The following is a 72,089-nucleotide window of genomic DNA, read 5'->3' as shown; positions in this document are numbered from 1 at the left end:
TTTCTTTCAGCCACGCCATTTTGGGATGGGGTATCCACACAGGAAGACTGATGAAGAATGCCATTTTGTGTCATATAAGACTAAAATTGTGCTGAAAAGTATTCTTTGGCATTGTCACTTCTTAATATGCGCACATAAATATTAAATTGAGTTTTGATTTCATTACAAAGGGCACAAAAGATAGAAAACAACTTAGAATGATTCTTCATTAAATATAACCAGGTAACATGAGAGCAATCATCAACAAAAGTAACAAAATAATGAAATCCAATTTTAGAAGTAACAAAACAAGGACCCCAAACATCAGAATGAACTAACTCAAAAGGGGATGAAACCCGTTTATTAACTCTAGACACAAAAGGCAAACGATGATATTTTGCAAATTGACACGACTCACATTATAGTACTGATAAAGACTGAAACTAAGGGCACAACTTCTTTATGGTAGACAAAGAAAGATGGCCTAATCTACAATGAGCTTCAAGAGGTGTTAAAGTATTGAAGCAAACAAGCAACCGCAGTACATGGTTTTCTAGAATGTAGAGACCACCCGACTCACATTCTCTACCAATAATCTGCTTCGTCGTAAGATCTTAAAACAAACACTGGTCAGGAAAAAGGAAACAGAACAATTTAAGGTATGAGTAAGTTTACTAACAGAAAGTAGATTAAAAGAGAATTTTGGTAGATACAAAATAGATGACAAAGAAATTGATGAAGTCGGGTTCGCAGTTCCAGAACCCATAACACAAGAAGTAGAACTATCAACTAAAGTAACAGTAGAGAAAGTGAGATTAGACTAAAAAGCAGATAGAAGACTAGAATTACCTATAATGTGATTTGTCACACTAGAATCAATAACCCATTTGGATAAGGAAGACATAAGGCATATAGTGGATTTACCTGACTCAGCGATCGCAGTGACAGGGGAACTGGTAGGCTTTAGAGATGCCTGATACTGGGAAAACTGTGCAAAATCCTCTGCAGATACTAAAATAGTTTTCTCAGAGGAAGATACTGTAGAATTCTCTACTGCCATATTTGCCATCTGTGATCACTGATTTTTCCTCTGAAGTTACAGATAATTATATTTTGTATGGCCAGGCTCATAGCAATAATAACAAATGACTCATCTTGAGTCCTAATTTGAACTAACCTCTCCATTACGCTGATTACTTCTATTGCCTGTAATTCCTCCTTTACTTCCTCTTCTATTACCCTATTGTCCATTTGGATTACGACTAATAAGAGTACTACTGGCAGGCTGTGAAGATTGGGTACTCTCTGTGTGAAGGACCCATGTGAACGTTTCATGCAAAGAGGAAATCTCAGAACTGGAGAGAATATGAGATTTAGCAGTCTCATACTCTGAAGGAAGGCTTGCAAGAAAACTCATAGCAGCTAGTTGCTCCCGTTGGGCCTGCTGAACTTTCACATCAGAACTAAAAGGCAACAATACATTAAGTTCCTCATATACCCATTTAAAATCCATAAAATAAGCTGTGAGAGACTTATCCTCTTTCTCAGCAAGGTAGAATGCCTTACAAATATCATAAATATGGAAGATATTCCCTTTACCAGAATACAGAAAATCTAAGTAATCCATCAATTCCTTAACAAATTCACAGTGATTAATTAAACTAATTATCTCACTGTGAATCGAGTTCCGAAGTTGCAAAAATAACTGAGCATCCTCCCTTAGCCAAGTTTGTCGTGTATCATCCGTAGGTGAATCTTTAATAAGGTGATCATCCTTATCAATGCTACGCAAATAGACCCTAACAGTTTTACTCCACTCCAGGTAATTTGAACCATTAAGTTTGTGTTTCGTGACCTTAGTCATCACCGGAATCACATCAGAAATAACATTCTTATTCTCTGCCATTTGTTGAGACAAAGAAAACTAATTGAAACGCTCATCCAAAGTGCTTACAGCAGTAAAATAACCCAAAATCACAAATCAAGCAAATATCGAAATAGGATCTGATAGCCAAACCTCAGAAGTCCTTTAATGGTGTACTGATCAGGCAACAACACACAGTGGTAGAATGAGGGAGTTGAGGCAATGCCGACGATGTTGATGGGAGTCAAAACGGCCGGTCGGCGGCCAAGGTCTCTCTTCAACTGGGTGGTGAGAATAAATAGTCACCCTAGATAGATGACCTACTCTAATACCATGTCGAAAAAGATGATTCTCCTTAATTTCAATTAATCTATACATAGGTGTATATATACAATTGATTCCTATAATTGTGTTCTACTAATTAGAAAGAAATCCTAAATAAGAAATCCTAAATAGGAATACAGAATACAGAATATACAGAGAAAAAATATAGTGATTGACTTTCCATAATAGATTTTAAATTAATTAAAAATTTGATTACGACTTAACTTCAATTAAAGGTTTTTAATACCCATTCGAAATTACCCACCAGTTTAAAAAGAAATGGAAATTGGTTTAAAATTCCTTGTAGTTTATTTAATGGGTTATCGATAGGTGAAGTTCGGTAATTCATTAGGTATACTATGGGATCATGTTATGCCTTACAGAGGGGTAAGGTGTGACACGTAGAATGGGATATGACTAATTTACCAAGTACTATTCATTTGGTCATTCTGCCTAGGTCCAGAATTGTCATTCTGGATTCAAGGCTTAATTAGGATAACTTATGGTCATTTTCTGGGCAGGCTCTCTCCATGAAAATTATAGCATTATGTCTTAGGTTTCATCTTTAATTGGTTCCACACCAATTCGAGCTATGTAACTCAACTTATAGGCATTCAAGTACATTGGACACAAGCTGTGCAGATTCCAGCACATTAACCACAACTTAAATTGTAACACCCTCATTTTCGTAGTCTGTACGTCCTACTATTCTGACGGCTAATTTTTTCCCCGGAAAGTCGAAATGTCTGGAACTACACTCCAATGATAGTAAACAAGCATAAAATAATGAGATATATGATGAGAAAAAATTAAGAAAAAATAAAAGAGATAAAATATGACTAAGTTAAACAAGTCAAACCCGTAGCGATGGGTAACTGTACCGGGAAGTTACGACGAGGAACGTTGACTAGCCTTGGACCTCGGAGAACTCAGGAAAATATTTTCGGGACCTAATTAAAGGTATACTGAGATGTAATTGACATTGGAAATGTCAAAGAAAAATTAATAAGTTAGTATAACAAAAAAAAAATGAAAATTAAAGAAATCGGTGGTACAAGGAGTAAATCGGTGGTACTAAAAAAGTTTGGATTTGACCCGAAGAGGGGTATTTTGGTCATTTGACACCTAGAGTTGACTTTTGACCTAAATTTCCATAAAAAATATGCGGTATTATATTTTGAAAATTTAATAAAAAATGAAATTCAAGATAACATGTAATTAAAAGAATTATGAGGGCATTATGGTAATTATGATAACTTTGAATTATTATAATGTTAATCATAATTAGTGGGACTTAGTGGAGGATTAGTGGACCATATAAATACCCATAAGTGGACAGTAATGACTACTTCAACATTCATTTCTTTATTTTGCACAACCATGGCAGAAACATATTCTCTCAAAATCTCCATGGAAGGTTTCAATCAAAGCTCTCAATCCTCACCATTTTTCCACATAAAACCATAAGGTGCCTTCACAAGAACTTGTCCTTACCTCATGGGCAGCATGTAGGAAGCAAAAAGAAGAAGTTTTGGTGAGGTTTAGCAAGCACCAAATAAAGGTTAGTGCTTAATCTTTCCATTTTCCTTCACTAATCCTTGTATTGAGCTTTGGGTAAGTTGAATTGCTAAGAAAAATTGAGAAAATGATTGAGTATTGGTGAGCCTTAGTTTTGGCAGCCATGGAACTTCATATTGTATAGCTTGCTTGTGCATGTAGATGATAGTTTGAGATGTTGAATTAAATGTTTAATTATATTGAAGTTGAATTCCATGTGTGAAGTTGAATGGTAAGCTTGAAAAGTGAAAGTGGAAGTTGATGTGTATGTATAATTTTTGGGCAGTCTCAAAATGGAAATTTGTAATGTTCAAATTCATGAAATGTTGTTGAAATATTGTACAAAAATTTGGCAGCATATATGTGTATGGAATAGTAGTGATAGGTATGTAATTTGATGATGGAAGTTTGAGTGATGATTAGAAGTATTTATGTGTATACATTATTGGGATTGAACTTTGTGAATGGTGACTGCATTTGGTGTATTTGAAGTGGTTATATTCTATCCAAGTTGACCTATAATGTAGAGAATGGAATGGTTTTGATTAGTGCCAAATGCAGAATATGGTGAGGAAATGAAGATGTAATTAGTTAAACTTATGTTTGGTTTGATGTTTAAAAAGGGTGTAGCAGGGCAGTGTATGTTTTAGCTTAGAACCTTAAGTGTGTAACTTCAATTGGTATGAGACCAATTGAAGGTAAAACTAGGCACAAAATGTGCCAACTTTCATGAAGGAAGCTTACCTAAATTCTGCCTAGAAGGTGACTTGAAAAATGACCAAATCTGGATTAGTTACTTGAAAGCCTGAAAATTGATCATTTGGACAACAGTCGGTATTTTGACCATAACTCACTCAAAACTGGTCCAATTGACCTGAAATTTTTATCATAAATAGTTTAGACATAGATCTACAACTCTTATGAAGACACCAGAAATGGCCAGAACTAAGCCAAATAGCTTGCACAATTTCAGGTATAAAAATTGGCCGAAGTGAAAATGACCTAAAAATGACCTAAGCCTATCATTTTAGTGTATTATGTCCAGCATTGGTAAATTGACCATATATTGGTCTACACAACTCAGAATAACCTGAAATTTTGCCCCGCGTGCAATAAGACATAGTTCTACAAGTTTGTAGTTTGGACCGAAACCCAAAAACTGAGGGAACTAGGTCGTCTGGCTAGGTCAAAATAGTACACCGAAATCCGATAAATTGCAATAAAATGCAATACACTTGAAAATAAATTTGGTAACATATACCAACACTAAAGGGCTATAAAATGTGACATATTGGTAACATTGGAATTGACTCACTTAGAGTGCATCAAGGGTCAACATTATAAGTTGACTAATGAAATGAATTGAAGGGAATGGTACCAAGAAAATTTAGATATTGGATTTTATGGTTGGAAACAAATTCATTGAGTACTGAAACACTTTAAATTGTGTGTTTCATTTGATAAGGATATTGAGAAGCATAAAGAACATTGAGTCTAGGCCTAGGAGCGACTCAAATCAGGTTTGTGTACAACTAGTTTTTAATTGATTTTGTTCTAAATATTTTATATGATTAAATGAAGTTATTTTCCTTATGTATTATATTTATCAAGTATTGGATTTAATTCAATGATTATTGAAATGATTATAATATGTATGAATTTAGCCTTGTGATATGGTATTTCAACAAGTATTAAGCACTGTTGTGGATTGAATAAATTATGTTTTGAAAAATTGTGATAGAATATGTTTTGAATTATGATGGGCAATTTGCATAGAAAAATACAAACTTATGTTTTGAATTGTGATGAGCATAAAAATTGTTGGATATTGGAATTGACTTTGAATCGAATTGTATTGTGATTTATGCTCATTAAAAGGATTTTGATATTGTTTTATATCTCACTATAGATGCTTGACTAGGTTATTACCCGTCTCTCTCATTTGTTGGGAAGACAATGGAGTTAGTTATGCTTTGATTACCATGGTATGTGCATAGGCTTAGATTCTCCTCTTATTAGAGGTTAGATCTAAGTTTTTTATGTTATGGCCCTTTCGAAAGATTCATTATTATGATGTGTACTGTGCACGATGATTCGACCTCCCCGACCATAGGGAGTTAGAATCCGATTCGACCTTCCCGACTATAGGGAGTTAGAATCACCTCGAAGATGGCCCTTGCGGATTAGTCTTGCATAGTTAGTGAGATAAATAATGACTTTTGAGATAAAGAATGGCTTTTGAGATAAAGAATGGTTTTTGAGATAAAGAATGATTTTGAATAGTAAAGAATTATGATTTCAATTATGAGTTATGTATAATTGATTTTGTTGGAATTACCTTAAATGATTAGTTATGATTTGATAAATTGAATTTCGTGATCAAAGTCATTTTATACAAATGATTTATATTATTGGCAATGAATATTTTGAGTTTTGAAATTTGATGAGTATCCAGATTTCTAAATTATTTGCTGTAATTTTTGTTAAGGTATATTGTACTATGTTTTAAATTATAGTTGTGCACCACTGAGTTCACCACTCAGCGATAGCTTTGTATGCTGTCACAGGTGAAAAGAGTATAGAGCTATTGAGTAAGCTTCTTTGAAGAGACATTCAGATAAGCTCCAGGTATATCATAGGTATACCCATGTACATAAGTTTGATGTATGCATGTAATAATATGTATGTAAATTATTTGAGCAGTTATATAAAAACTCTTGTAAAATAATTTTGTATGTAATTAAATGTAAATTATTGAGATATAAATGTTGAGTCTTGTAATCAATGAAATGTTCTTTATGATGAGATTGGTTTAAAAATGAATTGATTTGATTATTGAGATTTGAATTGTGAGTTGACATGAAGTTATTGGAGTTGTATTTGAGAAACATATTGAGAGTGTTTTCCTTTTCAGGTTTGAAAAACTGTTTTCTTAAAACACAGTTGGCACTTTGCCGAAATTTTGAAAAAAATTTTATAACACCAGATTTTAATCGATGATTTAAATTTCACGAAAATTATTTTAAAATCCCTTGTAGTATATCTAATGGGTTATCGATAGGTGAAGTACGATAATTCATTAGGTGTACTACGGGATCATGTTACATCTTACGGGAGAGTAGGGTGTGACATAAATTCATTAATTCTTCTCACCAACCAACTTCTTTTCTCATTAATATACACATCAATTGGTCATTATACCACCTCAAGACATCAATTGCACTTCGTGGCATAAAAACCCTAACTTCACAATTTATAATCTCATGCAAGTACCAACATTCCAAATCATGTACACACATCAAACAACATTAGTAAGCATGTTCAATTGAATCAAACCACTCAAATTCTCCCTACCCTAAACGTGGCCGAATTTATGCCCTTCCATTCATGCATCATTCTCAACATTTCTCATGCAATTCCCTTACCATTCAACTTAATTTCATTAGTAGAAGAAGGAAGAAGGCTAGAAGTAGCACTAACCATACTTGACCACTTTTTAAGCTTGCCAAAACTTCAAGATTCTTCACTTCTTTTGCTCCCAATCACTCTACCAAGGTCTAATAGCAAGTTTTTATATTGGTGGCTATGGAAAATATGGTAAAAATGCGAGGAAAATGGAGCTTGAAAAATCAAAAATAGAGGAAGAACATGGGGGAGCTTGGTTCGGCCTAATGGAAGAAAGAAGAAGATGTTTTATCTTTTAATTAATGCATTTTGTCTCATTTATTTATAATCATCCAACTTTATTGAATTTTTAATTTAATTATAATTATAATTATTATAATTTTAACAATTCCATAAATTCCCTTCATGTCCTTATAAATTTTCTATACACACTTTATATTTTTAATTCATTTTCAATATTTTAAGCTCATACATTTTAATTGATATTTTAGTCAAAAGTCAACTCTTGGAGCGAATTGGCCAAAATGCCCCTCATCGGGTTATAGTTAATCTTTTTCGGTAATACCGATTAAGTCCATAATCAGATGGTCACTTCGATTTTTATTCTACTTATTTCAATTTATTTCCAACTTATTTTTAGTCCTTAAACTGACTTTGAATAGTACTATTCATTGACTAAAAATGGTACTATTCAGAGCTCTAAACTTCGGGATGTTATAACTCTTTCTCTCTAAATAGAAATTTCGTCCTTGAAATTTACCTAATGTAAATAGCTGAGAAAACTGCTACCTCCTCGTTTCTTCACTTTCCTATGTTGCCTCTTTAGTGTCTGGATCCAGCTCCTCCCAAGCCTTCATGGCATATACACATGGTGCTACAGTGGCTTTGGGTCTCTCAACTGTCTCAGAAGTAACTTTCTGTGAAGTACCAGCCACTTCTGTCCTAGTAAGCCTTCTACCCCTCTGGGCTACTGGGGCAGACCTCTCTGTCTGTGGTGGAGCAGTGGGAACACTCCTCTATGGACAATCCTACAAATAATGATCTATAGCTCCACAACAGAAACATCCCTCGGTCAACAGTCGACATTCCCCTCTGTGTTTCCTACCACAGTGTGTACATTCTGGCACTAGGACTAATCCCCTTGCTACTGTGCTAGGAGAACTAGACACAGATACCCCAAAATGGCCTCTTTGGCCTTGTGTTTGGCCCTGTGAATCCTTAGGCCGCTCACTAGTAGAAGTCGGCATGCTAGACTGTCCCGGTCCAGATCCTCTCTTATGCTACCTATCTCTTCGAGTCTGCTCATTATCCCTGACTCTCTCTATGTTTAGAGCTACTGCCACTAGCTGGGAGAAATCAGTAATATGATATGTCGTGACCAGAAGTTTGATATTATCATTCAGTCCATCCTCAAACCGTCAGCACCTATCTGCCTCTGTAGGCATCATCTCCCAAGCATACCTACTCAGCCGTACAAACTCTCTCATACTCAGATACAGTCAGCTGCCTCTGCCTCAGGTCTAGAAACTCTCTCCGTTTGGCCTCTAAATAGACATGGCTGATATACTTCTTCTTGAATTCAGCTAAGAAGAAGTCCCATGTAATCACTGTAGGCTGCTCAACTCTGGACATCGTAACCCACCACTGGTAGGCTTCCTCCTATAGTAATGAAAGAGCACACTCCAACGGCTGCTCAGGTGTACAGTGCAACTATTGTAGTACTCTCTCAGTCCTCTCTAACCAATGCTCTACAGCTACTAGATCGTCCACTTTTGTACCCTTAAAATCCACGGCCCCATACTTCCTCAATTTCTCTAATAGGGACCTCTGAACTGGCTGGGCCTATGGCTGAGGTGGTGGCTGTGGCTATGGTATAGCTCCGGTAACCTGACGAAGCATCTGAGCCATCTGCTCTAAAAATGTCTGCTGTGCCATACCAATAGCACCCTGCGATGACTCCTCTCTCTTGTCCCGATCTTGAGTATAGGTAGGTTCATAACTCTCAACCTCTTCCTCCACATGTCTAGGAGACCCATGCTTCGAAGGATCAGACTCTATCTATCCTATAAAATAGACAGAATAATAGATCTCCATCAGTATCACCTTGACTCCTAATTGAATGCTCATGCATGTTATGCACACTATCTCTTTCTAACTATTTAAGCCTAGGAACACCTAAACCTATGGGATACATGGGAGTATACTAGTTAGACACCCCATGTGCTTATTAGGTATACATCTATCAAGCATAAAGCCAGTGGGCAGGCATAAAAGCCAGTAAAACATATCAGGCATAAAGCTAGCAGGCAGGCATAAAGCCAGAAGAATAACCATATTAGACTCACATTGTCTATCAATGATCATCCATAAAGTAGGCTCGAAAGCCATGGGCAGTACTGCATCTATGGTCCCTAATTGGCATGCCAATCGATCCAACCCATACACTAATATCTAGGCATACATGGGCAATTTAGTATCATTATGTATTAATAAGTCTCATTATTTCATTTCACGTGTCATTCATGTTCATAGCATTTTCATTCCATTCATGATGGGAACATAAGTCCCAATTACATATTCATATAATATATGTGTTCATCAAACCATTTATGTTAAGTATCTATCACATTTCAAGTCATTTTGTGAAAGTTTAATAAATTTCAGAATTGATGCTTTGATTTTCCCTAGTAATTTGGCCAAGATGTAGAATCAGTTTGGCCTCACTTTTCTCTATGAAAGTTGTTCCCTTATGTTTTAACTTTAATTCCCTTTTTGAATAATTCAATTTGAAGTTTTGTAGTTCTAGTTATAGTCAAATTACTAAGTGTTGTTCCAGGGTACTAAACCCTGCTCTTTCCAGGTTTTCCAGAATTTCACCAAATTTTACGACTAATCTGAGCACTTTAGGTTCATAATTAGCTTTAAGTCCCTGAAACAAAGTTTTAGGCCTTTGGCTTAGGTTTCCAAATCTTTTTGAATCACTTCAATTGGAGTTTTTTAGAGAAAGTTATAGCCTAACAACCATTCAAAGGTCATAAGACAAATCTACTGGATTGTAGGAATTCTAGCATTTCCATTTCTAAATTGTTCTGACAATTTCCTTAAATTGCTATAAGATCTGGGTTTTGGTCAAAACACAAAAGTTTTAGTTCTATGTCTTATGAGAATTTTTGCTTTAGAATCACTATATTTGCAATTTTGTAGCTTGAGTTATAATATTTTTACCAAAACTAGTCAGTTGACCAATTCCTTATATTTTTCATGTTTAGTCCAGAATTCAGGGCAGGTTTCTGGACCAAATTTGTCTAGTAACTTAATTAAGTTAGCCTCATAATTTGGAGTTAAGTTCTTCATATGAAATGTTCTCCTATGTCTCAAAATTTCATAGGTTCAAGAATCAGGTCAATTGGAGTTTCCTAGAATGAGGTATGACTAATTTACTAAGTACTATTCATTTGATCATTCTACCCAGGTCCAGAATTGCCATTCCGAATTCAATACTTAATTAGGATAACTTATGGTTATTTTCTGGGCAGGCTCTCTCCATGTAAATTGTAGCATTATGTCTTAGGTTTCATCTTTAATTAGTTTCATACCAATTGGAGCTATGTAACTCAACTTATAGGCATTCAAGTACACTGGATACAAGCTGTCCAGATTCCAGCACACCACAACTTAAATTCATTAATTCTTCTTACCAACCAACTTCTTTTCTCATTAATATACACATCAATTGGTCATTATACCACCTCAAGACATCAATTGCACTTCATGGCATAGAAACCCTAACTTCACGATTTATATTCTCATGCAAGCGCCAACATTGCAAATCATGTATACACATCAAACAACATTAGTAGGCATGTTCAATTGAATCAAACCACTCAAATTCTCCCTACCCTAAACCTGGCCAAATTTATGCCCTTCCATTCATGCATCATTCTCAATATTTCTCATGCAATTCCCACACTATTCAACTTAATTTCATTAGTAGAAGAAGGAAGAAGGCTAGAAGTAGCACTAACCTCACTTGACCACTTTTCAATCTTGCCAAAACTTCAAGATTCCTCACTTTTTTTGCTCCCAATCACTCTACCAAGGTCTAATAGCAAGTTTTTATGTTGGTGGCTATAGGAAATATGGTAGAAATGCAAGGAAAATTGAGCTTAAAAAATCAAAAATGGAGGAAGAACATGGGGGAGCTTGGTTCGGCCTAATGGAAGAAGGAAGAAGATGTTTATCCTTTAATTAATGCATTTTGTCTCATCTATTTATAATTATCTAACTTTATTGAATTTTTAATTTAATTATAATTATAATTATTATAATTTTAACAATTCCATAAATTCTCTTCATGTCTTTATAAATTTTCCATACACACTTCATATTTTTAATTCATTTTCCATATTTTAATCTCACACATTTTAATTGACATTTTGGTTAAAATTCAACTCTTAGAGCGAATTGGCCAAAATACCCCTCATCGGGTTATAGTCAATCTCTTTCAATAATACCGATTAAGTCCATAACCCGATGGTCACTTCGATTTTTATTCTGCTTATTTCAATTTATTTCCATCTTATTTTTAGTCCTCAAACCGGCTTTGAATAATATTATTCACTGATTGAAAATGGTACTATTAAGAGCTCCGAAGTTCGAGATGTTATACGTGGCACATTTTTAGTGCTATGCACATGGCATTAACTCTCTTATTTCCTTTGCAAGTCCCTGTGATACATTAACATTGAATTAGTTTTAATACATAAAAAAAATTGGAACTTTATGTAAATAAATGAATATATATATATATATATATATATATATATATATATATATATTATTTACCTTTTGTTGGTCACTAACCATAGTTAAACCAAGTACAGATACAACATTCAATTCTTTAAATAACCTTTCTAGAAACCATCTCCAACTATGCTCATTCTCACCTCCCACAACACACCAAGAGATTGGAAACATTTGGTTGTTTCCATCTCTACCTACTGCACTCAAAAGTGTATTACCAATCTTCATCTTCAAAAGACACCCATCCAAACATATACAAGTTCTACAACCCTCTAAGTAACCCTTCCTTAAAGAACTAAACCCAACATAAAACCTTTTGAATGTTGGCTACCCTTTAGGTCCAGTAGCATCGATTAGCAACTCAAACCTTCCTTCCCTATCAACAGATTTTAATTCAAGTATGTATGATCCCAACTTAGCATAATGAGCCTTTATAGTCTCCCTTATTAGCTTTAAGGCTATAGTTTTTGCCCTATAACAAACCCACTTTAATATATCTAGCCCATACTTTCCTCATATCATCAATTCCATAATCTAGATTTCTCCTGAATCTCTCCATAAACTCCTTTGCAACCCATTTTGCATTAGCCTGTTTGTTACATAAGCTCTTAAAACAACTGTGGTCCCCATTGTATCTCTTCACATAGAATGTCCTCTCATGTTGCAACTTAACTGCATAAATAGTTCATTGGCAGTTACCATCACATATTGCTTTTATCCTTGTTTAACAACTCCTTTTCCATAAGATATTATAACCATTGCTAATCCCATATAGTTTGACACATTCCTAAAATTGTTTGGCATTCTCAAATATCATTCCAATATCAAATTCAAACTTGGTAAGATTACAATTAGGATTGTACACATCAAATTTTTTCCTTTTCCTCTTAACAGTTTCTACCAAATCATTCTCATCACTACTATATGGGGTATCAAACCCATCATCTTCACTGTCTTTATAATCACTAACATGTCCACTAGTAGCCAAGTTCCTATCAACTTGCACATTACCCCCATGAGAAGCCCTGAGTGCCTTCCTGTTTTGTATAACAATCATATAATCTTCATCATCAGTTTTAATCCTTTCCACTAAACTCTCATCTTCTGAACTCTCTTCAATCTCATTGCTTAGGTGAAATTCTTCATCACTATTATCATCTACATGAGGGGCAACATTCTTAATCCTAACATGGGTAGGCACACTCTCATTCCTAACTTCACTATGTACTTTCTCATTCTCATTCCTATCTTGGGTATGCACATTCTCAATCTCATTACTAACTTGAGTTTGCATATTCTCAATCTCATTGCTATTAATGGGAGGCATTGTATTGGACAACTCCCTTTGATCTCCCCCATTATTTTCCTTAAATTCTATGAAAAGCTTCAGCCAATTTAAATTTAGTCCTTCTTCCCACATTTGTCTCACCTCAGTATTATTATTCACCAATCTTTGGTGCTGCCAGTCCCCTCTAGTTTTATAATACCGTATCTTATCAACCTTATCAGCATACCCAAGATCCTTCAAGCTACTTTCAATATCTTCATAAGTTAATTTATAGCAATCTGTCCAACATCCTTTTATAACATGTCCACCCAAATAATTAAACATTGGACCCTCAATAAACTTCCCACCCACACGAACCTCAATAGGAAATCTGTTCAAATAATTATTAAGTTAATATTATCACACACACTTATCACATATACTAATAATTTTCTAATACAAAATCCAACCAGTTAAGTACATATCAAACATGTAAAACCTTAACTATAAGTGGTAACTGTTTGAAACCCTAATATACCATGCAATTCTCAAATGTGTGTTACTATTCCACAACAAAACCATGTAATTCAACATGAAAGAAACATGTGTAATAAGCATGATTTAATATTCCACACCAAACACAGACATATATAAAGTACCAGACATTGAGTATACATACAAACAAGCAAAAACCACTTTACCTTTTCTCAGGTCCTTGATAAATAGCCCTCCAGTCGTCCTTTTTATGCTTCATTTTGCATAAAAAGGCAAGGACCACCTCTGATATATTGTTATTTTATCTCTCTTCTGGACCACCTTGTTGTCAATGTCACACCAACGAGCACCAACACCAAGTTATCCTTCCACTAATATAAGCGAATGATCGAAGATGCAGTCAATGAGAAAAGAATATCTCTTTAAGGATCATTCTTTGTAGAGCTTCTTTAGTGTCGAGATCAGTCAATAAGAACGCTGGTTTAGGATTTTCGAAGTGATGAGATATTAGGGATTTCAATCTTTTTTGTTTTCTTAATTAATTTTTGTTTAATTTTAATTTTTCAACTAACTATGATATATTAATTGAACCAAAGTTAATTGCTAGGTTGGGTTACATTTTAGTAACCTCAGTTAGTTGATGTGCCTACATGGATCCCACCCGAAAATATTAAAAATTGCCACATGTGATACTAGCTCAGCTTTGGCATGTGGCCTCCTGATCCCATTTGAAAAGTGGCTACAACTTTTATAAAATTTGAATTTCTAGTCATTTTTGTCAAGTTTCAAAGAATTGGGTAAGTTCGCCAAAACACAAAAAAGTTTGGGTTCTTCTTATCAATAGGCCTAATTTTTAAAATATAATTAAGAAGCTAAATATAGTAAATCTAAATTAAATTAAATCCATAATTTTTCAGTTTAACTAACTATTACAATTTGATTTAATTTAAATTTTTAATGATATAACCGACTCTGATATAAGACTCACACTTAAAAATTTACAGTCTTTGATTGATTTAATTAACAAAATGCTAATCCCAAAAGCCTCAAGGACACAAAAGCTTGTTATCTTGACACTTCTTACCATTTTATTAATTTATTTTTTGTAAATACAGCATTTTTCTTTTCTATTCGATTAAACTTTCATCATTGTTCTAATAGAATTCAAACCTCCAAGTTGGACACCAACTTCCACAATCTTTATAGTTTACTTTCTAATCAGCTGAATTTTATTTCCAATTCAAAGCTCCAAAAGCAAGTGAAAGGGTGGCACCATTTTCACTTCTTACTTTACTTTATTTTATATATTTTTTTATTTTTAAATTAAATGTGAAGGAATGCATTCTAAAAATCAATTAAAGAAAACATTTGATTTAGGGATAATGGAAGGAAAAAAAAAAAATCAAACTTTACTATTTTTATACTTATGGCCTTTGATTTTTTTTTTAATAATTACATTCTTATCTATTGACAACAATGCAATAGTATTTTGTCGTTAACCATTCACGGTTATAAATTAATAGAATGGTCACCTCAACATTGATCTAACAATGACATTTTAGTAAACTTTTAATAGATTGAGTCATTGACAATCCTATTAATATCAAATGATGTGATTAATAATAATAATAATGCATGATTGCATTGTTGTCAATTGTTTAGAGTATAATTATTAAAAAAAAAATTATATTATAATTATAAAAATATGTAAAGTTTGAATTTTTTTTAACATTTCCTCTTTAGTTTACAAGTGTGTAAATTAATTAATTAAAAATATCCTTAATTATAAATAAAAAAAAAGCTTTGAACATGCTTCACTACTTTTTTTTTTTTAATCTATTTAGCATTATTAATAAATAATTGATTAAGAGGGTGCTTAATTTAATTTATGAAAAATAATTAATTTGAGCTTATAAATATTTAAAATCTTAAACAGTTACGTGTTTTATTAAAGTACTTATAAGTGATAAATAAGCAGTTAATTTACTTAGTGAAAAATAGTTTATAAACACATTTATTCTTAAAATGACTAAAAAAATATTAAATATAATTTATAATGAAATTTTAAAAATTAAATGAGAATAATATAGTAAAATACTTGATCATATTAACTTATAAGTACAAGCTTATAAACTCCAAAATTAAAAATTGAGTTCCATAACTTATTTTTTTAACTTATAAATTCAACTTATGAGTTTAAAAATTATTATAAGCAAATACGTCGGTCAATATTTAAATCTTATAGCTAAGACAAATGACCCATAAGTGTAATTTACCATATAATATGATAAGTTAAATTACTCCACGGAATGTGTAACTTGCCTATGATTATAAACACCAAAATCGAACTACTTTAGGTGCAATCACTGCATACCAAATTAGAGAAATAATGTCAGAGTTTTTGCCTATGATCAAACATTTTTAGCCATTTAAGTCAATTTTTTTTTTTTACACATATGTTGCACTTGTATAATAAATTTTATTATACACTTTGATATCGTAATTTTATAATAAAATTATATTCTTGTTCTTTTAAGTCAAATTTATACTTATATAGAGAACAAATTTATACTTATATAAAATTTATTAATTAACTCACTTTAAGATATTTTCTCTTTTGCATTTAAATAAAAATTCGTATATCTGTTAATATATAAATAAAATAAAATTTTGAATACATAATAATATTTATGTACAATAAATTTAAAAATAATTATTAAATCTTACATCAATTATAAATACATTAAATATTATATTTTTAAATTTATTGTTCTTTATGAAATTTTAATAATAATTTCATAAGGTAAAATATCAACTATAAAATGTTTCTCATTTTATTTTATACAAAAATTAAAATTAGTGATAATTTATTTTTTTATAATTTATATAAAATATAAATAATTCTATAATTTATATAAAAATTTAATAATACTATAAAATATTTAAATTTTATTTTATTTTAAATAAAATATATAAAAATTATTATAAATAACATATTTTATATTTAATTAAATATTTATATAAATAAATTTTAATAATAAATATTTAACATATAAAATTGAAATATATTATTTTTTAAATTTAATTTAATTTTAAATGTAATTATATACCACATAATCTAATTGAGTGCCAATAAAAATATAATCGTTGCCACCTTTAGTCACAGATACAGAGGGATAAAACAAAAGAAATACTATGAAAATAGAATTAATTTCACCAAACTGTTGATTTTTTTAGTCCAATTAACTTGTATTGAGATTCGAATTCGAAGGCAAAGCTCATTGGCTCTGTGAACGTTGTAAATAACATCACCCGTCTCTCTTCCAAAGAGCAGAACAGAGAAAGCTTTAACAATGTCTCACTCTCTGGTAGTTTTCAAGTCGCCACCATCAATTTCCAATGTTCGCTATTCCACTTTTTCTTCACCATCTTCTTTACGACGTCGTTTAAATCTGAGACAAAATCATGGCCACCACCTTTCTTTTCCCTTCCGTTTTACTACTTCTCATAGATACCCAATTCGCTGTTGTTCTTCTTCCTCCTCCTCTATGCCTCTTCAACAAGTTTCCATTCCCACTTCTCAGGTTCATCACTTGATTGTTGTTGATCGATGATTGTATAATTGAATATACGAATCAATTATGTTTTTTATGATCTTAAACCGTTTGTTTTGCTCTAAAATTTAAAATTGGTTATCATCAGTTGCAGGACAGCTTGTTGTACTCGAGGGCCTTCTGGGTTACAAAATCTATAATTGCTTGGAATGTAGATGTTGGAGTTGATGGTTCTTGCTTTTTATATGCTAGTCAGATTGCTGCATTGTCTGTTACTGATTCTGGCATACAAGGTTTGGACTCTGCTACCTATCCATCGTAATGGTATCTTGTCTAAATGGGTATTGCCGAAAATTGTAAAGGGTACAGTCTAGATAATTCATCACTTTATTTAATAGGCCCCTTCTCATTGTATTTTTTTTGGGGGGGGTATTTGTCTATGTGCATAATTTGAAATAATAAAACCTTATGTTTGGATGGAAAATTTAGAATTTAAGATTTTTGAATTTGATAAAATTATAGGTTTTCTCCAATTGATTGGAGTCATGAATTTATATTAGGCTCATAAATGTGGAGTGAATCTTCTTTGAGTGTGAATTCAAAATGTTTTATAAAATGATTTTATTTAAAATATACTCTAAATGAGTTCTTATTAAGTAATATGTAGTCAAGAGTCCCACAACTATAAGGGAAAAGAATTCTAATGAGTTTATAAAGGTCAAGGCCAACCAACTAATTGGTTAGTTCTATGTTTTAGCAATAGTTGATCTAAGCCTAAAGCCCAATCTTCATTTTTCACGACTCTTGCTTCAGTTTTAGTAACTTTGTTGATGTCCTGTTTGGAAGAAAAGGGAATTCTAATGGTTTTATGGGGTCAAGTGCCAACTAACTAATTGATTAGTTCTAAAGCCCAATCTCCACACTTCATAAACTCTTGACTAGCCCATTCGTTCACCTCCACCCTTTCAATTCGGTAATAGATGTTATTATTTAAAACCCACGATTTATATTGAAATAAAATTTAAATCTCTTATTTCAAATTTTGGTATCCAAACATAGCAAAACTGAATTTGAATGTTTTCTCCTAATCAATCATCAATAATCATCTCTTTTCAAATTATGCTGATTTAATCAGTGAAACTTTTTGGTATTAAATCAAGTTCCGGTTAACTAGTTGATGATATTTCCATGCTAACAGGCTATGATGTGAAATTTAAGCTTGAGGAAGATGATGGTGGCCTTTCAGAAAAAGTAAGATAATCAACTCCTTTGCAAAATTTTATGATAGTTTTTAGCGTGTTCTTGATCTTAATGTGGCTTTTGCATATAATTTTTAACATTCTTGATTTACAATTACATGTCATGGCTTCTCAATATGTTTTGACTCCATTAATTGAGTCATTTCTTTGAACCTAACATGGCTAGGTAGTTGCGAAATTTCCTCATATTCGGGGTTACAAAGCTTTCAAAGTGCCTTCTTCTGTTGATGCCAAATCTCTTCTCAAATGCCAATTAGCAGTTGCAGCATTTAACTGTAAGTGTTTTGTGGAGCTAGTTTGTTCTAAGTAATTCATATTAATGCACTCTTTCAAACTAGAGTCCATTTATTGGTGCAATCATGAAAGTCTCGGACTTGCAATAGCATCTGTGCAACTTTGAATATTAGGAATGACCATTTCATGTCAAATTGTTGATAAGCTTAAATATTTTTGAATTTTCTCCAACAGAACCCTTATTTGGTTGGACCATGATTGGGTTGCCCTTCAAATTTAGTATTTTTATTAATTTTACTTTAGTAACTGGTAACTTATTGCTATTAGAGCCGTATAACTCAACTCAACTCAACTAAACCTTTGTCCTAAAAATTTAAGGTCGGCTATATGGATTTTCTTTCTCCACTTTAAACGATTTTGGGTTAAATCCTTGGAAATGTGTAATGCTTCTAGGTCATGTTGTACTACTTTCTTCCAAGTCAGTTTCGGTCTACCCCTTCTTTTCTTTCTATCCTCTACCCTAATGTGTTCTTCTTGTTTAATTGGAGCCTCTATATGTCTACGCTTCACATGACCAAACCACCTCAATCTCCCTTCTCTCAACTTATCCTCAATTGGCACCACTCCTACATTTTCTCTAATACTCTCATTACGGATTTTATCTAGTCTAGTATTGTCACTCATCCACCTTAACATTCTCATCTCCGCAACTCTTATCTTAGACACATACGACTCTTTCAGTGGCCAACACTCACTACCATATAACATGATCGGTCGTATAGCTGTATAGTAAAATTTTCCTTTTAACTTATTGGGAATCTTGTAATCACATAAAACTCCGGTAGCACGTCTCCACTTCAACCATTCGGCTTTAATCCTGTGACTAACATCCTTCTCATATCCCCTATCTACTTGAAGGAATGAGCCAAGATATTTAAAGTGATTACTTTGGGACAAATGAAATTCTATTATGTTTTGATGTACCTATAGATCAATTTGTTGAACAAATATAGCTTTTAATAGCTAATAATGTCATATTACAAGTTAATTTCTCCTTTTCCTTTGCTAGTCATAATGTCCGTCTTTTGCAAGCTGTGTAGTGGCATGGGGTTGAGTTGTTTCTTAAATTTGGTTAGATCTATTTTCCGAATGCATACATGTAATCATACACATTCACTTGGTTATTACCCATTACTAATGTTCCATCCTCTTCTTTTTAATGTAGGTGGTGGTGGGAAGTGTAGCAATGCTACTGGTCTGCAGTTACCCGGTATTTTGGATGATTTGTTTTCATACGATGGTCCACTTGGTGCACATTTTTCCACAGATGCTGTATCACTCCATCTTTGGGCTCCCACTGCTCAAGTATGTACCCTTGTCAAATTTTATTACCCTCTTATTATCTTGTTTGTGGAGTTCTCTCAACCTGTATTATTCTGCATATCAACCATGATATTTCCATTACTTTTTTATTTTTATCAAAAATAGGCAGTTCAGGTTTGCATTTATAGGGATCCATTCAGCAGCGATCCTATGGAAATTGTTCAGCTCGTGGAGGTTAATGGAGTTTGGAGCATTAAAGGGCCAACAGATTGGGAAGGTTGTTATTATGTGTATGAAGTATCTGTCTACCATCCATGCAGCTTACGCATTGAAAAATGCTTTGCAAATGATCCATATGCCAGAGGGTATGTTGGTTGTCTCAGTTTGCAAACAATTCTTTGAAAATAGTTTACGTACCCAGACATTGTAAATCAGTATTAATCAATATGATATGCTTAAATACGTATTTCAATTCATCTGTTGGTTCAGTTGTGAGCATTTATGCATACTGATTAAGTCCTTGTTTTCATTTTATTTTGTTGTTAAAACAGGCTCTCATCAGATGGCAAGAGGACATTATTGGTGAATCTTGATTCTGATACTTTAAAACCTGAAGGATGGGATATATTAGCCAATGAAAAACCCACTTTACTTTCTTTCTCTGACATAAGTATTTATGAGTTGCATATAAGGGATTTTAGGTAAATGCACTCCCACCTTGTGTTTTTATTCTCTTGCTTAGTTTATCCTCATTTTACATCAAAGAAAAACAATAGTAATTTTGGACTTATTTGATGAGAAAAACTTGCTTTTTTTTTATTGGTTTTTCTAAGGGCTTTATTGCTGTAGCTTTGTGATTCTAATATTTTCAACTGCCATTGCAGTGCTAATGATCACACAGTGCGTCCTGACCTTCGGGGTGGTTATTTGGCCTTCACTCTGGAGGTAGTTCTGTTCTCATATTTAATATTGGCATCTGGGGCTCTTAGAAGAGTATGACGGACTGAAGTGCTTTTGTTTCCATTTACTTGATTTGCATTTCTGAGTACACTAAGTTGAAGGCACAATACGTTTAGGGTAAATCACTAGAACCATGTTGAGGCTTGGCATAGTATACAATTTCATCCCTGTTGTTTCAAAATGATTTACTTTGGTTGTTAAGGTTGGTTACAGTCTGTATACTTTGGCTCTTGATGATCAGTAGAATCCCATTGAGGCTTGGCATGGTATACACGGTCATCTCTGTTGTTTCATAATGATTTACTTTGGTTCTTAAGGTCTGTTCGAGTCTGTATACTTCAGCATTTAATTATAAGACCATATATTTTCTTTACACTTTAGTATTTAATGTTTTAAGTTAGACCATTGCTCAGTCTTTGAAATTAAAAAAAAAAAATTATTGTACTTTAGATCTTGAATTGTTATTTTATTTAACACTTAGAACCCCCAAAATGTTATACTCATGAGACTAAATTTTATAACTTGAAATGGTAGAGACCAGAGTGTATATTATGGTAAAATTTCAGAGAGGGTTGGGGGGGGGGGGGGGGGGGGGGGGGGTTTGTTGGGGGTTAGTGATTTACCCAATATTTTATCTAAATGCAATGTTATATAGTTAATGGCATGGTGGGTGACATGGTTTAAAATAATGCCCGTTACATAATGTGGCAGCAAGTAATAATTGATTTCCAAGGGCCTGTTACTGTTAACTTTTCTAAACAATGGGTGATTCGTCTTTTCTTTGGGCTTACATAAACTCATATCACCCAAAACTCTTATTACAAGTTTCTTGTCTTGATTTCACTTTGGATATAAGACAATCAAAATTATAAGCCAAGAGTTCGTCGACTCTGTTACGCCCTTCTTTTGGTGATGATAAAGTTGTGTCTGTAATTTACCTCTGTTTTGTGCTGTTTTGGAAGCTGATTAATCATAATGAATATAAATCACGGATTCATTTTTTTTGAAAAATTTATTTATGCATCATTTTATGCTCATAAGTTAGTGGCATTTCTTAAATTTTAGCCAATTTCTTCAATATCTATTCATTTAATGGATTTTGAAAGTTTTAGAAAAAAAAATGTGGCATGATTAGCTTTGACCATTACATTGCAGTAGTAAAAAGAAAGGGAGATCAACAAAAAAGAAAAAAAAAAAAAAAAGCAAAACAGTCCTAAAAAAATATGAAGGCAAGCAGGCTTGAATGTTTGTGCTGGGAAAATAATTTTCCTTTTTTTTTCCCCTCTTTTTGCACTTCCAAACAATGGAAAACACACATTTTAACAACGGAAAACATACATTTTATGGGAAAATATTTTCCGTGAAACAAACAGTGGTGAAGCTTAACTTTTGATTGTTTCTAGTTATTGTTTAATAAATTAGGAATAACGGATAATAATGAATCATTTAACTCTGGTGAGCAATTTCTTCTTGAAGGATTCGGCAAGTGTACTTCATCTAAAGAAATTATCAAATGCTGGCATTACTCATGTCCATTTGCTGCCAACCTTTCAATTTGCTGGCGTTGACGATGTTAGGGAGAACTGGAAGTCTGTGGGTAAGCATGTTTCTTACATAAAAATTTAGTGATTGTACTCTGCATTGCTCCAAAGTGAATTAATGATGCTTTTATGTGCTAATACATCTAAAAAGAGTCGCATAATGGTTTTGCTGTTGCAAATCTTGCCGCATGTCAAGAAAATTTTGGTGCTAACTCTTTTTCAACCAGTGATTTATCATGCATATCAATTGAATTTTAGGCCAAGTAATTAGCTTTAGAATGGGAAACACTACAAATATTGTTGATGAATGATAAATTCCATCTCCTGGAATGGGAATCTAAGAATTTTTAAATATGCTGTCAAAGATTTGTTTATGTGTTGTGCAAAATCCCGCAAATAGATGGATCGTTAACATATAAAAAAATAATGAGTAAAGTATCGTTTCCATGAGGACTGTATTGATTACCAAACAACACAACAATTATAATTATTAAGATGATCGAATTGTAGATAAATAGTAATTAAACCTAAATTAAATGAAATAAAATCTAAAATAATTAATTAAACTTGAATATCAATTAATAAAAACATTCCAGAGTTAAAGAGTTCACACTTCAATCAGTTATAGATCTAATCTAATTTATTCAATAAATGAGAGATTATTACTTTGAAGGAAATTAATTCTAAGTTATCTTAAGTTCTCTCTCTCAAGGCACTCAAGTTGTATTTTAATCAACTCAAACTCTACTTTCATGATGATTAAATTAATTAAAATCATTAAGTCATTTGATTAATTGTTAAATCCACATAGAATTCTAACGTATCTTTAGATGAAGGACCTTAAATTCAAGATCCTATTATTCCAATATTAATCTTCATCTTTTAGTTCTTCAATTAATATCTAGACTCAATATTACAAAGCATACATTAAGAACACAAAAATTTGAATCAAAGAACAAAATCCATAATATATTAAATAAAATCAAACTAAATCCATAATTGAATTGAAAGTGCTACATTCCTAACCCTAAAATAAGAAAACTAGTTACATATGGTGACTTTTATAATCAAGTATATAAAATAAAAGAGAAAATACATGAGAAAAAATAGAATGAAAGAACCCAGACTTCAGCTGGAACTTCCTCTGAAAATCTTGAAAATCCATTCCTCCTTTTGTCTCTCGTTAAGGTGATAGGCTCTCTTGAATGTAAATTAGGTTCATCCCTCTCAAATCCTGACTTTATTATATTTATATTTGGTGTAAAAACCTTTATTTTAGACTTCTAAAAGCCTTAGAAATCCTCCCGGATCAAGTGAGAAAGAAAAAAAGTCATATTAGAATTCCTGTTTGGAGTCATTGCATGCCCTGTGCAATGTTGCTCGAGTAAGGCTGTGTAATGTTCTGTTTGCCTTATTTCTGGGATTTTCTTTGTACATAAGGTTATACAGGCACAGGGGATTGCATGGGTCACTTTGCACAGGCCGTGCACTTTGTGTTATATAGTGCCATATTGCACGGGCCAGGCAATATGATTATACACCTTGTGCAATTTTTTTTGCTTTCAAAACTTGACTTTCGGCGTTCGGACTTCTTCTAGACTCGTCCTTGGTTCTTGGAATTCATCAATGCACCTGATATAATATAAAAATTAAAGGATTAGGTTGGATTAATAGGTTTTCTAAAATATAACTAAAAACTCTTAAAAATAAACATAGAAGAGACTAAATGCTAATAAAATACAATAAATATTAACCCTAAATGCCTATATAATTTGACTATATTAAATACCCTCAAACTCAAACTTTTGCTTGTCCTCAAGCAAAACAGAAACTAAATGCATACGAGAAGTATTTTTCTTTAGTATAACAAGAATTGAAATTTTGGACTTTTAAAGACAACTTTGAAAAGATCAACATGTCAACAACTCATTAAAATGCTATGAAGTCAAACATTCATTGTATGTGCCAATATTTAGCAAAACGCAAATTACTAACCTAAAACATATGTACGCATACTAGTTACAGGAAATTGCTTTACTTAAATAAGTGCATATATACTTAGCAATTTCTAATATATATAAATGTATTGAGTTAATTTTCCAAGCCTCATATGCAGATCTCCCATCCCTATCTCCAATAATATAGCACATATTATCAAAAGATCAAAAGGTCTTTTCATAAGGTTGTATTGGGGTTAAAGGGTAATAATGTGACAATCAAAGAAAATGATAAAAGGTAATCAAAATATGAGAGCAATTAATCTATAAAAGATCAAGACATATAAGAATTTTTCTCTTTTTATTTTATTTTATTTATTTATGGAGAAAAGAAATTGACAAATTTATAAATTAACTCTAGTATTAGCATACTTCTTGATAATTGAATAGGGACTTTATTTATAATTTTTTGGGTTTGCTACACTTGTCCCTCTTTGATTTCCACTCCAAATTCATTCTTTGAACACTTGGGTGAATTAATTCTTTGTAATTTATCTCTATATACTAACACTTCTATTTTATTTATTTGTTCATATTTTCTTTCTATTTTTTTTTTTATTATCTAGTGTACCTCTCACTTTTACAAATAACATCTCTCATAAGGATAAGTTAAGTATTTGGGCGAAGGATTAGGTAAATAATGTGGGTAAACAAAGAGAATTATATAGGTAAAAACATAGGATCAAATTGGCTATAATGGATATATTTTAACTAAGGGCGGCTAAGGCTATAATTAGGTTAAAATTAAAGAATGCCTAAATTATCTCTTCATTAAGTGTATACTAGAATTTCGCCTCGATAAGTTTAAAAGACCTATTATAGGACTAGTGAGACAATTAAAAAATCACATCTATGCATACATACTTGCTCTGAGAACTCACAATTTCATTGTAATGGAATGATGTACACACATCTAGGAAAAATAATCTACACAGCGAAATATTAATTCCATTATGAACATTTTTCCCTGTATACTTTTCTAATCGATCAACATATCAATCCTCTCAAAGTCACTTCAATCATCCATCAAAATAATTTTCATAATATTAACAGAGTCGAAAAAATGCAAAAATTTTCTACCTAAAATGCAAAATTTAAAATGCAAATTTTATTACACCCTTAAACTTAAATTTGACATTGTCTTTGATTTCATCAAGATAGCACACTCAGCTCAAGAGCAACATTATAAATGCAATCAATAAGGAAAAATTAATGGATAAAGAATACTCACCTTTGAAGCGTGCCTTCCTTCGAAGATTTGTAAGCTTGATCTTTATTACTCCTTTAAAGCGCTTCTTAAGCCTACAAAGTGAGCAATCATCACAACAAGTTAGGAGTGATAAAACAAAAGAAATAAATAATTGTAAAAATTAAAAGTAAAACTTGAGTTGCCTCCCATGAAGCGCTAATTTAAAATCATTTGCTTGATCCCTTTTTGCTTATCAGAGTAGTTTGAATACAGAGAAATAGATCTCACACTTGACAGGTGTTTCAATGTATTTGAATTTCATCTTCTTCCCATCAATTGTGAAAACACTATTTATTTTGTCTAGAACTCCAATTACACCTTGAGTTGCAACTTTGGAGGCCTTGGATGAGCTGAACTTCTTTAGTTTAGGATGAGGGGGCTTAAGCTTCACCTTAGGACCTTTACTCTTATTAAAGGGAGGTGATAAAACTGAGTTTTGCACCAGTTGCAACTTTTTTGTTGTCTTCTATCACATCCTCTCTAAAACAAGAATTCACTTTGACTGTTTAGTTAGGAATATTAAATAGATTGAATTCTATTTCTTCCTCTCCCACCTTTAATGTCAACGTCCTATTTTTTACATCAATATTAGCTCAAGCAGTAGTCAAGAATGGTCTTCCCAATATTACTGGGATTCTCACATCCTCTTCCATAACAAAATCAACCGAGATAAACAATTTACCAAGTTTAAGTGGAATATTCTCTAAAATCCCTATAGGGTATTTTATTAATCTATCTGCCAACTTTTGAGCTCTGGTGGCTCTCCTAATTTCAGCTTCTTACATGTTGATAAGGGCATTAAGTTTCCACTAGCACCAAGATCACAAAGTGTCCTATCAATATTTAATTTGCCAATAGAACAAGAAATGGAGAAACTATTTGGATCTTTAAGCTTTGGAGAAAGCTTGTTTTGAAGAATTGCACTGCACTCCTCAATTAATGCTACTGTCTCATACTCCCCAAGCTTCCTTTTGTTGGATAGGATTTCCTTTAGAAATTTTGCATATGATGGCATTTTTGCTTCCATGAAGGGAACGTTGATGTAGAGTTTTTTGAGCACCTTCTTGAACTTCCCAAATTGAGCATCAAGTTTTACCTTTAATGCCCTTATGGAAAAGGCAAAAGTGAGACATATGGTTTGGGAGGCATGTATTTGGCTTCCTTCTCTTTAACACCTTTATCTTCAAGCATTTTCTCTTCTCTTGCTGGTGGAGCCTTTTCAACTTCGTCCTCTTCCCCTCTTTCTTGCACACCATTGCCAAGTTGATTCTCTACTAGCCTTCCACTTCTCAATGTAATAGCATTGTAATGTTCTTTCAGGTTCCTCTCTGGTTGGCTAGGTAGTTTACGAAGGGCTTTGCTTAAGGAGCTAGCCTACTGAGCAATTTGGTTCTCAAGCATTTTATTGTGAGTGGTTAAGGTGAGCTGCTTAATCATCTCATTTTGCTGCTGTTGTGCCATTAAAAAGTTATCCATCATAGTTTCCATGGATGGTTTTTGCTCTTGAGGTTGATGAGGAGGTAGCAATAGAGGTGGATTAGGATTTCTTTGTTGAAAACCTAGTGGCGGTGGTTTGTACCGTTGTTGTTGGTGGATGGGTTGATTCTGCTGGTTGGACCATGAGAAGTTTGTTGATTCTTTCATTCAGGATTATAAGTATTTGAGTAAGGGTTTTTGCCCAATCTCTGGTTGAAATTCACACCATTATTAACGTAGTTCAACTGTTGTGAAGAAGGATTATTGTAATAATTGCATTCTAAACTTTAATGTCCTCTTCCACACTGATCACATACCAAGTTACTAGCTCCGGCAGCGCTAGCACTCAACCTATCTAACCTCTTTGTCAGTTGATCAAATTGAGCATTGATCATGCTCAATGCATCCAGTTCAAGCACTCCAGCTGGTTTTCTTGTGTCTCCTCTTTCATTGGCCCGCTCAATGTTGTGGTAGGCAACCCGCTCAAGGAGATTGTAGGCTTCAATAGCTACCTTTTCCATTAGATCTTCATTAACTGTTGTATTAATGGTGCTCCTTGTTGATGGTAGCAACCCATTATAGAAATTCTGAATGAGCAACCAATTTTAGATCATTGTTACCAGATTCGTCAATTCCCCATGGGTTCCACGATCTGGGTCATGCGTTCCAATTCACGGAATGTTTAAGTCCTAAATCGCTTGGGCACGTGATCTAGATCGCCAAATCAAGTGTACCCATTTCAATCACACAGCACAAAATCAATGGGAAGAAGAAGAAGAAGAAGAAGAAAAAACAAAGATAAATAAGAAGCAGCAATAAAGCCTGAAGAAGAAGAATGTTTGAGTCCCAAATCAAGCAAACCCATTTCAATCACTTGCCACCAATCCAAAATCAAAGGGAAGAATAGGAAGAACAAAGAACAGAGAATAATAACAAGTAGCAGCAAAGCCCAAAGAAGAAAAGGAGAAGAAACTTTTGATTGCAGAGAAAGAAGATGAAGAAGAAGAAGAAGAAGAAGAAGAAGCGGTTTCTCTAATCTCTAGGCATAGTTTTCTTTAAGATAAAATTGGACTACTGTGGGGTTTTGTGAGTTTTGGAGAGCAAATATAAGGCCTATTGTTTTCATAATAAGGAAAAGCCCATTGATTTCATAGTAACGAAACTAAAATATGAGACCTGCTTTACAAAAAGCTCATCATATTCAAATATTAGTGTATCTTTAAATTTAATTAATAAAAAATAGTATATTGAAGAAAAATAATAAAATTTGAAGACTTTCTTTTTATTAAAATTAATCTTATAAAATATATAAATTATAAAAAATTAAAAAATGAAAAATTAAAAAAAATATTATTTAATTTGGTATTTTAAACTTAGGATTATACTAAGTGCAATTCACATATTGCGAACCGAATTAATAAGATTCACGAATTATGTTCCGAATTGGCATTCCATCTAAACCTACTTCTTACGTATCTTATGTTTAGTTAAGTGGTGTATTGCGTACTTGTACCAGTACCACAATCCAAAACGCACTGTGTTCCAGGTAACTATGTTTTGGATGCCATGGTGTGAGCACTCTCTCTGAAGATCTTTGTACCTCTCTCATGCATTATAGAGAGATTCATTTTCCCTTTCCTAGAATGTATTAAGTTCGGTATGGAGTTTAGCTGTCTTTTCAGGTAGAAAATATCTAACTAAGAAAGCTTGTGATAGATCATCCCATATATCCAAGTTATCCAACAAGGTAGGTAGCAACATATTCTATAGAAGGATTACCTTATGACTTTTCCCCTCCTCGGACTGATGTTATGGTTTTATTTGGATCAGAGGAAGAGGAGCTATCGGAGACTTCAAACTGGCGTATGGGACCGAGAGAAAGAAAGGACGGGGGGCAACCATGCATGGTACTTCTCGACCCTATCTCCGAGGGACAGGATTCTCAGTGATTGGACTGATCCTCCATAAGCAAGTGGGGACTTCCCTAGTCTTGGTAAGAGAAAGAAAGAAGAGAGAGAGAGAGAGAGAGAGAGAGAGAGAGAGAGGAGAAGGGGCGGAATTATAGACTGATTATCCTATGCAGTGTAGTAATAGGCAGAATGCTGAAAGTTCACTTCAACCAACTCGAGCTCTTGGTGAATGAACCTTCGGGCTGAGATAGTAACCACTTCCTTGCCCTGTTCCTAAGAGACAATGGAAATGCTCTTAAGCGAATGACATCTCTAGCAGCTCCATTCATTTTGAAGATATCACATAAAGCAAGGAAACAATGGAGATGGAAATGCAGATCTTGTAATGGAAAACCCCTAAACTAGTTTCAATTCGAAGTTGTTAACGGCAACCATAGGTCGTGTCACTCTTGGTTGAAATCCTTGAATGTTAGGTGCACCATAGTCTCTCAGAGGCTTGGTGTCCTACTCGAAGATTTAGCCTCTTGTTTCCTCTTCCCCTTTTTAATGCTTTTTAGAGTTCTGTCTATTTTTTTGTTCTAATTCAAGCAATTCCTCCTTTAGTTTAGCTCTAGTCATAAACTAAACAATAACTCCTGAAAAGTGATTAAACAAGCCAAGTGAGGTATAAGAATTGAAACAAAACAAAATAAAATATCTAAGTTAATTAAATTGCCTATCGTTCAATATCAAAGCATCAATTCCTAGCAACAACGCCGAAAACTTGTGGTATAAAAACCCGCAAGTGCGCGGATTGTTAACAAGAAATAAAGTAATGAGTAGAGTATTGTTCTCACGAGAACCGTGTTGAGTACCAAACTACATAGTAATTATAATTTATCTAAATAATTGAATTATAGAGAAATAGTAATTAAACCTATATTAAATGAAAAAAATCTAAAACAATTAAATAACTTAAATATCAATTAATAAAAGCATTCCAGAGTTAGGGGTTCATGCTTCAATCAATTATAGACTTAATCCAATTTATTCAATAATTGAGAGATTATTACTTAGAAAGAAATTAATCCTAAGTTATCTTAACTCCTCTCTTAAGGCACTCAAATTGTATTTTAATCAACTCAAACCCTACTTTCGTGGTGATTGAATTAATTAAAATCCATTAAGTCCTTTGATTAATTGTTAAATTCACATAGAATTCTAGCCTATCTCTAATTTAAGAACCCTAAGTTCAAGATCTTGTTATTTTTATATTAATCTTCATCTTTCAGTCCTTCAATTAATATTTATAATAAATACTAAGTGGAGCTTAACACAAAACATGCATTAAGAACACAAGAAATTGAATCAAAGAACAAATACATAATATATTAAATAAAATCAAACTAAATCCATAACTAAATTGAAAGTGCTACATCCCTAACCTTAGGTTTATCCCCCTCAAATCCTAACTTATTATATTTATATCTAGTGTAAAAACTCTTGTTTCAGAGTCTTAAAAGATTTAGAAGTCTTCCTGAATTGAGTGAGAAGGAATAAAAGTCGGGTTAGAGTTCTTGTAAGGAGTCATTGCATGGTCCGTGCAACATGCAGGGGGTAGGGCCGTGTAATGTTCTGTTACCCTTATTTCTTGGATTTCCTTTGTACAGAAGGTTGCACGAGGCACAGGGGATTGTAGGGTCACTTTGCACGGGCCGTGCACTTTGTATTCTACAGTGTCATGTTGTACAGGCCGTGCAATATGATTATACACCTTGTGTAATTCCTTTTGCTTCCAAAACTTGACTTTCGGCCTTCAGACTTATTCCGGACTCATCCTTGGTTCTTGGGATTCATCAATACACTTGATATAATATAAAAATCAAGGGATTAGGTTGGATTAATAGGTTTTCTAAAATATAACTAAAAACACTTAAAAATAAACATAAAAGAGACTAAATGCTAACAAAATGCAATGAATATTAACCCTAAATGCCTATATAATTTGACTACATCATTATGCTCATTGGAATATTGCTTAAAGAAATGAAAGAAAAGTTTTTTGATACTGAATTATTTTAGTGTAGGAGGATTGAGGAGTAAGTGATACAAATTAGATAGTAATTTTTTCTATGCTTATTTTCTTTCTTTTTCAATGTGAATGTATCTTTTTTTTTTTTGGTGGTTTACAATGGAGGGGAGGAGGGTCTCAAGTATGGGTTTTTAGCCAACTTGAGGGGTGTACCTACCATCAGGTTGAGGCACAACCACAGATGCGGGACACGTTTACAATACTCTTCGACATGTCTATTTTTAAAAAATTTGGATTCCACATGAGAGAGACACAATAGTAAATAATATATGTTTATATATTTCAAACGTAAGATATATAATTATGAAGTTTAAATTATAAAATTAATTGAAAGGCCATTATATTCAAAATAAATCTGGTATTAGTTCTTTTTCAATAGTATCTATAACATACCTAAAAATGGAAATCTAGCCCATCATTTATATTAATTACTGCATACATGGCACGTAGAAAAAAGGCTGAATGTTGTGTCCATGCCCCAATTCTGAACTCCTCACATGTTGTCATTTTGGAAAGTTGTCAAAAAAGAAACTTCACCAAAAGCGAAGTGTCAGTGCTTCATATCCACTAAGCTAAGCTTTCAGTTGCATTGTTTCCATTTTTGAAATCGTATATGCTTGGTTCACTTACCTTGATATATCTTGTTATTGTTCTTTCATTCATTTGCATGAAATTGAGGCTTTTGCAGATAACAACATGCTAGAAAAATTACCACCGGATTCAGTTGAGCAACAAGCTCATATTACTGCAATCCAAAATGATGATGGGTATAATTGGGGGTAGGCTTCTAGATGCTTCTGATTGGAGCCAATTTTATCAAGTTTATTGTGAATTAACATCAATACCATTTCACTGTCTTTGCCTTGCAAAGGTACAATCCTGTTCTCTGGGGGGTCCCTAAAGGAAGTTATGCAAGCAATCCAAATGGTCCTTGCCGCACCATTGAGTTCAGAAAGATGGTTCAGGTGTTAACTGCTACCTTTTGTTCCCCTCCAATTGCTAATGATAGGGAACATATCTTGTGTTTTATATGACTTAGAATGGACTATATATACGAGTTTTGGAGCTGTGTATAGTCAACTTAGTTAATGCCTGACAATTTTGATATAATTGATTCTTACTAATTGCAGGCACTTAACCACATTGGTCTTCGGGTTGTGTTGGATGTTGTCTACAATCATTTGCATGGAAGTGGGCCTTTTGATGAGAATTCTGTTCTTGATAAGGTTTTGATTTTTTATTACTGCCCTATGTGAGTTTTGTTTTCCCGTCTTATTATACTAGCTTCTGTTGTGACTTTAAGTTCTCTTTAGGTTGTTCCAGGTTATTATCTGAGAAGGAACAATGACGGATTTATCGAAAATAGTACATGTGTGAATAACACTGCCAGTGAGCATTATATGGTTGAGCGCTTGATTATCGATGATCTTTTGAGCTGGGCAGTTAACTACAAGGTGCTTATTCAAAGTGTACTGTTGTTACTTATAATATACCTTGACACAGCAGCTTGTGCTTTTCTCTATTTTGAAGGCTAAATTTCTTCTCTTTCATAATATGTAACGATAATCTTCTATTTTATATATTGATTTATTGTTGTCTTCAGGCAGAAATCATGAAATTTTAGGCATTTGTGGCTTCTTTTTAGTTGGGATTTTAACAGGAGCTTTTATAAAATCTTAATGATTTATCTTTTTCTTCTTTGATTATATTCTTCTTTACAGGTTGATGGATTCCGGTTTGACCTTATGGGCCATATAATGAAAAGTACAATGGTATATGACTTTCTTTAAATTTCTATTTTTTGGACTTTATATACACTCTAAATACTTTGATGTTATAGTTGGTGACTTGAAATGCTAGGCTTATCAATATTATAGTTGCTTCTGCAATGATTAGAAGATAGGAACTTGCTAGGTAAAATGCTTTCTGCCAGTACATCTCACATGTACATAGAAAATGAGTTTTTTGTGTGGTTCTACTTGCATTAGAAGTATTGATATAAATTTCCTTTCATGTTGCATGAATTGTTTGACATCAAATGATATCATAGTCGGATAATATTTATTGTATTGGATGCTTGCAAGCATTTAGGTTTGGTTATTATAACAAATGTTTAATAGCCTTGCCTCTCAAGATTTGTTATCTGTGTAGATGAAAGCAAAAGATGCGCTACTCAGCCTAACAAATGAAAGAAATGGAGTTGATGGTTCAAGTATCTATATGTAAGTTCAGAATCATGAAACATTCTGGATTTTAGCTTCGGTAAGCTGTAAATTATAATTTTTTTGGGGTAGGGGCTTCTGATGCACATGCATCCATAATTTGGCTAGATTAATGTTGTTCTTTACAGATATGGTGAAGGTTGGGACTTTGGTGAAGTTGCTAAAAATGGTCGTGGAATAAATGCTTCGCAGTTCAATCTTGGTGGAACTGGAATTGGGAGGTACTATTTGTTGTAATGTATAATTTTTTGCTTCCTGTATCAAAAAGTGAACTTTCAGAAGTATTGTACAATAATACATTCATTCCAATCATCAACTTTGCATGGTTGACGTTTTTGAGAATTAAAGGCATTGTATCGTCTTCTTCTACTTCTTGGAACTGATTTGTATATCTTAGAGATCTCTGTCTGTTGGGAAAAGTTAGAGATTATTTTGTTTAAGAGTTTATCCTTTTCTGGTAAAACAGTCTATCCCAGTCTTCCATGCCTTACTTTATTGCATCCTTTCATATAAACAAAGAATTACCTTCTCACTTTAATATTTTGTATCGAGTGATTTTTGCGAACCACTTTGTTTCATTAAGCATTTGGAAATCAATTTCAGTTTTAATGATCGAATACGTGATGCAATGCTTGGTGGATCCCCTTTTGGCCATCCTCTTCAGCAAGGATTTGTGACTGGTCTAATGTTGCAGGTAATCAATATTTTTGCACTATCACAGTTATGTAACTGCTGGTTTTTCTGAAGACTATTTATTGAAAACTGAAGAAAATGTACTCATTTTTGTGGCTAATTTCCTTTCTTTTATTTGCATGTGTCTCAACATTTATCTCTGTTTCTGGAAGATTTTGTTGCACATCTCACAGTCAAATCATCACCAGCAGTTATGGCCTGTAAATGAATCAATGGCCTTGTTTTCTGTAGAAGACAGAAAATTTAGAGAATTTTTTTTATATTTCTTCATACAAAAATGATTTACAAGAATTCTAATTTATACACAAAGGCTATGACTAAATAGGAAACTAATAAATACAATGATTCGTAATTTTATTCTAATTTACAGCTAATTTACACTAATTAAGAGATTTACACTAATTAAGGGATTCTAACACTCCCCCTCAAGTTGGTTCATGTATGTTGCACATGCCTAACTTGCAAACTAAGGTATGAAACCCCTTACAACTTAACCCCTTACAACTTAATCCCTTAGTGAACACATTAGCTAACTGGTCTTTCGACCCTAAGTAAGAGATACTTAAGGAACCATTGACAATTTTTTCTTTTATGAAGTGTCTGTCAATCTCTATATGCTTGGTCCGATCATGTTGAATTGGATTGTAAACTATACTGATGGCAGCTTTGTTATCACAGAACAAGGACAAACCACTAGCTTCCAGCAATTTTAATTCCTCCATCAACTTTCGTAACCACAGTTGTTCGCAAATACCTTGAGCCATTGCTCTAAACTCAGCCTCAGCACTAGATCTAGCTATCACATTTTCCTTCTTGCTTCTTCAAGTGACTAGATTACCACAAACAAAAGTACAGTAATCAGATGTCGATCTCCTATCATCAAGAGATCCAGCCCAATCTACATCTATAAAGGCCTTAATCTGAAGATGGCCATGCTTTGAGAAGAGAAGTCCTTTCCCAGGTGCAGATTTTAAGTATCGCAAGATGCGGAAAACAGCCTCCAAATGAGGTTCACAAGGATCATGCATATACTGACTCACTAGACCCACTGCATAAGCTATATCTGGTCTGGTATGCGAAAGATAAATCAGTCTGCCAATGAACCTCTGATATCTCCCTATATTCACTGATTCCTCAACTCCAGCTTGCAATTTGTGATTTGCCTTAATGGGAGACTCTGCTGGTTTACAACCTAGCATTCCTGTTTCCTCCAACAGATCCAGTAAATACTTCCTTTGAGAAATAAACATTCCTTTATCTGATCGGGCAACCTCTATTCCAAGAAAGTACTCTAGCCTTCCCAAATCTTTGATTTCAAACTCTTGTGTTAGTCGCTCCTTCAGATGAGCCATTTCTTCCCTATCATCACCAGTTACCACAATATCATCCACATAGACAATAAGCAGAGTAATTTTACTCTTATAGTGTTTTATAAACAAGGTGTGATCAGCATTGCTTTGGCAGTATCCAAAGGAAACCATAGCCTTACTGAACCTGTCAAACCATGCCCTAGGTGACTGTTTTAAGCCATACAGTGCTTTCTTCAATCTACAAACTTTTCCTCTGGTCTTCTCATCCTCAAGTCCTGGAGGAATTTTCATATACACTTCTTCCAAATCACCATGTAGAAAGGCATTTTTTACATCAAACTGTTGCAAATCCCACTCAAGATTTACTGCACATGATAGTAAAATTCTGATGATATTCATTTTAGCAACAGGAGCAAAGGTTTTCTAGTAATCTACCCCATACGTCTGTGTGAAGCCTTTCGCTATCAGCCTAGCCGTATACCTTTTAATTGAACCATCTGCTCTATGTTTCATAGTGAACACCCACTTGCATTCAACTGGTTTTTTTTCCCAGTGAAAGAGTAACAAGTTCGCATATCTCATTCTTTGCCAGAGCTTTCATCTCCTCCACCATGGCTGCCTTCCATTTTGGATCAAGACATGCTTTCTTGCAATCCTGTGGGATAGAAACAAAGGAAACAGACAATAGAAAGGCTCTATAGGATGGAGACAAAGAATTAGAGGAAATGAAGTTAGAGATGGGATGTTTAGTATAGGTTCTAACACCTTTTCTGAGAGCAATAGGAATATCAAGATCATTATCAGAAGAAGAAAAAGTAGACTGAGAATTAAAATTAGACTCTTCAGGAACCAAAAGAGACTCATTACATACCTCAGGATGTTCAGGAATTGAATTTAGAGATTCCAATTGATCAGCAGTTTCCTGCCCGATGGCTATATCTATCTTGTTCCACCTAGTATAGATTCTCAAATATGATCTATTTAGTCTCCCTCGAGATTTAGGTGACTCCTCCTGAGTGTCATTATTAGGTATAGGCTTTAAACTCAGATTTTCCCTTTGAAGTTGAAAGTTGGGAGAAGACAAAGAAGAAGGGAAAGAAACCTCTTCTTCCTTTCTATGCTCTCCCTGAAGATGTGGATGGAAATAAGAATCAGATTCCCTAAAGATAACATCCATACTCACAAAATATTTCCGTGTAAGAGGGTGGTAACACCTATACCCCTTCTGAGTACTGGAATAACCAACAAAGACACACTTGAGGGCTCGAGGTTCTAACTTCCCCTTATTAGGCTGATGAACAAAGTAAACACAACCAAAGACCTTTGGAGGAACAATATATGAATTTTTACCTTGCAAAACCTCTAAGGACTCTTAAACTCTAAAGTCCGGAATGGCATCCTGTTAATAAGATATGCAATAAAAAGAATAGTATCCCCCTAGTAAGGTTTGTAAATATTCATTGTAAACATAAGAGACCTAGCAACCTCAAGTAAGTGTCTATTTTTTCTCTCAGACATTCCATTTTGAGCACTAGTGTTAACACAACTAGTCTGATGCAAAATTCCATGTGACTTCAAATATTCCTGAAAAACTCCATTCATATACTCTGTGCCATTATCAGTTCTCAGTATTTTAACATGAGCATCAAACTGGGCGCTAATTATTTTGTGAAACTGCTGAAAACATGAAAATACTTTGTTTTTCCCTTTCATCAGATATACCCAAGTTAACCTACTGTAACAATCAATAAAGGTCACAAACCATCTATAACCCGATAAAGACATAGTTTGAGTAGGCCCCCACACATCAGAATGGATAGTCATAAAGGAACTGAAGCCTTATTATTTATTGCAGGATAAGATTGTCTAGTATGTTTGACAAACTCACAAGCATCACATACTAACAATTCAATTTTGCATTGCTTAAACAAAAGAGGATAAAGTTTCTCTAAAACAGTAAATGAAGGATGTCCAAGTCTCCTATGCCACTGGATAATTTCTTCCTCAGCACCCATAAACTGTCTCAACATGGCCTGATCAATATAATCATTCAATAAATATAGCCCATTTTGCAGTCTACTACTGTCAATTATTCTCCCTGTTATCAATTTCTGAAATACACAGTGAGTGGAAAAAAAATTCAATTTTGCAGTTGAGAGCTTTTGTGATAGAACTGACAGACAGAAGATTAATAGGAAAGCTAGTCACATGTAAGATAGAACTAAGACTTATAGTAGGAGTGTATTTAACAAAACCTATTCCAGAAACATTAGATAAGGATCCATCCGCAGTGCGGACTTTTTCTTTGCCTGAACATGAAGAATAGGATATGAATTTATTCGAAGAGCCTGTCATATGTTTGTTTGATCCAGAATCTATAACCCAAAATGAATTATTATGATTGGTAAGAAAACTATTACCTGAGTTGACGAAGTTAGAAGAGGCAACTGTAGTGGATTGTGATTCAAGCTGTGATAGGAATCGCCTTAGAGTCCCTCTTCATTGGAAAACATCCTAGTAATAGCAGTATCTTCTGAAACACTCACAGTCTCAGGTACATTTGCTTGTGGTCTAGCAGAGCCCATCCTTTTTCCTCCATGCACTTTAGTTGGGCGGCCATGCAGCTTCCAATATTGTTCTTTGGTGTGCCGGGATTTCCCACAGTAGTCACAATGCAAGTGATCCTTATCTGATGGACCATGTGACTGTTCTCGTAAGGAGTTAACAGTCCGCCCAGCCTTGTCAACAGCTGTAGAATTGATCATGACACTCCTTCTGCTCTCCTCCTGCTGAACATAAGAATATGTGTTCCTTAAGGTGGGCACAGGATCCTTACCAAGTACTTGGACCCGAATCTGATCATACTCCACATTTAGCCCAGCAAGAAAATTATATATGCGCTCATTCTCAATCAATTTTTGGAACTTAACTGTATTAGCCGGATATGAAGCCTGAAAGTCCTGATAAAAATCCAACTCTTGCCATAGACCACTCAATTCCACATAATACTGAGCAACAGTCAACTCACCTTGTTTCATTCCATGAACTTTGTTCCTAAGCTCATAAACTTATACTGAGCAACAGTCAACTCACTTTGTTTCATTCCATGAACTTTGTTCCTAAGCTCATAAACTTGTGCATCATTCCCAACTTGAGAATAAGTCTGAGAAACAACACTCCAAATGGTAGCTGCACTGTCCAACAGTAAATGCCCACGAGCTATATGAGGTTACATAGAATTGATGAGCCATGACATAACAAGAGAGTTCTCCGACTCCCACTGATTGTAGGTAGAAATAACACTTTCTGGCTTTTTCTTATCTCTAGTGACATACCCCTGCAGTCCTCTAGCCTGAATAAACAGTATACAGGATCTAGACCATGCCAAATAATTAGTTCCATCCAACTTTATAGGACTAATTTGTGAAGAGGGATTATCACCGACAAATTCCTTCTTTCCATCAGTCATTTTTCAATTAAAGGAATAGGTACTGAGGCAGAAAGCAAGAAACTGGGCAACGAAAGGTGTCAAAAAAAAAAAGTGCAAACAAGGTGTAGAAACACGTTTGTTAGAGGCGCGCCAGACAAGGAAGGTCGTCGGACGGAGAAATCATCGGAAAAAGGGTGCACGCGCTAGTATGTGAAGAATGACGCGAGGCTTCTGGAGGCGCGTGAGCTTACATGCTTCACTAAACGTTGGCGGGACTTCGGGCGTAGGCCGATCGGCTGGTGTCCTTCCTCCTCAGGTGGGTGGTGACAGCCATCTCCCTTCTTAGAACGACGTAGAAGCTTGACCCACAATAAACTACTCAGAACTATACTGTTCACGCCAAAAAATGTTGGCACAGCTCTGATACCATGTAGAAGACAGAGAATTTAGAGAATTTCTTTTATATTTCTTCATACAAAAATGATTTACAAAAATTTTAATTTATACGCAAATGCTAGGACTAAATAAGAAACTAATAAATACAAAGATTCCTAATTATATTCTAATTTACAACTAATTTACACTAATTAAGATATTCTAACATTTTCCAGTTACAGTTTGATTTGTCAGATTCTAGAAATGTCTGACATTGAGTGTTCTGAGAAAAATAATTGCTTTTTCTGTCGAGTATCTGAGTATTTAGCTGGAAAATGAGCATAGGAGCAATTGTTATTTTTCATTGTTTGTCTTCATTAGGCAGTCTTTCAGTTTCCATAGGTTATGTCCAGCCATAGAACTAGAAATTTTGATACAATGGGATCTGGGAAAAGTTAGAGCGGGAAAAGGGGTGGTGTTCAACAAAAAAAAAAAGCCATAAGTTTTCAAAACTGAACATAGGAACGTCGCAATTATGAACTAAAATAATTTTTCTTTCCTTTTTTCTAGCAATTGGGTTAGAGAGAATTTTTATTGATAAGATTCAACCATTGTCATTCACTCCTTAGTAGCCCCATATCTTCAAATATGTGATATTTTTTTTAATATATAAAGAATGTTTTAATTTCAAAATTTCATTAAACAAAAGATTTAGTTTTGTTCTTTTACATTATGTTTGAGATCCATTTGAATTACAAAATTACAAGTTCAAGCTTGCATTTAGTTTTTGAAATTTAATATAAGACTGTATTCTTTAATTTCATATTTGCCATAATTTACTGGTAATGGCCTATTGCTATGCAAATTTTTTTGAAAAAATTGCAAAATTAATGAAATGAATAGATACTTAAAGATGTAATTAAAACTAATGCATAACTAAATAATAAGTATAAATACATTAAATAAAGACATTGAATCCATCATTTTTAGACATCACTGCATTAATTAATTCAAAACTAAAATAACTAAGTAGAAAGTAAAGAACTAATCTTATTGCAAAAGAAATCATGGTTATTTATTTTTCTTAAATTTTACCTTGCCTAAGCCTAAATTTATATTTCTACAAACATTAATGAAGCCTAAACTTTTCTTTGTTATTTTCCAATTACTTGTATATTTTACTAAAAATAATTCTGAAAAGAGCTAAAATTAGTAAAAAAGACAATAATCTGTAGATCGGGCAAAATAATGTTTTGTACTGTAAATTTCATAAACAACCTACCACAAACCATAATTATCTTCAACAAATGAGCAAAAACACCAATAACAAAGATAAATAAATCAACTTTGCAAAATATGGATGTAAAAGTGTGATTATTTGTCTCCTTCACGCCAAATAAACATTCACTAATTGATGATCTTGGCTCAAAAAATGAAGATTTGTAAAAGATGTAAATTTGAGATGAAAATTTGAGAGAAAAAGAAGGTAAGTGTAGAAAATAGAAGGAAACCAAGCTCTCTGCCTCTTTGCTCCAAAGTAAATGGTAATGCCCCCTCAAGAACTTGTATTTAATGTAACGATCATTATTTGAAATCATGATGTCAATGTTTTGAGATTATAGGTAGATCATATTTGTTATAAAAGTAGTAACATTTTCACTTGTTTATGTACAAGTATATAGCTCAGAGGCAAATAAATTCACTTTCTATTAATTCAAAACTGTCCCACTTAATTGGCCTTAGATTTCCCTTGGTCATTTTCTGTTACATTTTTGGTTGATTTATCTTAAACTATTTTCAATGGTCATCTGTATCATACATTGGCAACATTTACATATTTTAACATGATGACACATTTGAATATGTCATCATCAGCTCCAATCATTTTAGAAATTTGATTTTGGTTGGTAAAGTTGTAATGATGTCTGGTTATTAAGTGCAACTAAACTTTGAGAAAAAGATGGCTTTATAATATAGAATTCCTGAATATTTAATTGTTACAGCAGCTCTTATAATGTTAATTGATTCTTCTTCTGCAGCCTAATGGTCATGACCATGGAGGAAAAGCTGTTGAAGAACTCATGCTTACTATAGCAAAGGATCACATCCAGGTTAATCATCTCCATTCACTCCCATGTTTGATAATGTTGGATGCTTGAATGAATGCTGTTAAATTCAGATGGATAAATTTTGACAACTGTCTCTGAACTTATCTAGTTGTAACATTACAGTCCCTCAACTTAAAAATGTAATATAAAACCCCATCAACTTTCAAATTTTGCATAGTAAAATCTCTCTAACCTTCAATTACCAGTTTTTCAGTTAGACACTGACTTGGACAGTTCCAACATAGAGCTTAGTCAGTATTTCTCTTTTCTCTCTCAAGCCATGTGTAAATTGAATCCTTTTTCTCTCTATAGACAGAATAATTTTTCATGCGTAAAGAAAAAAATTTTACACTTTGCATAAGAGAGGAGAGAGAAATGTTGACTAAGTACCATACGGGAGCTATTCAAATCAGTTTCTAACTTAAAAATCAGTAATTGAAAATCAGAGGGATTTTACTATGCAAAATTTGAAAGTTTAGGCGGTTTTATGTTACATTTTAAAATTAAAGGACTGTACTGTTACAACCATATAAGTTCAGGGATAGTTGTTGAAATTTATCCAAATTTAGATATTGGACTAGTAGGGTCTATGTTATGCCTTGATCGGTTGAAATGCTTAGGAACATGGAAACACTATGATGAACGGATTTGTATTTAGGTTGCATTATTCTTGTCATCATCATGGGCCAATGATGATATAGATTTATCTAGGTTGCTCTCACAATAAAGGGTTAGGTGTAATGATTCATTTAACCTCAACAGTCAATTATTCATTTAGGGCCTTTGTCCATGTGATATCAAAGGATAGAAAGAGAGAAGAAATATTAAAAAAGAGAGTAAATTCTTTGATGGATTCACTTCTATTAGTTGATGAGTACAAGAAGATGACAAACATTTTCACATTTTGATGATAACTGACCCATTTGATGCATCAGATTGCATATGATAGAAAAATCCTGCATTTGTAACTTTACTTAAGCAGAGTCTTCCAATTGGTCGACCACTAAGTTGTCTTTGGTTCAGGCCTCTAACAAAGTGTTGGCCTGGGTTGTAAACCCATGCCTTACCCCTCTGGTGGTGTGTCCAGAGATTTATCCCTATCATTGCCACAGGGATGAGGTATCCACTCCAGAGATTAGTTTAGTGCTCAAAGAGGCCCTTGCACCTTGTTTAGCAACCAAAAGGAAAAAGAGATGTTGCCTTATGATCAGATGTACATGAAAATTTTGGGTGTCATTGCCTTAGACTGATTTTTCAGTTTCTGAATTCATTTATCTGAATCCTGATGCTACTACTAAGTTTTACGTTATCTTTTGAGACCAGGGAACTGATGAACAATATTACTTTTTTCATTATTGCTTGGAAGTTTAGCACCGGCAAATGTAAATGATGCTTTTAAGCTTTTTAACTTCCCTTTCTTTTTGGATTCTGGAACTATTCATTTTAACTTTTGAACACCTTATTTGTTTGCTTACAAACTCATTCTTCTCATTTACATAAAGCACTTTTTGGCCATTCCTGGTGTTAGATTTTATGTTAAATTCATTCTTCCTTCAAGATCCAATGAATATCTCCTAGATCATTCAGATGATTGTAAATTATGGTTTCTTTCTTGGCTCAAAGCTAATTACTGCTTTCACACGGTCCAGGCTGGGATGGCTGCAAATTTGAGGGATTTTGTTCTAGTCAATAGTGAAGGGAAAGAGGTATGTATTGTCCTGCCGGATGATGCAATTATGTTATGCCATCTAATAATTGATATTTGAATAATGAAATGATTCTTAGTTGCTTCTACAGGTCTTGAAATTTTACATATTCTCATGTCTGTAACATATTTACATTTAGATGGATGAACAAGGACTGATTGAAGGGGGGCCAGGAAGTCCAAATGAAAATTGAAGTGATATGAATCCTTATAATCCAAACGTTGTTGTTGTTAAGCCCCCTTCCTTTACAATCTCTGCTTTTTACCAAAGTAAATTCGAGTTGCTGGGTCATACTTATAATTGGGATTAAGTTTCACACACAGACACACATATTCATGCACTAGTTTTTCAGACATGTGAGCCCTTTATATTTTTAATTCGTGCATATTTAAAAATTGAAAAATATTAAAATTAAATTTAAGTGAAAATTTTTTAAAATTGAATATATTACTTATGAAATAATTAAAGTCTAAATTTCAAGTTAAATTTATTAATTATGAAAAGATTGAAAAAGAACTTATTGATAATAATATTAACAATAAAGAATAATAATAAATCCAACTTGTATATAACTAACATGATCTCTTCCATGGAAGAGATCTCTATTTTTTATATTGTAATAATATTAAGGGAAATCTACTATTTGGTCCCTGCATTTTGGAAATTCAACTATTTAGTCCTTGACTTTGCTTATGCAAAAAAATGAATTCCTTCTGTCTAATTTAAAAGGAAGATTCCGTTAATTAAGGGTGAAAAGGCTAAAATACTTTTTACTTAATTAAGGTTAACAAATGGAGAAATAAACCAAAATCCTCATCTCCATTTTTCACAGCTTCCAACTCTCTGTCATTTTCTATTTTACAATAAAAATTCAAGAGCAAATTCTAATAAGAAAAAAATCAAGAAATTACATAATTTGATCAAACTAATTAACAAATTCCAACAATTACCTATCAAATCTAACAATTAACAATAACAAAATCAAGAAGAACAAGAATGCAACAACTCTCATTTCGCGATACCAATTCTTACTAGATGCCACTAAGTAGTTAGAGGACTTTGCTTGCTTACTCTTTTTGGTTTTCTCAAAGCAATCAATTTTGTGGTCTTTTTAGTAGAATTCAACACAATCTGCAATTGTCTTATGACGGAGAAAAGAAGAAATTTTCCAAAAATCCTTTCTAAACGTTGCTAGCTTATCAATGAAAATTCCTCTTTTCTGAGGTCCTGGGATAGATCATAGCTCTTTCCTTCTCAACAACATGGAGGGATCTTCAACTAATCTGTCATTGGAGATACAACGTGAAAACATCAACACGCAAACATAGTATTCCTGTTGCCTTAAGCCACCACATTTACTTGAGTGAGTTGATTCGGGTACTTGAGTGAGTTGATTCGGGTGGTGAGTGAGGGACAAGATGAACCTTGGTGATGCCAAGCCGCCATTGATTGAGGTGGTCAAGCACAAGCAACAACAGTGGTGAGAGAGTGAGTAATGCTATAGTTTAATGAGCTTTGAGAACTTGCATCATCATTCATAAATGCCTCTCCTTGTCCTTGCTTACAAATGGATTTCCGTGCTTCCTTGCATCGATCCAGAGAAACCCACCACCTCAATTGCTCATAGGAATTACAACAGGGCGGGTCGGGGGCAGGGATCGCTCCTCCCGCCCCCGTCCCACAAGAGTTTGGGGTCAAGGCGGGGCAGGTTTCCCCACACAGAATTTTCTTTTATTTTTTTATTTTTTTCATTTTAATTTATTAGTATATAATATAAATTTATTTATTAAAAATAAAATATAATTAGAAATGCAATTTTTACATATTATTTTAACAATATATTTATATATTTTGTTAAAATTATAAAATTTAAATATAATAAAAAATAATAATATATTACTGTGCGGGGTGGGTTACGGAGTTTCAGGGCAAGGAGGTCTTCTTGTCCTCACTTCGCACAAATCAGGATCTGGGAAAATTGATTGCGAGTTTGGAAACTTTTGCCATCCCAAATCACTCACTACCAACTATTCCAACAAATTCAAGATTCATCGCCGGGCTAAGAGAGCTGTGAAGCCAAAAGTAATGGATTTGGATGATGAGAACAAGAAGAAACAATTGTTGCTCTTCCCAGCTTAGCTGAAGTCAATGGCGAAGGGCAATGATGGAGTTAGTTGCGGTAATAGTCTCTGAGTCTAGCAAGATAACATCAGGGATTAGGGAAAGAGAAGGATAGAAAGAGGGATAGAGATGGCGGATAACAAAGAAAATACAGGTAATTTTTATAGCCTGTTCCTGAATTTTGTTTTGTATTTTACTTCCATTCCTTAACTTCAATTTGTTCCTAAAAAATCCTTGAACTTTAATTCTTTTTTATTTCACAAAAATCCCTATAACTAGCTATAGCAAGTTTTCATGTTAAAAAAATAATGAAATAACCTTTCTACCGCTCACACTAAAAAAACGCTGGCCGTTTCAACTATTATATGGACTTATCACAAAAAATACCAAGGCTATCACAATGATCTGCTTCCTAGAAGGAAGAAGGATTTATCCTTTACTGGAAAGTATTAAAATTGTATTATTGACGTTACACTATAGTTTAGAGAGATTTTTTAATCCGGAAACCTGCCATTGTAGGTTAGAGGGACTTTTTAGTAACAAATTAAAGTTAAGGGATAAAAGTTAAATGCAATGTAAAGTTCAGGGATGAGGTATAAATGTAACGGTCGGGCTCCAACGACTAGAGGAATTGTCCACTTTGGCTGTAAGCCTCACGGTTTTGTCCCATAGGTGGAATGGAGAATTTCCCAGGAAGTCACCCATCCTAGGATTTCTCTCTATAGAAAGAGATGATTCTCCTTAATTTCAATTAATCTGTACATGGATATATATATATACAATTGATTCCTATAATTGTGTTCTACTAATTAGGAAGAAATCCTAAATAAGAAATCCTAAATAGGAATACAGAATACAGAATATACAGAGAAATAATATAGTGATTGACTTTCCATAATACTCCCCCTCAAGTTGGAGCATAGATGTTAATCATGCCCAACTTATTACAAATGTAGTCAATCCTAGCTCCATTCAGAGCTTTTGTGAAAATATCTCCTAACTGCTCTCCAGTTTTGATGTGTCCTGTTGAGATGATCTGTTGTTGAATCTTTTCACGAATAAAGTGACAATCAATCTCAATATGTTTGGTCCGCTCATGAAACACCGGATTAGAAGCAATATGGAGAGCAGCTTGATTATCACACCACAATTTCGCAGGCAGGAAGGTCTTAAAACCTGTCTCATCTAGTAATTGAAGTATCCACATTACCTCACATACTGATTGTGCCATGGCTCTGTATTCGGATTCAGCACTAGATCGAGAAACTACACTCTGCTTCTTGCTTCTCCAAGACACCAAATTTCCTCCAACAAAAACGCAATATCCAGTAGTTAACCTCCTGTCAACCTTAGATCCAGCCCAGTCGGCATCTGAAAAACATTCAACATTCAAATGCCCATGATTACCATATAGCAAACCTCTTCCTGGAGCGCCCTTCAGATAACACAAGATTTGTCCCAAGGCTTCCCAATGAGCAATAGTTGGGGAAGACATAAACTGACTTACCACACTAACGGCATAAGCAATGTCGGAATGACGGCGTAAGGTAGTTCAATTTTCCTACCAATCTCCTGTATCTCTCTGGATCTTCAAACAACTCACTATCCCCTGCTAACAGTTGTAAAGTTGAAGTCATTGGTGCACTACAAGGCTTAACACCTAATTTTCCTGTCTCTGTCAATAGATCGAGGACATATTTTCTTTGAGACAAGAAAATACCCTTCTTACTTCTCATAACTTCGATACCCAAGAAATACTTTAATAATCCCAAGTCTTTGGTCTGAAATTGGGTTTAGAGGAACGTTTTAAGAGATGAAATACCTGCAGAGTCACTCCCAGTGATGACAATGTCATCCACATAGACTACCAAGAGAATTAGACCAGCCTCAGATTGCCTATAAAATACTGGGTGATCACACTTACTCTTTTGCATATCAAATTCCTGTACTGCTTCATTGAATCTCCCAAACCATGCCCTAGGACTTTGTTTCAAGCCATAAAGAGACTTCCGAAGCCTACAAACTTTACCCAACTCCCCCTGAGCAACAAACTCGGGTGGTTGCTCCATATACCCCTCCTCCTGAAGATCACCATGAAGGAAAGCATTCTTGATATCCAATTGATGCAGGAGCCAATCATATGTAGCTGCTAAAGAGATAAACAAGCGAATAGAAGTAAGTTTAGTTACAGGAAAAAAAGTGTCAAAGTAATCAACCCCATATGTCTGAGCATATCCTTTTGCTACAAGGTGTGCTTTTAACCTAGCCACAGAACCATCACGATTTACCTTACTGTAAATACCCATTTGCAACCAATAGCTTTCTTACCAGTGGGCAAAGGCAACAGTTCCCATGTACCATTAGCATCTAAAGCCTTCATTTCCTCTTTCATAGCAGCACACCAGCCAGGATGAGACAATGCCTCACCAACAGTATTAGGGATAGGAACAGAGTCTAAAGAAGTAACAAAACACCGAGAACAAGAAGACAATTGATTATAAGAAACAAAAGAAGAGATAAGGTAAGTACATGAACGTTTACCTTTATGAAGAGCAATGGGTAAGTCTAGATCAGAATTATGATTAGTATGAGGTACAGGATCTCCCAACAAAGTAGCTAGTAGAGGATCTGAGTCAGGAATCTCCAATCTCCTGGAATAAACATGAACAACGGGAGGTTGAGTAGGTCTAGAGACAGAAGGAACAGGCTGTGGGACAGGATTAGACATTGGTTTGACAGTATATATTAAGAGATCATCCTTCTCCCCCTGATTCTCATACACAGATGATTGAGGAAAAAATGGAGTGGACTAAAAAAATGTGACATATGCAGAAACAAGATAACGATTAAGAGTAGGAGAGAAACAACGGTACCCTTTTTGGAGCCCGGAGTATCCAAGGAAGACACATTTGAGAGATTTTCGATCCAATTTGATAACCTGGAGACGAACATCACGCACAAAACAGGTACAACAAAAAATACGGGGTTCAATAGGGAACAAAGATTTTGTAGGAAGCAAAACAGTATTAGGAATATCCCCATTAAGACAGAAGACGGCATATGATTGATCAAAAAACATGCCGTAGAAACTGCATCCGCCCAAAAGTATTTAGAAACTTTCATCTGAAAAAGAAGAGCACAAGTAACCTCAAGAAGATGCCGATTTTTTCTTTCGGCCACTCCATTTTGGGATGGGGTATCCACACAGGAAGACTGATGAAGAATGTCATTTTGTGTCATATAAGACTGAAATTGTGCTGAAAAGTATTCTTTGGCATTGTCACTTAATATGCGCACAGAAATATTAAATTGAGTTTTGATTTCATTACAAAAGGCACAAAAGATAAAAAATAACTCAGAACGATTCTTCATTAAATATAACCAGGTAACACGAGAGTAATCATCAACAAAAGTAACAAAATAATGAAATCCAGTTTTAGAAGTAACAGAACAAGGACCCCAAACATCAGAATGAACTAACTCAAAAGGGGATGAAGCCCTTTTATTGACTCTAGACACAGAAGGCAAACGATGATGTTTTGCAAACTGACACGACTCACATTCTAGTACTGATAAAGACTGAAATTGAGGACACAGCTTCTTCATGGTAGACAAAGAGGGATGACCCAATCTACAATGAGCGTCAAGAGGTGTTAAGGTACTGGAGCAAACAAGCGACTGCGGTACATGATTTTCCAGAATGTAGAGACCACCTGACTCTCGTCCTCTACCAATAATCTGCTTCGTCGTAAGATCCTGAAACAAACACTGGTCAGGAAAAAAGGAAACAGAATAATTTAAGGTACGAGTAAGTTTACTAACAGAAAGTAGATTAAAAGAGAATTTTAGTAGACACAAAACAGAAGATAAAGAAATTGACGAAGTCGGGTTCGCAGTTCCAGAACCCATGACACAAGAAGTAGAACTATCAGCTAAAGTAACGATAGAGGAAGTGAGATTAGACTGAAAAGCAGATAGAAGACTAGAATTACCTGTCATGTGATCTGTTGCACCAGAATCAATAACCCATTTGGATAAAGAAGACACAAGGCATGTAGTGGATTTACCTGACTCAGCGATCGCAGTGACAGGGGAACTGGTAGGCTTTAGAGATGCTTGATACTGAAAAAATTGAGCAAAATCCTTTGCAGATACCAAAATAGTTTTCTTAGAGGAAGATACTGTAGAATTCTCTGCTGCCATATTTGCCATCTGTGATCGCTAATTTTTCCTCTGAAGTTGCGGACAATTATATTTTGTATGGCCAGGCTCATGGCGATAATAACAAATGACTCCTCTTGAGTCCTGATTAGAACTAGCCTCTCCATTACGCTGATTACTTCTGTTGCCTGTAATTCCTCCTCTACTTCCTCTTCTATTACCCTGTTGTCCATTTGGATTACGGCTAATAAGAGCACTACAAGCAGGCTGTGAAGATTGGGTACTCTCTGTACGAAGGACCCGTGTGAACGTTTCATGCAAAGAGGAAATCTCAGAACTGGAGAGAATCTGAGATTTAGCAATCTCATATTCTGAAGGAAGGCCTGCAAGAAAACTCATAACAGCCAGTTGCTCCCTTTGGGCCTGCTGAACTTTTACATCAGGACTAAAAGGCAACAATACATTAAGTTCCTCATATACCCGTTTAAAATCCATAAAATAAGCCGTGAGAGACTTATCCTCTTTCTCAGCACGGTAGAATGCCTTACAAACATCATAAATACGGAAGATATTCCCTTTATCAGAATACAGAAAATCTAAGTAATCTATCAATTCCTTAACAAATTCACAGTGATTAATTAAACTAATTACCTCACTGTGAATCGAGTTCCAAAGCTGCAAAAACAACCGAGCATCCTCCCTTAGCCAAGTTTATCGTGTATCATCAGTGGGTGGATCTTTAGTAAGGTGATCATCCTTATCAATGCTACGCAAATAGACCCTAACAATCTTACTCCACTCCAGGTAATTCGAACCATTAAGTTTGTGTTCCGTGATCTTAGTCATCACCGGAATCACATCAGAAATAACATTCTTATTGTCTGCCATTTGTTGAGACAAAGAAAACTAATCGAAACGCTAATCCAAAGTGCTTATAGCAGCAAAATAACCCAAAATCACAAATCAAGCAAATACCGAAATAGGATCTGAGAGCCAAACCTCAGAAGTCCTTTAATGGTGTCTTTGGATCGCAACAAAGACACAGTGGTGGAATGAGGGGATTGAGGCAACGCCGGCTATGTTGATCGGGGTCGAAACGGCCGGTCGGTGGCCAAGGTCTCTCCTGAGCTGGGTGGTGAGAACAAATAGTCACCCTTGATAGATGACCTGCTCTGATACCATATAGAAAGAGATGATTCTCCTTAATTTCAATTAATCTATACATTGATATATATATATATATACAATTGATTCCTATAATTGTGTTCTACTAATTAGGAAGAAATCCTAAATAAGAAATCCAAAATAGGAATACAGAATACAGAATGTACAGAGAAATAATATAGTGATTGACTTTCCATAACACTCTCAAGCGAGCACGCTTAACCCTGGAGTTCTTTCAACTCTCCAGGCCATTCTACCAAAGGGCGCCTCTAATGATTAGTTCCCCCATTTTATATATCATTACCTTGTCCTCCCATTCCGATGTGGGACGTGTTTCCTTGTCTTTCAAATGAGCTTTACGCCACGTCCAGCCTAAGCTGGGCTCCTCACCCCCTTAAGCTTCGATCGTCCTCGCTCTCACACCATACTGAGGGAGTGTCCGGCTCTGATACCAATTATAACGGTCGGGCTCCAACGACTAGAGAAATTGTCCGCTTTGGCCGTAAGTCTCACGATTTTATCCCATAGGTGGAATGGAGAACTTCCCAGGAAGTCACCCATCCTAGGATTTCTCTCAAGCGAGCACGCTTAACCCTGGAGTTCTTCCAACTCTCCAGGCCATTCCACCAAAGGGCGCCTCTAGTGATTAGTTCCCCCATTTTATATATCATTACCTTGTCCTCCCATTCCGATGTGGGACGTGTTTTCTTGTCTTTCAAAGGAGTTTTATGCCACGTCCAGCCTAAGCCAGGCTCAATTGTATACTCACTCCTATGGGGACAATCCCGTAGAAAATGGTCAGTAGCTCTACATCAGAAGCATCCCCCGGTCAACAATCGGCTCTCTCCTTAGTGCCTCCTCTCACAGTAGGTGCATAATGGTATGGAGGTAAATCCCTCTACTGCGGTGCCTGGAGAACTCCCCACTGATGCTCTGGACTGTCCTCCTCTCTGAGTAAACTGAGACCCCTGTCTCTGGCCCTGGCCCTGGGAAACCTTGGGCCTCTTACCCTCAGAAACTGGTGTACTGGACTGACCTTGTCCAGAACTCCTCTTTCGCTGTCTATCTCTCCTAGACTGCTCCTCATTTCGTACTCTCTCTACATTAAGTGATGCAGCCACTAGCCGGGAGAAATCTGTATACCCATGTGCCGTCACTATAATTCTGATATTATCATTCAGTCCATCCTCGAACCTACGGCACCTCTCTGCCTCTGTAGGCATTACCTCCCTTGCATATCTACCCAGCCTCACAAACTCCCTCTCATACTCAGAGACTGTTAACTGTCTTTGCCTCAAGGTCAGAAACTCTCTCCTTCAGGCCTCTAAGTATATATGACTAATATACTTCTTTCTGAACTCAGTTAGAAAGAAATCCCAATTAAGCTCCGTCAGTTGTACCGCTCTAGACACTGTATCCCACCACTGGTAGGCTTCCCCCTGTAGTAATGACAGAGCACACTCTAGCTACTGATCTGGCGTGCAATGCAACTGCCTCAGCACTCTCTTAGTCCGCCCTAACCAATGCTCAGCAGCGGATGGGTCGTCTTCCTTCTTACCCATAAAGTCAACGGCCCCATACTTTCTTAACTTCTCTAGTGGGGACCGTTGTGTAGGCTGTGGGGTGGCTCAGTGTGGCGAGCATCCGAGTCATTGCTCCAAAACGCTGCTGCGTTCTACCAGTATGCCCGGGATGACTCGTCTCTCCTGTTTCGCCCCTGACTATGGACAAGTGCATGACTACCAATCTCCTCCTCCACTAGTCTGTAAGACCCTTCCTCTGAAGGATCGGACTCCATCAATTCTATAAAACAAACAACGAATGGATCTGCATTAGTGTCACCTCGACTCCTAAATAAGGGCTCATGCATGTTATGCACACTATATCTTTCTATCTACCTATGCCTAGGAACGCCTAAACCTTTGCTCTGATACCAATAAATGTAACACCCCTCACCCGTCTACAGTGTAGCCGAGCAAGGTGCGTTATATTCGGTGCCGGAGCACCCTATCCTGTCTCGTCATGTACAATATTAGTTTAATTATATTGCCTTACGTGTAAAATTTTTTTTTGTTTTATCACATTCTATTTTTATGGAGATCCAAATAGAGTCCCCTCTGTTCTATTAATGCATGGTGGTTTTCATGTTACCTGTTAAAACAATTCATATCCTTTACATCTATTCATTCATCATATTATTCCTCATGCTCATATCAATTTTCAAGAAAATAAAATACTGCATTGCATTCATATATATAAAATTCATATACAACAATTTACACTTTTATTTACATTCCAAAAATAATTTACATCATTTTTTAATTACATAGAATACAAAAATGCAAAATCTAATATATACATGAGCCCTACTAAAACGGACTGCTGAGGTGACAATCTACCCTGTAGCAGATCTGATCAAATCCAGACTAAGTTCTACTGCTGCTGCTGTGGGTCTCCTATGCCTACGCGATGGAAAAACCAACGCGCTAAGTATAACGCTTAGTGGTGCATAATATAAAGGAAAAATAATCTAAACAACTTAAATAATTATTCTACATATAATCTTATAATAAAATATAAAACATTATAAATTCATAGTCTTTTGCGTGTTTAGAAAGCTTTGGAAGTAAATAAGTTAATCAGGATCTTTACTGTGCATGTACCTTATATTCAGTCTTATAAAATTTATATTAATAATTTTCTCATGTACTTATTCAAATTTTATGGCTTATTGCTTTTATCTGTGCCCAAGTAATCTATGACAAACTATAAAGACTGGATACACGAAAATATACTAGTTAGATATCCGTATGTCTTCCCAGCATACAACGGTCATGTTAGGCACAAGGCCAGTGGGCAGGCATAAGCCAGTAATAATGAAAATTGGCACTATGGCCATCGGGCAGGCATAAAGCCAGTAAGACAATCATTTTAGACATATGTTGTCTGTCAATAATTATTCCTGTGGGCAGTACTGCAATATGTAGTCCCTAATTGGTATACCAATCGATTCAAGCTATATAAATGAGTCTAGGTGTACTTTGAGCATAATAGTATTATTTCATACTTACAGTTTCATTAATTCATGTTATTTTTATGCTTAACAACTTATTCCATTTTGTTTCATATCATAAGCTAAGTTATTTTATGAACCTTTCTCAAGGTTCAGAATTTGGCAAATTCTAGAGTCTGTTTTTGTCTAATTAATTGATCATGTCATAGTCATTTTTAGGCCTAAGGTTCTTCATAAAAGTTGTTATCCTATGTCTTATAGTCACTTAGTAATTTTTATTACAATTTTTCAAGTTTTGTAGAATTAATTATGGCTAAATCACTGGCCTGGACTCATGTACCCTGTTCTATCAGGACTCATGTTCAAATCAGAAACTTTGACTCCCATTTTAGGGTTCTTATGTTCATAATTTGAGTACCAAGTCTAAAACAAGGTTGGAGCCCTGTTTCTTAGGGTTCCAGATCAGTATGGCTCAACCTAATTGGAGTTTTCTAGTAGGAGATATAGCTAAATGAGTGTTCTGGGGTCAAATGGTTCTTTTGAAAATTGTCAGAATTTATATGTTAACTTAACCTAGGCAATTGACCTATTTCCATTGGTTTCTGGGGTTGGGTCAAAAGACCAATTTTGTATATCTATGTCTTATAGAAATTTTGCCACTGGTTTCATTGAATTTGGGTTTTTGTAGACCAAGTTATGGCTATTTTGCCAAAACTGGTCGGGTGAGCTCTAGTCCAGGAAATTCTGAGCAGAATGGTGCAGGTCAATTTGGTGTCCTAACTTGAGGGAACAATTTCATTTGGTTTGAGACATTTCTGGGCTTGGTATTCTCAATGAAAGTTTTAGTCCTATGTCTAAGCTTTTTAATGGTATAAAATTCAGGTCATTTGGACCTATCTAGAGGGAGTTATAAATAAACAGGTGGTTATTTTTCTGGGTTCAGTGTTTGGATATCCGGATTGGGACAGTAAATTAACTAAGATTTTGACAGAATTTGGGTAGAGTTTCTTCATGAAAATGGGGCATTTTGTCCTAGGTTTCATCTTCAATTGGCCCCACACCAATTGGAGCAACACAACTCTAGTTATAACTCAAGCAATACACTGGACTCAAAGGTCCGAATTTCCTGCATAAAAATCAACACTCCCAAATTCAATTCTTCCAACACCACAAATTTCATTTGACATACATGGCACTTCTAATGGTCATTAAATCATCTCAACATCATCAATTTCAAGTCACACATCAATTTCCCCAAAGTTAGGTCAAAAACCCTAACTCACATTCCTCAATTCATATAAACACATGCCAATCAATTTGTTCATCACAATTACTCATCAATACCACTAATAAACACAACTAATTTCATCAAAACCATCAAACCACAACTCTTATCATGGCTGCCGAAATTTAATAAGTTCCTATCCCTATGAATTTCTTTTAATTTCATATCAATCTAACTTATTTTAGCAAGTTTGTCATGCTTAGAAAAGAAATAGAAGTGAATTAGTGCACTAACCTCTTTAAACAATTTTTGAGCTTACTCAATCTTTGGAATTTCTTTACTTTTTGATCTTCAAAATATTCCTCTTGATGTGGGGATTAATTTTTGTGAAGGGTGTTTAGGGTTTTAGGTAGAAAAAGCTTAGGAAAATTGAGCTAAAAAAAAAAGAAAATGGAGAAGGTTTCTTGGCTATGGTGGACGGCAATATGGAGAAGAAATGAAGAAGATAGCTTTTTGTTAATTAACTCAATTTGTCTTCTTTTTAACTCTTTCTTATCTCTTCTTAATTGGTTGTTGAATTCCTATTGGTTAGAGAATTTTATGATGTCATTAATTTCATTTAATTTTCTTCTTTTCTTTTCTTTTCTTTTCTCTTCTTTTCTTATTTCCATAATTAAATTCATAAATTTTAATTTTATTTATTTTATGTATTTTAATCTCTCTTATTTTAATTGACATTCAGGTTAAATTTTAACTTTAGGGTTAAAATGACCAAAATGCCCTTATTATGCTTATCGGTTTATTTTTTGTCTATACCGATAATTAAATTCCCCTGAATTTTCTTTGACCTTTCTGATGTCATTTACACTTCAATAAACCTCTAATTAGGTCTCAAAAATTATTTCCTAGGGTTCCCTGCGGGTCTGGGGTCAGCAACTGCCTTCGCAGTCGCTTCCCAATCGGGTCACCCATCGCTGTGACTCCGGCTCGTTTAACCGAGTCGTACTTCATTTCTTTTACTTTTCTTTAATTTTTCTTAGTCTATATTCAGTCAATTTATGTTTTCTCACTCTAGTTTAACTGTAGTTCCAGACATCCTAGCTGTCCGGACAAACGTTAGTCGCCGGAACAGTAGAATGTACGGACTACCTAAAGTAAGGGCGTTACAATAAAAATTATCCAAGAAAATAAATTAGGGGTAATTTTGTCATTTTATTTATAATTAATAGTAAATTATTTTGAATTGGACGAAGGGACCTTAGATTTTGACAGAATTGAAATCGATAGACTAAATAGTCGAATTTTCAAAATACAGGGACCAAATTGTTCTTAGTGGTAAAACTTAGGGACTAAATAGTAAATTTCCCTAATATTAATTATTATGTTGTAAAATAGTATATTATTTAAAGGACTTAATTATTAATTTTAATTCGATATACTCCTATCATATATTATAATAATTATTAATCACTCAAAATTACAAAAATTGAACTAAATTTTTTAATTTATAATATTTTTTTTTAATTCACAAAAATACTTTAATGAGAAATATGGAAACCATTAGTAAAATATAATTTTTTTAATCGTAATTATTCACCATATTAGCATTTTTTTTTATATATATTTTCACCTATCAAATAACTTGATAGCTAAAAGTGAAACAAATGCCAACGCTTGAGGATCAAATTAATAAAATTAAAAACTTCGACTAAAATTGAAATCCTTGCAAAGAATTGAATTTTGTTAGTCATTAAACCCTTGCAATAACTATAAATTACATCATTTTTACTTGGTAGTATATTCTCTCACATTAATTTTGGCTTTATATATATATATATATATATATATATATATATATATATATATATGTTCTACTAATACTTGTTTGTAATATAAAATCTATACTATATGTAAAGCTATTTGAGAGAGTAAATTTTCAATTGCACAAAAAATAACAATTAAATTAATAGATTTATAGAAAAAAATTTACATACCTTGTGTTTAACAAATCTTAAATTGCCAATGTTCTAAGGCCTTCTAATTTTTAGGTGTTTTTGGTTGAAATATATTATTTTACAATATAATAATTTATATTATTGTAATATAAGTAATGTGATACTTTTTTCTTTTTTTTTTGCTTTCGTTAGACAAAAAAAAATCTCAACTTAAAAACAAGACTTTTTCTTGTAATAAGAGGGAAACTTGTTGCAATTTAGAAATATTAAGTTAAAAAGAAATCTTTTAATATCAGGAAATCTTTTTCCATTTATATTAATTAAAGATAATTAGATTTAACCATAAGATGGCTAATCTAATTAGGAAAGTTAAATTAGAAATTTAAAATTTGTGAAAAAGTAAATTAGAAATTTAATAATCAGATTAAAAATATAGAACTAATAAAAATAGAATAAGGGAAAAAATGGTTCTATTTTTTTTTATCAAATTGGGCCCCCTTCCTTTACAATCTTTGCTTTTAACCAAAGTAAATTCGAGTTAATGGGGTCATACAACTTTAAAATAATAATTAATTGATACATGTTTCATAATTTAATTTGTCAATTTTTGATGACTTGAAACTAGTGGCATATCTATTCTTTCCAATTTAAAACTTAAACAAAACAGGCTTATTGTTTTTTTGACTGTTGGAAACCTACTATAGGTTTGATCTTTGTAATGTAGAATCTTAATTTTGTGTTTTGCGTAACGTATTATCTGAAATATAATTTTGTATTGTATATGTGTCTTGTTTAATTACATATGCATGTGGTTTACTTAATTTACATTTTAATTATGTTACAATTTATAAATATTTTGGCCTCCAAAAGTTCCAATCATAGATTTGTCCATGTGGGCACTGGGATGGCAAATATCATTGCTTCTGATACCAGCATGAGTAAGCATTGATGCCTTGAATGTAAAACTTGGTACTTTGGAACTGTAGAACATGCAGAATTGTAGAAAGATAGAATGAACAGTAGGATGTAGATGTAGTCATGTAGAATGATAGTAGAAACATGAACTGTAGGTAGAATATTGTGAAGGTAGGCACTTGTAGGTAGAATCTAATCTCCGCAAGGTTAAAACCCCACTATGGATGATCCATGAATGGTAAACGTAGATCACAACCAAAATCACTACCTTGGTAGGTGATTCCAAGGATACAGCTGCATTCAAAATACCTAGGAATTCACCAAAAGAGGGAGAATGCAACGTGGAAAAATAAATTCTTAATTTTTATTGACACTCCAATTACATAAGGTGGGAGAAACCCATTGGCTAAGCCTTGAAACTAACTAGGAAATAAAATCTCCTGTTAACAAGGAAAGTTATAAGGCTTTCCAAAATAATCCCTAATTCATAATGTTTTACTTCAAACCAAAGAAAAATAAATAAGGAAATTAAAAATCTTTCTAGGTAATCTACTAAACATCCTTCAATCCTTGAACTTTTGGGGGTTGTTAGAGGAACCCCTTATAGCTTGTAGCCAATCTAATTCTTTGCATGTTTGATGAGGTCAACTAATATATAAAGAGGCACTTTTTATTTGTGGGAAGGAATAAAAAAACTTGTTGCTTAATGATTTCCATTATCCGTTGATAAATCCATGTGTATGCAAATGGAAAAAACTAGATATTTAGATATTTGTTCTTGAATGTTAGTACTTAAATGATGCAAAAGTATGCCTGCTATACTTTCGTTGTACTTGTATATCTACATTTTGTTACATTTCTTTTTTTAGGTGAAAGGATCAGAAATTTTGATGAATGGTGGGGCACCTGTTGCATATGCTTTATGCCCTATAGAAACGGTAAGGATCTTATTTGGTATTGATGATTATGTTTCTTATCAAATTGAGGCAACTCATTATGCTTTGAGGGTGATGTTGCACAAGTCAGTCTTGTCTTTTGATGTCTTAGTTGAGTGCAACTTTTCTATAGCTGCGAACTTGACAATAGGCAATCCAACTAGAAAGGGAGGAACTACAATGAATTGCACTTTGATAATACATCTATTTTGTGGGAGAAAACAAAGCTATTTTTACATTGATAAATGGATAATTTTAAGAACTGCTCACAAATTCATTATTACACGAAATCCAATCCCATAGCATGTCAATGTAATGAAGAGGATAAGTAGCATTATATGTGGAGTTTGTTATGCACCATTTTTACTCAACTTGATGAGTTGCAAGTTTTCATGGTTGTTAAAGTGTGCCTTAGGCTCAAGTCGCAATAAGCTCTAGGACTAGTGCCTCTACTATGGTCAATTAGTGAGCTAATTAAGGCCCATACCTTTTTCTCTTCCTTGCTCTCCCCACTCTAATCTCTTTGCCTTAGCATGTAATGTTGATTCTGGTCATTCGAGTAGTAATAATTCCACAAAATACCCTATTTGGAACACACAATTGTTAATTTTAAATTACCCCTCACATTATCTATTTGCCTTGACATGTAATATTGATTCTAGTTATTTTAATAGTAATAATTCCATAACATATCCTATATGGAACACACAATTGTTAATTTTGAATTTTCTAACATTTTTTTTTTGTATCTCAACTCACAAAGGCATGCGTCTACACATTAATAACTATAGAAATTTTTAAATGCTCATTCTTAGCCAAAGTCAAATTATAATATTTTAGCCATTTTAATATGGTTTAAATGAATAATTGTAGACAAGTTGTTACTAGTTATTATGAATTCTTGTCATATATAATCAAATAGTAAGAATCATCATTTCATTTGTCACACCATGCTGTTTGACAGGATTATGACAAAAAAAAAAAAAGGCATGTTCACTTGTAGAAAATAGCTTTTTGTTTTCCATTTTCTATTTCTAAGAAAAGTTCATTTTTCATTTTCCATGGAAAACAAGGGAAAATGCGTTCACCTATCAATAAATAGAAAATTATTTTCTAATTCAAAAAATAAAAAAATTTGTTCATATCTTTCATAATTAAAAAATAAATCATTACATACATACATATATATATATGTATATATATATATATATATATTTATAAACTTATTTTGCTATTAAATTTTCTTAATGTGTTATTCATGTATTTTATAATAATATAATTTATTTTTTATCATTGTAAATAAATATTTTATTAAATAATTATTCAATTTCATTTATGAACAAGTTATAGTATAATTTTAATTATAGAAAAGTCATTGTTTTCTATTTGGAAAACATAACATTTGTTATAAAGGAAAATAATGAAAAACAATTTAATGTTGTTTTCCAAATCTTGGTTAAATTTTGGAAAGTTGAGAAACTAGTTTCCCAATTTTCCATTTGGAAAACTAATACATTTAAACATAAAACTCTGTTTTCCAGTTTTCTTCTAAATTTTTTCTAGAAAACTATTGCAATGTTTCACAAGTAAACAACCCTAATTATCCCTATTTTATGCATCAATAATGGTATATGTGTCTTCACTAAATAGCCAATACTTACTTTCTATGTTTGGAAACCTTCTGTAACAAATTATCCCAATGTCAATGAGTATAAATGTTTATTTATTTTAAATTTCATTGAATTAGTTTTTGGCCCATTGTAGCATTCGTTGAATAACTTTTGCATAATTATGTGCAATTGTCTAGCCTTACAATTAAACAGACCTCTACTTATAATTGTTTCAAACTCAATGCTATGTAAGTGAATTGATGTTTTAGATCTAAGATATCATGCAATGTGAGATTTATATATAAGAAATGTATTTTTTGGGGTTTGTTGTTAGGCATTATTATATCATATTTGTTTATGATAAAAAGGTGAGAGTTAGACTTGGGATGACATGAAAGGGAGTAGTGGAAAAGGGATTTAGCGGTCTTGGTTCTCTCTGAAGAAGTAGCCTTAAATCAAGCCAAATGAAGGAAAATAATTCATATGGCCAATCCTAATGAGTTTTGGATCAAGTCTTAGTTGAGGCGAGTTGAGTTGTATTTGTTTGATCATGATGCAAGAATAGGATCTATAACGGAAAAGCTCATATTTTAGCTCTTAAACTTTTTAAGATTTGTCTTGTTGAGTTCATGAACTTTCCAAATTGAGGACATTGATGATTATGTGATTGCAAAAACAAAAGGCAAAAAGAAATTGATTAACAATGTAAAAATTGCACTACTTAATACATGAAACTTAAAAAGTACATGATTTTTGAAATGGGTTTTTCCTTTTCTCTAACCTTAAGGCCTGTCATAGTGAAAGTAGGGTTCAATTTTTTTATTTTTTCTTGTTTATCAATAGCAAAATTTTCATTTTAAAAGAATGGTATTAAATGAGTATTTAATGTCTTGAATTGGAAAGTTTGTGGGCTTAATAGCACAATTGAAAAAGAGTTGATTAGTAGGCAAAACTAGGAAAAATTTCAAGGGTTTGGAAATGGGTTTTGAATTATATAAACAAATTCTTAAAAAGCTCATTACATGTAATATTACACCCCAGTTGCTACACAATTTTCATAAAAGTAGTTTATTTCTTTGTGTTTTGAGTCCCTCTTTCCTGTTAACATTTCCTTAAGTAGAATCCTTTTGTTTTGTTCTGTTTTTATTCTCTTCGTTATTTTGAATATCTATCAAAATCATTGTCAATAGATGTCCATCAAGCGTATGATGTTTTAAATTGAGATTACCTTTAAGGATACGAAAAAGGTTTTTCTAACATGTTGATTGACTTTTTGGTTCTACCAGATTAATTATGTTTCTGCTCATGACAATGAAACTTTGTTTGATATTGTGTGCATGAAGGTATGTACTGTATATTCTTCCAATATTACTATTTGACACCTTTGCTCTTGCTTTTGTTGATTTAAATATCTATAATAGGGTAGTCATTTAACTTTCTAACTCGGCCCTTTCTCGTAGACTCCGATGAAAATTTCTGTTGATGAGAGATGTAGATTAAATCATTTGGCAACAAGTATAATAGCAATGTCACAGGTAAGTTTGCTCCTTCCATTTATTTTAATATTTTATACGTGCTTCTTTTTTTTTTTTTTTTTTGTGTAACATCTTTGAGCATGTTGTTCAAGATAATTGCAATCTCCATTGGAACTTATAATGCCACAAATGCACCTACATTTCTTTTTTTTTCTCTTCCTTTCCTGTGTATCATGGGTGGTCCCCGATTAGTTTGCTTTAGGAGAGATTTATTTCCTTGTTGAAATATGAGTTGTTTTGGCTTATTGTAATACTTGGAAATTTTAAATTGGCAAGCTATAAAACACCATTGGATTTGTAATGGAAAGTCAACTATAGAGTTTATATTTTCTAATTAGTTAAGATTAGGTTCCTATTTTGGAACATAATCATAGGAATTTACATTCCTATTCAGGACAATTAATTGTATATAGAAGAATGTATATATATATGTGTGCCAAAATTATTATGCATAATCAATTAGAATTTTCTCATTAAATGGTATCAGAGCCATCTATATGAATCAGGCTCTTTTTTTTTTTTTGTTAGATTTTTCCCTTCCTTTTTTTTCTGGTTTTGTTTTCCAAAAACTATTTTTAGGTCACTTAGGGTGACTCCTTATTCTCACTGCCCACCCTAGAGGCTTCCTTGGTAACTAATCGGCCTTCCCCTGTAAGTTGGTCACCAGAGCTCCAGCACGTGAGGCTTACGCGCCTTTTCTTTAAAAGCATCATTGATCCACGCATTGGCTAGTGGAGGCGCATCGTTGGCTGTTCCTTGCACTTATCTCACTTGCTAGTGTTGCCTTGACTTGTGTGGTGCAACCTTGTGAGTTGCCGTTTGTTTTGGTGAAGTCCTATGGGTGAAACCAAGTCTGTTATTTCATATGTGATCTAATGATGACTAAGATTACGAAACACAAGCTTAATAGCTCCAATTATTTGGATTGGAGCAATACAATTCAGGTATATTTGAGGAGCATTGATAAGGATGATTATCTTACTCCTATGATGATACAAGGCAGACCCAGATGAGAGTTGATGCTCGATTGTTCTTTTAGATTCGAAATTCTATTGATAGTGAGGTAATTATCTCAATCAACCATTGTGAATTTATTAAAGAGCTGATGGCTTATCATGTTTTCCTGTATTCTAGTCAAGGCAATGTTTCTCATATTTATGATATATGTAGGGCTTTTTATTGTTCAAAAAAAATGATAATCATTGTTTACTTGAGTTTTCTTTCAATCTAATTTATGTTAGTAAACTCACCTAAGTCTTGAATTGTTGTCTCATTTTTTTTATCATTGTTTATTTCAGGATCTTATGATGAAGTAGACATTGGTAGAGGTCATGAGTCTGAAGGCCTCTATATACTTGACACACATGTGCCAAGATCCATTACTTATTCCAGTGTCTTAACTCCTTTTGAGTGCATTGTACACTCGAGCATCCCTTTCTGTCTTCCTTGAAGAAACTATTTATTTAATACCATAATGTTTCATCTTTAGATTGTGAGTCATGACAGTTTACTAAGCATCATCATTTTCAAAAAGGTTACAGATGCTACTCTCTTACTCTTAACCGCTATCTTGTTTTAGTAGATGTCACCTTCCTTGAAAAATACTCCATTCTTTCTTTACTCTCATATCTACGAGAGTTGGGGGAAGGAAGATGATTAATTTGTTTATACTATAACCCATTCTGTTAGTTCTCTAGACAATCTTTTAGCAGCTTCAACACCTACTCGGCCACCTATTGCCCATATCTACTCTCCAAGACACTCATGACCATGCCTTTTGCCAACCTCTTCGTTGGCAAATCCAGCATTCAATGATAATGATCCTAGCCTTGATCTTCCTATTACACTTCAGAAAGGTAAACATCAGTGTACTTATCATGTTTCCTCCTTTGTTTCTTATGATAACCTATTTGTTTCTTCTGATCACTTATCTTCTTTTTCTAGCTTATTTATTGCGTCCTTAGATTATGCTTTGATTCCTAAAATTCTTAAAGAAGCTTTATCTCATCTTGGTTGGCGTATTACTATAGAAAAGAAGATGGTAGCGTTGGATGGTAATGGTGCTTGGAATTTGGTAACTTTATCTACAAGAAAGAAAGCTATTGGATGTAAATGGTGTTCACAGTAAAGGTTAATATTGATGGTTCTATGGCTCATCTTAAGGCCCTTCTTATTGCTAAGGGCTATGCTTAGACTTATGGTGTAGGTTATTCTAACACTTTCTCTCTAGTAGCAAAACTTGCCTCCGTTCGTCTATTTGTCTCTATGGCAAGCAACTATAACTTACCCTTGTGCCAGTTAGACATCATGAATGATTTTCTGCATGAAGATCTACACGAGCAAGTCTATATGGAGCAATCACTTGGATTTGTTGCTCAAAGGAAATATGGAAAAGTTTGTTGGCTTCACAAATATTTGTATGGTTTGAAGCAAAATCCTAGTGCTTGGTTCGGTAGATTCAATGAGGCAGTTTAAAATTTTGTGTTGAAGAAGAGCAAGTATGATCACTTAGTATTTTTTTAGACAGTCTGAGGCTAGTATAATTTTACTAGTTGTATATGTTGATGACATTGTTATTACTAGGAGTGACATTGCAGGCATTTCATCTTTAAAATCCTTTCTTTACAACTAGTTTCAAACAAAGGAGTTAGGGTTGTTGAAGTATTTCTTCGTTTTTGAGGACAGAAGGTGTAAGAAGGGTATTTTTCTGTCTCAAAGAAAGTATATTCCTGAATTGTTAGCAGAGACTAAGAAATTGGGTTCTAAGCCGTGTAGTATACTAATGACTCCTAATTTGCAACTTACAAAAGAAGACGGTGAATTGTTTGAAGACCTTGAGAAGTATAGAAGACTGATGGGTGAATTAAATTATCTTACAGTGACTTGTCCTGACCTTGCATACTTTGTTAGTGTTATAAGTCAGTTCATGTTTTCTCCAATAATTAATCATTGGCTAGCCTTTGAACAAATCTTATGTTACTTAAGGGAATCTAGGATGGGGTTTGTTATATTCAAATCATGGCCATTTTATATTGAATGTTTTTCATATGAGGATTGGGCAGGATCCAAAGTTGATAGAATATCAATTGCAAGTTATTGTATCTTTATTGAGGGAAATTTGGTGTCATGGAGAAGTAAAAAGCAAGATGTGATATTTTGATTCATTGCAGAATTAGAGTATAGAGCTATGACACAATCTGTGTGTGAGATAATGTGGATGTATCAATTATTGACTGAAGTTGGTCTTAAGTCTTCGTTGCTAGCTAAGTCATGGTGTGATAATCAAGTTACTCTCCATATTACCTCTAACCATGTGTTTCACGAATAAACCAAACATATCAAATGATTGTTGCTTCGTTTGTGACAAGATTCGGGAAAAGTTTATTTCTACAGGTTATGTTAAAAGTAGAGAATAATTGGGAGATATGTTTACAAAAGCTCTGAATGGAGCTCAGATTGATTATATTTGTAACAAAGTTGGGCATGATTAACATCTATGCTCCAACTTGAGAGGGAGTATTATGGAAAGTTAACTGCAATGTACATATGTTCCTAATTAATTTAGGTTCCTACTTTAGAGCATGACCATAGGAGTTTATATTCCTATTACAACACATAATTGTATATAGAAAAGTGTATTTATGTGTACCAAAATCATTATGAATAATCAATTAGAATTTTCTCATTACAGGATTATTTGGATATACTTGTTTGAGGGTGTAAGACTTTTTGAGTGATTGCACTATTTTGATTGGAAGCACATTTAAAGGAGGGTGACTTCTCAAACTTGAGAAATTTGTGTTTTATCTCACAATTTTTAAGTAAAGTGGTACTTAATTTTATATAACAATTACTTTATAGAAAACATATTAGATTAATGGAAAAATGGTAACAATTCACGAATAAAAGATCATATAAATTTTTTTTTTTTGTGAAAAACAATGTAAGGAGTTATTTATTTTTTTTATTATTTAATGTAAATATATTTGTTGTTGTTAATTTAAAATAATGCCTCATTATACTATTTTGTGAAAAAAAAATATTATATTTATATATATTTCTTTTTCATGAACTGTTGTCATATTTCTGTTAAGGTAATTTACAACTAAGTCACTGAGGTATAACAAAACCCATAAGTTAGTCCTCAGCTTGCTTTTGAGTAATGATTTGGTCCTTAAATTTAAACTCTATTAACAAATTAGTCGTTGCCGTTAACTATTTTTCAATTTGAAATAATTTATTTTATATACTCATTTAAATATTAAAAAATGGTTATTTAAATATAAAATTTAGATGTATGGATATTTTGTTATTAAAACAAAACTTTATGTACTAAATTATTTCAAATTGAAAAGCAGTTAACGGAGCTAACAATCACTTTAGGCAGCAAGGACTAATTTGTTAACAAAACTTAAATTTGAGGACCAAATTGTTACTAAAAAACATATCAGGGACTAACTTGTTGGTTTTGCTATATCTCAGGGACTTAGTTGTAAATTACCTTTTTTGTTAATCTAATGTGTTGATATATTTTCAATTGATATATTTTCTATGAACTAATTGATTTACGAAAAATAAATACCATTTTATGTAAAAATAATGAGATAAAATGCAAAAATTTTGCAATGTTTGAGAATTCTTGTCAAAGTAACGTAGAAGCCATCTTAAAGAAGTAGAAAATTTTCCAAACCATGTTGAATTTTGCATCCTTCTCTCAGTTTGTGTGCCATCACTTATAATGCCAACCTTTAGTTACCACGTGAAATAATTTTTCTAATTTTTCAAAAAGTGGTGAATTTTTTTTATTTTTTTCTTTTGCAATGGATTGCCTGCTAGAATGAGGCACATCAGAATTTTTGTTCCTTACACAATACAAGACTTGCTTATGTTCTGCCTAGTGACTTCAATAGTGCAATCCAAACCTGAATTCTGTGTCAAGTAGCCTCCTGAAACTAATTTTTTATGCAATTATCAGTAGTTTTTATAGTGGCTACTTGCTAGTCCTAGGTGCCTGTCTCTCCACACAACCAAGAAGTGGAAGACGAGTAGAACATGCAAACTACTTTCATCCAAAGAGGACTTTCATTTGATGAAATTGGAGCAGTCCATTTGAGTTGTAAAGTTTTCGGGAATAAGCAATTTATGCTACATACTTCATAATGTTCAATGCTAATGCTGTTTAGTATTCAAAATCTTGTGATGATCTGATGGTATTGAGTCCTTTTTTCCCCCTGTTTCAAGGGAATACCTTTTTTTCATGCTGGTGATGAGATGCTACGTTCAAAATCACTTGATCGTGATTCATACAACTCTGGAGATTGGTTCAACAGGTCTCCTATTGTTCTTATTCCAAGTTGCTTTCATAATTTATTAATTTGATTCGAAGTTTTTGAATGAATGGTAACTTTGATTGGCTGTAACAATTATCAAATTTCTGCTGTTAATATTGCTACAAGATAATATTTTAGATTAATAATTTCCAATCCTAATGCTTACTATGGTTGTGGGTAGATTTTCACTTGAACAGGCCTTGGTTTTCTCATAGGTTAATGCTTACTAGTACCTTTCCAGGCTAGACTTCTCTTACAATTCTAGCAATTGGGGTGTTGGCCTCCCACCAAAGGAGAAAAATGAAAGGCACTGGCCATTGTAAGCATTTACTTTTGTGTACATTTTGAATTGCCTATCCCTGTGTTTTTTCCCTCTCCCTAAGTAAATTATTATTGTTCTATATAAATATTGTTGAAATTGATGAGATTTTCCATTAGTTCATGGGATATGTCTCATATTGAAGAATCTCATAATTATAAGAAAAACATGTGATTGATTAACAAAATCATTGGCTTGATTAATGCTTGTATAAATGAGTGATTTATGATTTATTGATAGGAGGCCATGTATATCTTGTATCTTCCATTGTAATTATGAACTCTTATATTATTACATTAAACACACAAGTGAATAAAATGCAACCTTTTGAGGTTTTGTGCTTGTGGACATACGCTCTTGGTAGTCAAATTACATAATTCCTTCTCTTGTTTTTTTTTTTTCTCCTATCTTTTCCATCGTTCTAAATATCAACATGGTGTGAGAGCTTAGGGTTCGAGTCATAAAGCCATTTTTCTCCTATATTCTCCTTTTTCTTCATTTTATCCTAAGGTTTGAGTCCCAAAAGCTAATTTTCTCCCATTTTCTCCTTCATTTTAGCCTAGGGTTTGAGTCCCAAAGCTAATTTTCTCTCAAATTCTCCTCCTTCATGGTTCCAAAGCCTGGGTATTAAGTCCCTTCTCTGAAATTCTCTTTCCTATTTGTCTCCTCTGTTTGTGGGAAATAAAAAATAAAAAGAGAGGAAGCTTGATGATGGATCCATAACTTTACTAAAATTTCATTAAGGGGGAATGTTAGAATTAATGAGATTTTCCCTTAATGTATGGAAAATGTCTCATGTTGTAGAATCTCATAATTATAAGAAAATCATGTGATTAATTAGCAAAATCATTGGCTTGTTTAATGCTTGTATAAATAAGTGATTTATGGTCACACACACACACACACACACATATATATTGTAAACATGCAAGTGAATGAAATGTAATCTTTTGAGGTTTTGTGTGTGTGGTCATAGCTAAACCATATAAATCCTTCTTTTGTTATTTTCTCTTATATTTTCTATCATTCTAAATTTCAACAAATATATAGGAAAGTAGTTTTTTTTTTTATGTTTTGTCCTTTAGAACAGGTGATTTGACATCTCAATTGATAACTGGAGCTCTCTGTCTTTTCTCATTGTTTGTTCCCTCAGAATAAAACCAAGATTAGCAGATGAATCCTTCAAGCCTCAAAAACATCACATCCTTGCTGCTGTTGAGAATTTTTTAGATGTATTACAAATTCGATATTCTTCTCCACTTTTCCGTTTGACAACGGCTAATGCTATCCAGGTGACCCATCATTCATTCCTGTACATGTTTAAGTAGTCATTTGTTTTGAGGTAACAAATTATTGCTGGCAAACCGAGAACTACTTTAGCAAGATCACCTTTTTAGGAAGGAAGCAGCCAAGAGTCTTATCATATGCTGCAAAAATCTCATTCCTACAATATTCTGTTAGCCCTTTAATTGCTTCTTTTTGGAACCTAAGAAATCATAAGCTGATTTGGACCCCTCAGCTACCTAAATGTTTGACAGTTTAAGTTTGACCACAGTTATTAACATATGCTATTTAGCGATTGTATAAATCATTTGGCATTAGTTTTGGGAAAAAGATGAGACAAGAGTTTGCTTTATTTATGGGCTCCAAGTGTGTATACATCAATATATTATGAGCATCCTGTCACTATCTCGTGCTTAATTATTATTGTATTATATTTGCATTACCCTTTTCTCTCTCCCCTTTTTTGGTGCTTTCTTCTTTTGACTTCCATAATTGCTGTTGTATTTTGTGCTTAAACTAATAAAATGTCTTAACTTTCCTCTAAGGATAAAGGATAAAGCATTGCTTTCTGTAGTTACAGTTTTATCCTACAAGGCCTTCTAGTGCCTTCTGGTTTTCCCCCTCCTTTCCCCATCTTTTATTTGTGTTAGAATAATGAGCAGCATATTTCTAATGGTATGATGTGGATTTCAGGAACGGGTACGGTTTCATAATACAGGGCCATCATGGGTCCCTGGTGTCATAGTGATGAGCATTGAAGATGGTCATGAAGGTTTACCTGGGTTATCTCAACTGGATCCCATGTAGGTGAACATATGTTTTTGCTTATGATGCCAATGATTAAAGAGTGGCATAGTAACTTCTTCTTTGTACAGCTACTCGTACATTGTGGTTATATTCAACACTTGTCCAACTAAGGTATCATTTACCAGCCCTGCACTGCGGCCAAGATATTTTCAGCTACATCATGTTCAGGTAAATTATCCCATAGAACAGAGGTTAGCTTTGGAAACTGCTTTAGGATGAACACTCCTGTGTTCTGATCTAAACTTGTTATAATTTTTAAATGATTTCTAACACAGGCATGTAGTTCATATTTTCTGGATAAGTATATGTTATTGTGGAGTTCAATAGAAAAGCAGCATTTTACTCGCACGCTTAACTCAGCCTATCAGTATATTATGATGATGACAATGAAAAGCTTTCTAAATGATTTAGTTAATTAATGTATAAGAATAAGAGGAAATGGAAAAAAATTTCATCATCGATTAGGAATTCATGTTGAAGTACGCAGACAATGAAGTCATACTTCTTGACCCACTTCCAACAAGAACACAACGTTTGTATATACAATAACTTTGTTATTGCTATTGATTATGGCGGGTTTCGTGTCGGTTTCATCATGGTTAACGATCAAAATCTATTCTTTGTATATACAATGGTTGCATGAAATAATTTCTCACAACAATGACATGAATTATTCATTTGTAGCCTTCTATGGCAAAATTCAACTTCTTTTCTTCTTTTATGGAAACCTTGGTGCAGGCTATGTCAAGTGACGAAGTCGTGAAGAAATCTACATACGAAGCATCATCAGGATGCTTCACCGTGCCTCCAATGACAACATCTGTGTTTGTTGAGCCTAGGGAGATTTAATCATTCTCTACCAGTAAATTGGGCGATGGTCTGTGAATGATCTTGTGAATTGCCTATGTTAGTTCTCAACTTCCCTATAAAGACCCCTCGAGGATGCCACTCTATTTAGGGGCTGTTTGGTATTACTATTATATTCTGCTGTTGCTGTTTTAAAATTGATGTTTTATAAAAGTAGTTTACCTGTTTGGTAATAAAATGTATAAACGCTGTTAATAAAAAAAAGTTGTTTATCATGTGTTTGATTAAAATTGTTGTTCATATGCTGATAGAGGAAAAATGACCAAAAAGGATAATAACTATTAATATAATATTTAAATATTATTAAAGGTTAACCATCTATTTTATTCTTAATTTTTTTTATAACTATATTTATATAATAAAATATCTTTAATTTTAATTTTTTTTTATGAAATACTAAGAAACATCAATATATATATATATTATGATTTAATCATATAACTATATAGTTTTTTTCGTTTTGTAGTTTAATGATTTATTTCAATTTTAGAACGTATCATAATAATTAAAAAAAAATAGTGTGTAATTTTTTTAAAATTAATAAAAAAAAATTATATATTAGTAAGCAAGTTGGTTCAGATTTTCCTTTCTCCATCTAAGGTGACTCTTTCGAATTTTTTATTAGCATCTCTAGTTTCAATTCATCGATGCCAATTGCTAGCATATTTCTAAAGTATTTTGCCAAAATGGACAGGTAATGAATATAGTTAGGAATCTTAAGAACAAAAATGAGATCACAGATGCAATCAAATTAAGATAGAATGGAATTGGGGAAGAAGTAATCAAGCAAATTTCATTGAAAATTTTGGAATGCATTAAACAGCAAAGAGAAGAATGAAATTATGTATTTGTTCCCCTATACCGAACAACATAGTCGGCTTTATATAGAAACCTTGGGTCTAGAAGATACACACACTACAAGCCCATTAGCCTTGTAGTGTCCATGAAGCTCCTTCTTCATGGAGACACTGAGCTCCTCTCTCATTTGAGCACGATGCCCGCTACTTAGTACAAGGAGTACTTAGGGAGCTCACTTAGAGTCACGCTCTTGTGCCAGTAACTCCAAAGATAGTGGAGAGCTTTACACCAATCATAGCAACTAGCTGGACCCGATTGTTCTGTCCAAGCTATAAGAATACAAACAATTAAACAAATATCAAAACAAGAAAAAAAAAACAATACAATCAAATAAGAAATAAATATTAAAAACAAAATCAAAAGTCAATTCCTGGCTAGAAACATCGATCCTTACTTAATCCAGTACTTGCAATGGGTCAATAAATTTACGCCCAACATTCCTTCCATATTCCTCTCAAATGGGTCAACAAATGGGAAGAGCAGCACGATTAGAGAAATTGAGAAAAATTTTGTTGAAAAGGAGAAACACTACCATGCAAGCTCAGATGAGAGCAGACGGTGGCCGAAGTAAAGTTTATAGAAATGTTTGTTTTGGAAGCTAGGTTTTCCACCGAAGTGTCGATCAAAAGAGAGGTAGGATATAAGATCATCCTTTATAGTTGTAATTCTATTAGATTATCAAGGGTATTTTTGAACTTGAAAAATATGAAAACTGTTATCCAGTCTTTCAAAATCAGCATGTCTTAAAAAGCACTATATTTGCCGCTTTTTTAAAACCAAGGTTTATGGCAGTTTAATCTCGGGTTAAGCTTTTAACCAAACAGATAAAGAAAGTACATTTCATGCAAAACCAGCTTTTTCTCTTTTATACCGCAATG

The 72,089-nt window shown here is 33.7% G+C and overlaps 1 protein-coding gene across 2 annotated transcripts; it reads left to right on the top strand.

Moving 5' to 3' along the window:
* Positions 1–16,935: 16,935 nt before the first annotated feature.
* Positions 16,936–70,565, top strand: LOC110672126 (pullulanase 1, chloroplastic). Of its 2 annotated transcripts, XM_021834816.2 has the most exons (28): positions 16,938–17,278; positions 17,397–17,541; positions 18,447–18,499; positions 18,674–18,782; positions 19,967–20,106; positions 20,230–20,429; positions 20,616–20,765; positions 20,949–21,009; positions 22,501–22,621; positions 31,957–32,047; positions 32,140–32,233; positions 32,399–32,494; positions 32,582–32,722; positions 32,990–33,040; positions 33,420–33,490; positions 33,619–33,711; positions 34,094–34,184; positions 41,338–41,409; positions 43,056–43,112; positions 58,536–58,604; positions 61,498–61,554; positions 61,672–61,746; positions 66,988–67,076; positions 67,318–67,395; positions 68,549–68,687; positions 69,373–69,482; positions 69,555–69,654; positions 70,225–70,565. In XM_021834816.2, exons 1-28 carry the CDS (start codon positions 17,048–17,050, stop codon positions 70,333–70,335), a joined length of 2,895 nt encoding a protein of 964 aa, XP_021690508.2. In that variant the 5' UTR covers positions 16,938–17,047; the 3' UTR covers positions 70,336–70,565. The 2 variants fall into 2 exon arrangements, with proteins under 2 accessions (XP_021690510.2, XP_021690508.2); XM_021834818.2 differs by lacking the exons at positions 66,988–67,076; positions 67,318–67,395; positions 68,549–68,687; ... (1 more) ...; positions 69,555–69,654; positions 70,225–70,565 and adding an exon at positions 62,691–64,336 and having other exon boundaries at positions 16,936–17,278.
* The last annotated feature ends 1,524 nt before the right edge of the window (positions 70,566–72,089 follow it).

This window comes from Hevea brasiliensis, chromosome 14, assembly GCF_030052815.1.
Source record: "Hevea brasiliensis isolate MT/VB/25A 57/8 chromosome 14, ASM3005281v1, whole genome shotgun sequence".
Lineage (NCBI taxonomy): Eukaryota > Viridiplantae > Streptophyta > Magnoliopsida > Malpighiales > Euphorbiaceae > Hevea > Hevea brasiliensis.
Note: the sequence above shows the minus strand (reverse complement) of the source record. Positions and strands in the feature narration are given on the sequence as shown.

Excerpts from the sequence above, each read along its gene's own strand:
- LOC110672126 (XM_021834816.2), top strand. The coding sequence starts at position 17,048 with ATGTCTCACTCTCTGGTAGTTTTCAAGTCGCCACCATCAATTTCCAAT. Across the intron at positions 34,185-41,337 it reads TGACTGGTCTAATGTTGCAG|CCTAATGGTCATGACCATGG; the intron begins GTAATCAATATT and ends CTTCTTCTGCAG. Across the intron at positions 61,555-61,671 it reads TTGATATTGTGTGCATGAAG|ACTCCGATGAAAATTTCTGT; the intron begins GTATGTACTGTA and ends CCTTTCTCGTAG.